Source organism: Girardinichthys multiradiatus, chromosome 14, assembly GCF_021462225.1.
Source record: "Girardinichthys multiradiatus isolate DD_20200921_A chromosome 14, DD_fGirMul_XY1, whole genome shotgun sequence".
In the NCBI taxonomy this organism is placed as follows: domain Eukaryota; kingdom Metazoa; phylum Chordata; class Actinopteri; order Cyprinodontiformes; family Goodeidae; genus Girardinichthys; species Girardinichthys multiradiatus.
The window spans coordinates 7700382-7772470 of NC_061807.1; the positions used below are offsets into that span (position 1 = coordinate 7700382).

Consider the following 72089-nt stretch of genomic DNA (forward strand, 5'->3'; position numbering starts at 1 on the left):
AACTGTTGCTGTGCTTCTAAATAGTTTGAGATCTCTTTGGACTATGTGCACTCATTTTTAAAAAGGATCCTGAAGATTATCATAACAACATTGATCAATTATAGCATTAAAAGATATGGTTGAGAAAACATATTCTGAAAAGAGATTGTTAAAAATGTATTTGAATTCTTGAAGCTTCAAATTTGTCCATTTGTTTGTCTTTGATGTTTTGTTTGTTTTGATGGAATGAATGTTTGTTTATATGTTGCATGAAACAATAATCCATGTTTAGAATAATGTTTCTAAATCCCAGATTGATTAAAACTTTGAGTTTTCAGGAGAGTTAAGAAGCAGCTTGTTTCTCAGGTAGGTTCATGTTAACAGTTTTGTAGTTTAAGGTTCATTAAGATGGGTTGGGATGAAGAAACTGTGGTCCCGCCCATAGGCTGTCAATCAGAGGTTTGTTCTGCCTGACTCCGCCCACCTACCAGGTTGGTTCATACCTTTGTTGTCATGGTAACGCTCAGCACCTCCCTTCCTGAGTTTTAACACTGTTTAAGAGACAATAGAATCAAAATGCTTGTAGTGATTGTTGCCTTAAAAACATGTTTTTATGTATAATAATTAAGGATGTAGCATGACTTTTAGATTTATGTGTTTTACTATTAAAAGGTTAATGAAATAGTTTAAACTAGTTTGAAGAATTAGTTTTGCATACAGAATCATTGGTGATTTATTAGATTGAAAGTTTCCCTGGTACCATTAAACTAGCTGACAGTTCAAGATATGCAAAAGTAAGGAATATATTTTTGATAAAGAATCTGAGTTATGATTTCATACTTGGTGGGAATAATTTATTAGATTAAATTTGTAGGGTTTATGCATCTGAATTACATTAGATGTCCATTAATCTAATACTTATCTTTGTACAAGACAAATCAGGATGATATGTGACTAATTTCTAAGTGAGACATTGATGAACTGAATAACTAAAGTTTGTATTTTGTTGTTAATGGAACTGAATTGCAGTTAAAAACATCTGGATTTTCTTTATGTTGCTTTCATTAAATTCATAGAGACACATAGTTATGTCAGAATTCGTTTCTTTGGTTCTATGTAATGTGATCTTGGTTACTAGAACATTTATGTACAAACTTTTTGCTGGATTGTCGCATGGGTTGGACCCTGCGTCAGAAGAGGGGAATGTCAGAATAAAGTAACATGGGGTTCCAAAAGTTTTAGCACTCATGGGAAAAAGGGTAGATCAGACCTCCAGTGAGGACTTAGTGACAATGCGAGAGAAACGTTGTACTTTGTTTCTATAAATGGTGCATAGCTCCCTAAGACCACATTATGAAAACCTCTCTGAAATTATGGTGTTGATTCTTTTGTGAAATTTTATATCTCCACAGATTAGACCATTTTTGAAATTATTTTTGGGTTTTCTGAAACTATGAAATGTTGACCTGTTATCAGACCTTCCTCAAACATCATGTCACATTTTTGATATTCAGAATATTTAGCTGATGGTCACTGCTAGTATATCAGGTGAAGTCAGAAGATCAATTCTTGGATTTTGTTGGATGTTTTGATGAAGTTCATGTAGTTAAGCACTTAGGTTTGAGAATGGGACTTTGAATTGAAAATTAGCCAAGTGTTGTGAAGGCTCTACCTATTGTTCTCACTTATATAAGATTGAGACAAAGGACACAGGCAAATCTCAGTCCTTTTGAAGTGCTGTGTGGCAGGTCTCCTATTTTGGACATGGGGATATTGCCAAGATCATTTTCTTCCACATCTTTGTGTGAAGATAGGATGTTGTTTTACTGTCAAAACCTGTCCACTGTGTTTTCTCAAGTTTCACAGATGGTGAAGGCTGCATTACCAGAAACAGCCACTTCCACCCTCCAGTCCGTTATTCCTGGCGACTGGATTCTGGTCAGAGAATTTAGGAGAAAACACAGGAAGTCCAGGTGCTGGAATGGCCCATATCAGATCCTACTAGACACCCAGGAAAGCTGCAGGAAAGCTGCAGGAAAGCTGCAGGAAAGCTCCAGCTCCTCCAGCTTCATCTGGCTTCCAGGACACAAGTCATCTTCCAACTGGATCATCCACGGCCTGAAAGGTGTGAGGACAGCGGACCACCACCAGACAAAGAACTGTAAGCTGATCACTGGCGAGTGATTGAAGAGGTGGTTGAAGAACACTGTTCTTACAAGGGCACAATAATCCCTTGGACAGTGCAACGTTATTTCAGAATCTACTTAAGGCCATCGTATTGCCTGAAAGTTAGAAATCATAAGGTCATTTGCCTCACTGCACACACACCACAGTGAGACACACATAGGAAACATACAGGGAAGACCTCTACACATTTACACATAACCTTTCTCTGGATGATGGACTGGTGACGTCTGCAATAGAGAGACAGTCAAACATGCACCATGATGCTTATTCTCCTTAATTTCTTAATATTTGGTGGCTACTAGGAGCTCCTTTCCCTGGACAGCAAGGATCAGCCAAATTCTTTTCTCCCACTTTGACAGCAAGACTGACTCTGAGGAGGAAATCTTGGATGCTTTTATCTAACTTTCATGTTTATTGCTTGATATTTATCATTATGGTATTATTACAAATTTGAATGTGTTCATTTCCACCGTTGTTTAGTTGGACTATGGAAGCCTAACTTCCAGCAGGTTAGAGTTCCTGTTTCTAGATATATTTCTAGAGGAGCTTCCTATGACCGCCCACCTGTACCAGACTGGTAACAGGGCAACTTGAAGCCACTCAGGAGAGACAGCAGGATTTTTTTTTTTTTAAGTTGTTTATAATTTTTTTTCTTTGAAAAAAAACTGTTTGCTTTCAGTACCAGAAGAAAGGACATTCTACTTCAAGGTTACGATGCAGCTATATGGAAGATGGTCTGTTCTGATGCTAATGATTGGTATTTCAAGTATTTTTATAACTCTTGTGTTCATTTTGGGAAAAGGTACAGCAAAGACAATGTGTGGTTAATCTGACTAATAATATTCATCAGCAGATTTGAAGAGAGATTCATCACTTTTCTGACTATTATGATCATACTGATAATATCTGGTGGCAACTGATGCATCAAACTGTGAGGAAGATAAGAAATGATAGTTGCTATGTTTGTTGTTTGATTTCACGTGTTATTAATAATCAACCATTTTTAGTACCAGTTCCTATTGATACTACTTATACTCTAATTACTTTCTTTCCAGATAACCGGTTGGTGGAGGTCATTTTTCCTTGGGTGATGAATTATATTGTAAGGCAAAGCAGAAATGTTAGTAGATTTTCTAGTGAGACTAATTTAATGTGTGCTTCTACAGGAACTCTTTATAGAATTTGGGGTAATAGAAATCCGATTAAAGATCCAGATATTTGTATTGCTCAGGAGGAAAGTAGACCTTATTTCCTTGAGATGACAGATGGTATGAATAGCGATGGATTTTATGTTGCTTAAGATGCTATAATGATGTGATGTCTCTAAATTGTTTGGAGAGTTACTACTGATGTTCAGCATTTTAGTGGTATACATGGAGTTTTGGTGGTTTATTCTTTTACAGCGTTGCTGTCCTTGTTATTTCAGTTTTGTTCTTTCTTTTTCTTTTTTCCTTTTCTTTTGATTATTTTCCTGGGTGATGGTTTGCTAGAATTGTTTTGTATAATTATCTTGTAATCACAAGGGGGAAGTGTGATGGAAATGATTTTATTAAATGTTCCAAATGTATGACCTTTAGGTTTACCTCACTCCTCAGAACATCTGTGTTAGAGGAGGAAGCTGTAAAACCATTATCAGAAGTTTAATGGTTAAAACCCACAGTTAGGATGATGTGTTGGGAAGGACAGATGGGTTCCTAGATAACTTTGTCACCTCTGAACCCAAGAAGGGTCTGGGGTCATAAAACACAGACTCTTTAAAGTTGAGATAAAACTGTCATGTTCTGGTATAAATACTGTGTGTAAATGTTGATCAGGACTCTGTTTCACTGACTAACCTCAGTGTCAGGGTCTTCAAACGCTGAATGACTTTGAATAAAACTTATAAAGACAAAGTCTGGATTTTCTCTTGTTGTGAATCAACTTCTACCCACTTTAATAAGAAAATTCCACAACAAACCTTTAAACTTTTTCAAATAAAAAGAGTTTTCACAGGATGAAGAACCATCAGGTTTTCCTGTCCAGGTTTGGGCATTTTTGCTTTTGGCTGAACATAATAAATGTCTTTAATTTTGGTTTGTAGATAAAAGAGTCCGTTAATAAATAATTAACCCTGTTCTGGTTGGACCAGTCCAGGCGGGAATTGTTTTTCCTGATGTTTTAACGTCAGACCTGACCCAATAAATCCTTTAAAATATAGTTCTGTTTTGACCAGTTACACTTCATTTAGATTTAAGTAGAACTGAATGAGTCCAGCCTCCGTATAAATGGTACACCAGAACTTTATTTAAATGTGGACCTCCAGGCAGCTTCAGCAGAACCGGTTTATCTGCAGCTAGTTGAGACAAGACCTCATGAGGAGGAGTTTGGGTCCTGCTTCTCTCCAACATGGCTGCTTCAACGCTGCTGCTTCTTTGGGTTCTGGTGTCAGAATGTTTTTCTGGGTCGACAAATCCTGGTAAGCCCCGACTGAAATTGACCCTGTGAACTAATATTTTCTGTCATGGCTCGGATTAAAGTGAAGAAGGTGGATTTTCTCAGAAATGTTGATGTTTTTAGCAGTAAAGTTTTAGGAGAGTTAGAACCGTCCCACTTATTAGTGCTGATGTTACTCTGGGTTCTGTCAGAGTCCAAATGGATTCTACTCTGACCCAAAACAACATTAGGTCTGTTCAACCTCATTAACTCATGCAGTTCAGGTCAGAAACAGCTGAAAGTATGGAGGAAGGACAATCTGAATGAAAACTCATTTAAAGCTTTTTCTTCTTTTCATGTTTTATTAAAATAAAAGTTCTGCCTGTTTTTTCTGCTGAGATGTTTGCTGGTATGAAGACATATTTATACGTTTAGTAAACTTACTGATCCGCAGGAAGGTAACATGAACTTTTTAGCTCAGTTTTTATCCGTGGCTGTTATCTATGAAGGGTTCATCATGTAAATAATCCCTTCATTAAGTTCTAGCTGAAGATTGGAGGCATTTTCATTTTGACAACTAATTATTACTAAACAGCAGCCATCTGAGACCCTTTTATGGTTAACTTTACCTCAGAGTCATCATTTCTTTTTAGAAATGAATACTTTAGTGAATGCATTTTATATTTTAAACATGAATCCAAACCACTTTTGTAAATTAATGTGAATTATCATTTGTATGAGCGCTGAAATCAAACTTTAGATTGTTTTAATAACCAAGCCTTTAATAAAGTCAGAAAAACAATCAACAACAGATTCCAAATTTCATTGCAGTAATTTAAAATGAGAATGTAAAAATGTCACAACCGAGCCCAGAACCAATGAGGAAACAAACCCAAACGAGGTTCTGACGGATCTTCAGGTGGGCCTCGTGGCTTTAGGTTGCTGGTGAAAAAGTTATTCAGATCAATTCCTTTACCATAAGCTTTTTAATGGGTGGTTTAATGTTGAGTCACTTTTATTTAAAAGAACAAAACAAAACATGAAAACCAACATAGTACCTCCAGAACCCAAAGTTGTTTCTGTCTTCTACAAAATGACCCGCGCAAAAGGAGACAGGAGGTCAGAAATCTAACGTAAACTAAGTAAAACTAAGAATCTTCATCTTGATCATCCGTGAAGCTACGGCCATCTTTATCGGGGAAACCAGACGGTCACTCTGTGTCTGTCGTAGATGGTCTGAATTTAAAGAAAGATGCTCTACAGCCGTTCTGAGCAGCTTCTCATCCAGCAAAGAGGGCTGCTTGGCGCTGAAGGTTGAACAAGTTGAAACATATAATTTACAGCTTGCCTCCAGCACCGACCAGATGAGACAGAACATGCTACAGCAGGTACTTGAAGGCATCATTTACCCCCACATGAGCCTGGTATTATCAACAACCAAAGAGGGTCCTCTGATCACACCTGTGGTCCAAGGCGTGTCAGAACCAGTGTCCTCTTTGACTCAGTGACATCAGGGTGACCCGACTGAGGCCAGATGGGGGAGGCTTTCTTTGGTACCGGCTCTAATCGAGAGGTTTACGCAGCTTTGAGAGTAGAAAGACCCCAGAGAAATAATCTGTCCATTTCTTTTAAAATCCATCCATCGTCTGTACCAGTTTGTCCTTGCAGGGTCATGGGTGGGCGGCGGTCTGGTCTCCGTCTCCAGCATTCATTGGGCAGGAAGCAGGGTCCATCCTGGACAGGTCTCCAGTCCGACACAGGACAACATGGGACAGACAACCATGAACACACACAAACACACACACCTAAGGGCAATTTAGAGACCAGTTAACCAAACAGCCATGTTTTGAACTGTGGGAGGAATTTGGAGGACCTGAGGAGAACCCATGCATGCATGAGGAGAACCTGCAAACTCCATGCAGAAAGGTCACACTGCTTTCACTGTCCATTGCTGCTGCAGAGCAAAGCGGAGCTTAAACAGATCATTTAGATGATGGATCTCAGGATTGCATCTGTGATTCCTTTGGTCCAATACAGAGACCAGTGTCCTGTCTTCACTTTCTCATTTTTCAGGTACGGATGTGGAAGTGCAGAGCTCCACTTTGACCTCTTTGACCTCTGTGTTGTTCCCTCCACTGCAGATCAGAAAAACATCAATGCAGAACCTGGACAGAACATCATTCTTCCATGTTGGGATCCAGACAGCAGACCTGTTATAGATGTAGAGTGGACCAGGAATGATCTGGAGCCTCAGAGTGTTTTTCTATATCGAAATGCGCAGATTGATCAACTTAACCAGCATCTAAGGTATAAGAACCGGGTGGAGCTGCGGGACAGACAGATGAAGGACGGAGACGTGTCTTTGACTCTGAAGAACGTGAGGAGTGATGACAGAGGGAGTTATGAGTGCAGAGTTGTCCATGCTGAGGCAGCAAGGAGATTTAATTTGGGTCCCATCAGCATCATCAACCTGGATGTTGCTCCACGTAAGTTTCTCAGTGTGTTTGTCTGGATCACAGTTTTCAGCAGTGTCCTGGTTGCTGAAGTGAGCCTGAAACATCTCAGATGTTTGTGTCTTCTGTAGATCTTCAGGGGTTGCAGTGGGGATCTCAAGAATACAGCTCACCAGAATTTATTCATCCATTTCATGTCTTTCATTTATTGATGATGGGGAGAAAATAGCTAATTACTTCTCCACCCGGTCCTAACTCATTCTTTAGGTTCCACTGAAGCTTCTCCAACCAGAGGGGATAGAGATCCTCCAGTGAGTTCTGGGTGTACCCTAGGATCTCCTCCCAGTGTGCACCCAGGAGGCATCATTATCAGATGTAAACTACCTCAGGTGACCCTTACATTATTAAGGAACAGTTCATCTTCTCCACGCTCCCCAAAAAGGACTCTTCTCACCTCCCTGTTTGGAAGGCAGAGCCCAGCCACTCTTAAGATGATTCTCCTGCTTGTCTCCAGGGTCATGATCTATATTTCATGGGCTAAGATAAGGTTAGGGGTCGAGATTTGTCTTTCAGCTAAGCTTCTTCTTCAGCCTGGAACTAGCCCTCTTCTTGGACATGAAACCATGATGTTTTTATCCATCTCCTACTTCATCCTGTTTACAAGGTACTTGAACGGTTCCCTTTAGGCAGAAACTAATTCTGAAGCTTTGAGTTCACAAAGTTCTAATGTTGGTTGTGCTTCGACACCAAGCAGCAGTCCAGCATTCCTGACCTTCTTGGGTCTCTAGAGGGAAGGAGACCCCCCTTAGATCCTGATCTGAGCTGTATTTTGTTAGCGTGGGTTTTCCATAACACCAGGTTAGATTATAAAACAGCCTGTGGGTGTACCTGGTATGAGGCCAGAGGTCATAGATCAGTTTAGTTACCATCTGATGATGAGTTGCTAGGTTAGCTGTGGAGAGACCTGGTAAACCCAACATGTGGTGAAGGTGAACTGGGAACATCTCGCTGAAGCCCCTGATCACTGGGGAATCGCATCTCCAGGAGAGTTGCTCCACATGCTGACAGAGGTCTTGGACCTGGAACCTGAATGGGCCACGTTCAGGGTCTCTGTTGAAGATGTGGATAGAAGGTGGATTTTGTAGCTACAACTGAAGGACATCAGTGATGGTGGAAGTTGTCAAGATCAAGAAGGAGGCTCCAGAGCTTGGTTGTGCCTGGGGTTTCCTGACACGGTACCAGATGGTCAGAAGGATCTCTAACCACTGTGTCCTCTGGAGCAGATCTTTAGTCTTGTGGGGTTATGCAGGGGATCATGGGAGTTTATTGTCCTATCTGCTTGTGCTTTGTGGATCTGACGAAGTCTGGTGACCTTTGGGTGTGCAGGACGTGTTTGGGTCATTTTTAAAGGAAAATGACTCCCTGTTCAACCAAAGCAGGACTTTGTGTCTGGGTTCTAGACCCCAGGTCCAGTTGGTTTCCAGAGCGGTGACCAGAGTCCAGTATAGATCATTTATCACAGCAGTTTGAAGATAAAATGGATTCTGTTGTGTTCTTCAGTCGCCACCAACCTGACACCTCATACTCACATCTGGTTCTCCTCCACAGGGTCACAAGCTGTAAAAAGAGGAACCAAACTTGGACCTACTGGACTGATGATTGGTCTGACCTCCTTCCTGTTAGCTGTTGGTGTTGGTTTTGAACTTTTGTAACTCAAAGTTAGCCTCCTGCTAAACAACCACCTGTCTTTAGTTTGTCAGAAACAGCCTCAGTTTGGGTTTCCTGATGCTGAGGGCAACAAAACGGGAATAAATCTTAGACCAGTTCAGGAGAAATGTTCAAAAGAAAAGATTATTGTCCTGAAGAACATTTTCAGTTGGAATGGTCGTCTCTGGTTTGAAGACAGAAGATTTAAAACGTCAAATAGATTTAGGCTCAAGGTTAAATATGATTTTATGATCCATTAAATGGGTTTTTATTGATGGCCTTTTTTCTATAATCTCTCTGGGATCAACATCTTGTGGGATGTTCTTCTCTCTTTCAGTTTTCATCTCTCAGCTTCAGTAAAACTGAATCATTTTCCAGAAAGCCTGCAGGTTAGAACAGGTTCAGTTGTTGCCCAACTGCTCCACCTGTTCCTGCATGCAGGAGTTGATGTATTCATAAACAAATTTCACCTGGATCTGTTTCAGGGAAATTCCTAAACCGAGCAAGATTTCTGGTTTTTGTGAAGAAAAAAAATAAACAATTGAAATAAAGCCGTTTTAATAATTACCTGAACTCTGTAACTGAACAGGAAATAAAATCTGTAATGTGAAGAATTGATGTTTTTCTATTAACATGTTATCACAAAATAAGAAGTTGTTTAAAGAACGTGTTGTTGTCATAATGTGTGGTTCTTTAAGTAAGACCCAAACGCAGGCAGGAACTTAGGATGAGTTTAATTATAAAAATTAAAAGCAAAGTTAGAAAAAGGAGAAAACTCACAGCATGGTAGGAGGAGATGAACACATGAGGCATGGACAGGCAGAACACTGTGGTGAAAACAGGCATGGACACCAGACAAGGCAGACAGAAGAAACCAGAACCGGACTGAGAGAAGAGAGGAGCTTAAATACGCTGAGGCAGAGTAGGAGAGATGGTGAGCCAATCAGAAGAGTTCATCAGAATCAGATGAAGAGCAGCTGTGGCAGAGAGAAGAAGAGCTGCTGAAGGAGGAAGACTAAGGCCCCGTTTACACGACAACGTTTAGTTGCGTTTCAACTGTTCATTTATACGACAGAGGCGCACGTTTTCCATGAAAATCGCACCACTTGAAAACGTCCCGGTCTCCGTTGTCGTGGAGACGGGAAAAATGGGGAAGTCGCAGCTCAGATCTTACTTGTGGTGTTGACTCTGAATCTAATAACGTTCTCCAACAAAATGCTCATTTTCTCAACGTCTTCTAAGCAGCGAGTGTTTGAGCATGTTGTTGGGTTTCAAACAACATAGCGCCTACTAGTGGCGTGACGTGGCAATTACACCATCTTCATGTCTACTGTTGCTGTGAGAACAGAGATTTCAATTAAAACGTTATTGTGTAGATCCAACGATCCATTAAAATCCCATTTTTAATGGATTGTTCTTGCGTTAAAAGGGTCTGATTAACCAGAGCAGAAACAGAAATAAAAGAACATCCAGAGCAAAGATCTAGCAGAGAAATAACAGGAAATAACTCTAAAGGTACGAAGAATACTAGAAGGAAGCAAACACAAAAGTATAAATTAATAAGGAAAATACCTAAAAGTAGAGGAAATGAAGCAGAACCTTAAGAACATAATAACCAGCAAAGAAATGTCAAAATACACAGAAAAGAAATTCAAAACCAAAAACACCTCTAGATCGTAACATTTCATGTTTCTTTTAATCTCAAACACCAGCTGGTCTTCTTCTTGTGTTGGTTTGCTTCCCTGACACCAAAAAATGCCACCAGACTGCCATCTGAATTTAAAATGTAGCCTGAACCAAATGATTCAGTGTCTCAACGTCCTTTGACCTAAAGGCTTCAATGACGTCATTTTGACGTCTCCTGATTACATCTGTTTTAACCTGGGTATCTATGGACAGTTTAGGTGCTGTTTTAATGGTTTTCAGATCAAAGATGCTCCGTAGCTTAAAAATTAATGTATTCGTACAGTTCAGAGCAACGTTCTGGACAGGAACCGAAGGTTTCCGTGTTCAGGTAGCAGAACAAATATTATCACAAATTTAGAAACGAACATGAGGAATGATGATGAGAATCTTCAGGTGGAAAGAAAGTCAAAAGATTTGTCCTTTCATATTAAAGTTAAAACCTTGTTTCTAGAGCTGCAGAACCGAGTCTTTATCAGGTCCGTTATCTGGGTGTTTCCATAGCAACAAATAGCAACAATCCTTGTTCTGCTTCCTCTCATGGTTCCTGAAATCTTCCTTTAAGACCGAGAGTTACTCTCAGTTGGTTACAGTTTATTACTTCTCTTCTATTTTAGGATTATCTGGAGATTAATTTAATGATTAAGATGAAAATGAAGCTTGTTTCATTCTGACTCTGTTTGACTGACTCTGACACATTAAGGTTTGCATGAACTGAGTAAAATCTGTATGTTTTCTATCAGTAATCTGATTTTAAAGCCATTTTGTTTAATCCTGTATCTGATACATCTGCATTAAGTCAGTTTCTAATTAAGACCAACTGAAGGAAGTCTGTCACTTGTAATACCAGCTTTGCGCCAGTAGGGGGCAGCAGGAAGATGTTTTAACATCAGCTGATGGAGTCACATGATGCCTCCTTTTACTCCTCAGGTGAATTTGCCAGCAGAAACTCCTCGTTTCCTGTTTATGGGACAGAAATGTGTCCACAGGAGCTGCCGCCTCGTAAACTCTGCAGATTCTCTATTTTAACAACACTGGATAAATGGAGAATCACTGGATCACTTAATACACAATTACACAGAAGTTAACTCACTCATATGGATGGAAAAAGACTTTAAAACAGATGAAGCTGCTGGTAGATATTTGAATTAAAAAGAAGACCTAAAAATCAGCTTCAAGTTTTAAATTAATGACATCATCCATGCATGAGAGCAGAGAGCCGGTCCCCCTTGAGACGGTCACATCAGTTTATTTATACAACCGTTTTTACACCAAGGTGCTTCACACAAATACAAGATGAAGGATTCATTCACGTAAAGTAAAAAATGGTGGACATTCAGGGTTAAAGAGGTCGTTGTTAAAGGCTGAAGCTCCTCATGAAAAGTCCTGAACATTTTCAGCTTGACTCAGTGTGATGATGCCAGGATCGGACTAAAGCGTCAGGATTGTTCAGAAATTGTCATTCTGCCAACGAGACTGGAGTGAAAACTGGATTTAACTAGAACAGTTATTTGGTTTTCAGTTTAAAATTCACATCAAATAAAAAGCCAAGATGTTTTGCTGGTGACCTAAACTGTGAGCTACATGAGCTTCAGCATCAGGAGAACCAAATATTAATATTTCTGCTCTGATCTCATTCAAATTCATGCACCTGCCGTCCACTGATGCACATCAATAAATATCTGTGTAAAAATAAAAGAAACCAAACAGTTTCTAACTGTTCATTGATCCGGATCATTTATTAGATATGCCCTCTAGGCCTTGCGTTTGAAGAACAAGTCCTTGGGGAACACCACACAGGAGATGGTAGATGTTGCATCATTCCAAGTGTTGGATGGAAGTGATTTTTGAGCAGAACCAGAGACCCTCACCTCGCTGCAGATGCTCCTGAACAATGCAGTGATCTACAGATTCAAAGGCAGCTCAGAGATCCAATAACATTAAAACTGCAGGTAGAAGCAGGAAGTGGAAACTATCTGCTGATTCAAGTCTCTGGGTTCAAACTGGGCTGAGGCTCTTTCCGTCTGCTGCTGGGACGGGTTATAATGGAAACCAGTATACGGATCTGCTCACTGGTTTTGTACAGCTGCAAACTGAATCTAGTGAACATGGAGCCATAGAAACAGATCCAGTTAACTGTCTGCAGCTCTTAGTGTCCATCTGCAGCAGACACACAGTTATAACATGGAGCTGACAGCTGCCTGAGAGACGTTCCTCCAATCAGTCGCTCCTCAGATTTGATCTGCTTCCTGCTGTTTGAGGAGCAGAAATGTTGAACTGGTTTAAACTATCTGAACACATTCAGAGAAACTGGACTCAGTCTGGAGCAGTGAAGCAGTAAAACTCTGCTGAGGCAGCATTAACAGTCTGAAAAACCCAGAAACCTCCAGCACCAAACAGAACTTTTATATAGATACTGGAGTTACATTCTGCTGGTTTTACATCTGCAGTGATGCACATTAATCTTTCATTGCGGTATAATATCCTCACACTAATAACGTTATTTCACAAATAGCTCAATTATAGCAGCCCTGAATAAATGCAACTGAGGCCTTTTTGTGGTTTGTTCTGTATGTTTTTAAGTTGATCAGAGTGTCTAGAAATGATCTTTATTAGGAAACCAAGACTTCTTCTGGTTTATGACATAGAAACATGTACATAAACCAGAGACCCACTTCTCTTATTCCTTCCTCAGAAATGACAAGGAAAAGAGAACATCAACTATGAAATGTGTGTTTGGCTCTTCAATAGACAGAAAATAGCTAAATAAAACAAAATACTACAGTCAGCAGGATAAAATAGTTCAGAAAAACACATGTAAGAACCATCTGGTTTCTGAATGTTGAAACTACAGCAGCTCCTTGGATGGAGGGAGTCTGACTTTCTGAGACCATGAACCAAATGTTTCTAACATCATCAGGATGTTATCCGTTCATATTTAAAGCTGTTCTACTTTAAAGTTGGGATTATTTTAGAGGCAGAACAACAGACTAAAAACCAACATTTTTCCTTTCAATTAGAGTCTTATTGTCACATGTAAACATAATGATCCTGGCAGAGAATAATCTGGGAGATGTAAAACAGGAAGTTACCAACCTTGGTTCATACTGGAGCTCAGAACTGCAGCCAGAACTAAAGAGAGAAAAATAATCCTTCAGACTGAGATGAATAGAGAATAATTCATCTCATAAAGACAGTTTCAGAGCTCAGATAGAGCTGGTTCCACCACTGTCAGTAATGCTCCTGTGGTTCTTGTTTTCAGCACCATAAATCCATGTGTAGAACCTCAAACCCACAGAGAAAATGTCTACTTACTGAGCAGAAATCGGACAGATGTTTCCTTCATGGTGCCTCTCAGAGATCTGACTGATTGGGTCATACTTCCTGTGAGAAGCACCAAATAAAACCCGTCCTCTTCCTCTGAGGCTGGGAGGTTTCTGTCTGTTTAACTACTGCAACCTTTTAAAACAGGTTTAAGATTCAAGTGATCAGAGAAGACATGGAAACACTCTGCAGAGCTTTCTAAAAGAAAACTGCATCTAAACTATGTCTAACTGAGCCTCTGAGTTTATCTCCAAATGGTCAAAGGCAGAACAACCGTCTGGAAATGTATGTAAACATACTGGCCACTAGATGGCGCTACAGAGCTACAATCTTCAGTCCAGTTGTTGCAGATGTTGGTCTGATCACTCAGAGAACAAAATGGATCCAAGTCCTGATGTTGAAGATAGATGTGGACTGAGGAAGTCCATCAGAGTCATTGAGGATTGGTTTCAGTGGAGGACAGCATGAAGCTGGTTTAATTTCAGCTCAGTCGAGATACTTGGAGTGTCCTTGTCCCCAGGGTCAGGAGGTTGTGGACCCCTGGACCTGAGCTAGTTTTAGTTCTCTATCCACACAAATTTATTTGACTCATCCAGATTCCAGCAGATTGGTTGTCAGGTAGATTCAGACATCAGCAGGTAGGAAGTGAAGCAGGGTCGGTTTGAAACGCCCCCTGGCACACGGCTCCATGTTGCTCCCAAACAGATGTCTCCTTAAACAGGAAAAGACAAACTGACCAGGACCGTGTCTAGAAATGTGTTTAACTGTGGAAATCAATGTCCCAAAGGTTGCTGTAACTGTCCCAGGCCAGCTGGTCTCGATGCAACATAATCACTGAAATACAGCAACAACCAAGGAGGTTTATGCTTAAATGTTGCTGTTATGTCTGACTTCTTGAGGGGATGACGTCATGATGATGTCATCATGATGTCATGATTTTTAATTATTTCAGTATTTATCTTTTTGTTAATCAAACAAATAAAAACATGTCACCTCAAATGGACCTATGACCTTTATATAAAGTACAATGTTTACAAGAATATGAAATCATTAATAACTAAATAAATATCTGCTCTGCCCCAACGATCGCTGCCCTGGGCTACTGCCCTAGTGAACCCATTCTAAAGTCTGGCCCAGTTTGTCCTCCTGAAGGTGAAAAAGTCTGCAGAAACTCAGCATTTCCTATTTTTAATATGGGAAATCGTCCACAGGAGCTTCACTCTTTTACATCTCATAACTTCTCCACCTCTGCTCCATCCTGAACCTCCCTGCAGCATCCTGGCTGTAGATCTCATCATTGATCTCCTTTTTAGCAGAAAGCTTCTACCTTGGATGATGCTGCGGTTACAGCTGGGCTGTTTCCCTCCTGCTACACTGCCCCCTGTTGGTGACCTTAGGCTACATATTTAAACATATTTAATCCAGACAATTTAAAACCACCATGAGTTCTGCTGCTCACATTACAGTCATGTGGCTGGAACCAATCCAGAAAACTACATCAGAGGACATTTAGGATCATGTTTTTCTCTCTTCTGAACACAGAGTCAGGCCAGGTGTAGCTTCTAGGAAGAGAAAAGATAGAAAAAGGTTAAAAGCTGATATAACAGCAAATAATGCAGAATTGGAGAGTAGTATGAGAATGTAGCGAAGAGGGTGAAAGTGGTCATTATGTCCTCCAGCAACCTAAGCCTATAGCACCATAACTACAGAGATAGCTCAGGATAAACTAAGCCAGTCTAACTATAAGCTTTATCAAAAAGGAAAGTTTTAAGCCTAGCCTTAAAAGTAGACAGGGTGTCTGCCTCACGGACTAAAACTGGGAGCTGGTTCCACAGGAGAGGAGCCTGATAACTAAAAGATCTGCCTCCCATTCTACTTCTAGAGACTCTAGGAACCACCAGTAAACCTGCAGTCTGAGAACAAAGTGCTCTGTTAGGAACATATGGACCAATCAGATCTCTGATGTATGATGGAGCTAGATCATTAAGGGCTTTATATGTGAGGAGGAGAATTTTAAATTCTATTCTGGATTTAACAGGGAGCCAATGAAGGGAAGCTAAAATAGGAGAAATAGGATCTCTCTTTTTAATTTTCATCAGAACTCTTGCTGCAGCATTTTGAATCAGCAGAAGGCTTTTAACTGCATTTTGTGGACATCCTGGTAGTAAAGAATTACAATATTCTACAATACAAACTAAGATATAAATTTATGCAAACTGGTTGCACTATTGGGCTTTTTAAGACAGGAAGTGTGCACTTTTTGACCTGCCCCAGTAGAAAGTAGCACTGGGCCAGTTTGTGTTTGAAATAATCTCACTAATGATATAAAAAGTTGTAGTAAACCAATGTTAGTGAGTTCCTTAGAGGTTTGAGGGCTGTAGCTTCAAAATGCAGTAAGTTAGTGGTTACCAGTTAGTAACTGGTATTATGCTGGTTTTTTACAGGATCCTTTGTATTCCACCTGCTTTATTTGTGGTAGTTGACATCATCTGGTTGTCTTCTCATGACTCCTCTTCAGGATTGTTGAAACAGTGAAAAATATCCAGCAGATGAGGACAAATCATCTCCTCATCAGCAACAAAACTGAGTTTTACTTCAATCTGAAAAAAATAACTTCTAACACCTGATTATTGGTTAAAAACAGAAACCAGGATGATTTGGTCTGAATCATTAATGTCCACATTTATTTGGTCTGACTTACCAACCACTACAGTCCACAAACATCTCTGTTTGGGTCATTTTAGGTTATGTTTAGGTGTGGTTGAGTTTACCTCTGGTTCTCTAACATCTTGCTGGGGCCACTGGATTCATCCTGACATCACTTCCAGCTGAAAACAGAAACAACAAACTCTTATATAAGACTGAGTCCCAGTTTATATTCAAAGCAAGGAGAAAGGGTGAGGTCTGGCAAGCAGCAACAGGGAACCGAGTCCAGAGGGAGGGTTCAGACTTATGGTTGTTTGTGCTCAGTGTTAACATTTGGCTCGAACAGACAGGATGAGACTTTAGAGGAAACAGAGAGCAGTTTCTGAGAAACAAAATCTATCTTTACTGCAGCACATTTCCTCCATCTGCTCCACTTAATTCATTCAAGAAACTTTATTATAAACTTCTGTGGGAATATTTCAATTATTACGGACACGGAGACTGAAATGAAAAGGAAAAAAGAAGCTCAAAAAAAAGAGAGAGAGATGGGGGAAAAAGGGGAGAAAAGGAGGAAAGAGTGGAGGAGAGAAAGAAGGATGAAGAGAATAAAAGATTACACCCTGCTTGCTTATACACCTGCGGCTCTTTTTATTTATATAACAAAATAGTACACGGTAATTCTGAATGTAAAATGTACTTAGTGAGAGGTGCAGCTCAAAATAGAACATCTGTGTATCTGTCAACACCTGAAGCTTAACACCTGTGAGTATGAGTTCCTGAAGGTGAAACATTCTGCAGAAACTCAGCATTTCCTATTTTTTATATGGAAACTCGTCCACAGGAGCTGCAGGCTCACCCTGTCTCTACAGAGAAATGACAATCAGATGAATATATCAGTTTTATTGCATTTTATTCAACAAGAAACAATGTTGGAGTCCAGAAAAATGATTAAACTAAGTGATAACATCAGAGCAGACCACAGCGCCACCTTCAGACAGACTCTGTATTTAAAGTTGTTATCAGAGAGCAGAAAATGATCAGATGTTCAAACTGGGTTTCGGCTTCCAGAACCTCAAGTCAGTCTAAAGCTGTGAAACAGGAAGAAGCTGCTTCAGCTGTCATCCTTCAGGATTAATAATCTGATTCATCAGTTAAAGCATAAAGACAACCTTTATTTCCACCTTTAAGGACATTCTGCTGTTATTAATCAGGAAGGAGGCGTAAATAAACCAGATTTACATGAAATATTTTAGATGCCAGAATTTAAATCACATCCTGAGTGACGTCTCTGAGTTTCTGAGTCTCAGCTGTGTCTCTGCTCCTGTTGGCTCTGCAGATGATTTGTCCCTGAAGGACGTCTGCTGTCCTCACTGCTGAGGAAACTGCAGCTGGAGAAGCTTCTGCAGAACAAAACACAGATTATACTGGACTTCATTAACATCACTGGAAGCAGTTTCACAACAATGAGGTTCAGATTAAAGAGCAACATGTTAACAGGAGTTGTTTGGAGCTCTTCATTTACAGACCAATCAGCTGGGCTGTATTAACCCACCACAGCTTTCAGCTCTAAACCCATCAGGAAGCGGACCTGAGGTGCAGCAGGTTGGTTCTGACCTGGTTCAAATCAAACTTTCCTGGAACGTCTGCTCTGTTCTCTACATTTACTCTTCATCATTTCAGACCTCAGACACATTCAGGTCATCAACCAGCTGCAGGTTTCCATCAGAAACAGGAAACACGATGACTACAGAACCACAGGCTGCAGAGAGAATCTCCAATATTCTCTATGTAGAGAATTTAACGTCTGCTGCATCTCATTGGCTGTTTTTCACCATCTGATACTTCCTGGTTTCTGCCTGGTAGGGGTTCTGCTCCAGCTTCTCCAACACCAGCTGAAATAAACCAACAGAACCTCCAGAACTGATCTGTTTGGTATCTGGACTTTCTTCTAACATGTTCATGCAACAAGATCTAAGAACCTGAACTGTTTTAAGGACACATTTAATATTTTTGCCCGGGTTATTTCATTCAGATTTGACAGTGTTAGTAAAATCCTGAAGTTTGTTTCTCACCTTCATGGTTCCTCTGAACAAACTGAAGAACCAGTAAAACCAGTAAGAGCAGCGAAACACCAACATTGAAGCATGTGAGACACATGATGGTGTGGAGAAGAGACTGAGAATCAGGAGGAGAGGTGGATGTAGGTGGAGGAGAGGTGGATGGAGGTGGAGGAGAGGTGGATGGAGGTGGAGGAGAGGTGGATGGAGGTGGAGGACAGGTGGATGCAGGTGGAGGAGAGGTGGATGGAGGTGGAGGACAGGTGGATGCAGGTGGAGGAGAGGTGGATGGAGGTGGAGGAGAGGTGGATGCAGGTGGAGGAGAGGTGGATGGAGGTGGAGGAGTCATGGTGGGTTTCTCTGAAATGAACCAAAGATAATTATTTAGATCTTGTCTCATAATGAAGGTTGAAGCAGTCAGAGAAGCTGCTGACCTGAGACAGAGATCCAGCTGGATGGAGACTCTCCATGACCACTGATGTTACACTTGTAGAGACCTTCATCAGAGCTGGTCACATGGTGGAGGGTCATGTGACCTGCAGGCTCAGTCCTGATGATGACGCCATCTTTAATGAAAGCAGCTGGGAGGTTGGAGGAAGTCTTTGTTTGACAGCTCAGAGTGACGTCATCTCCCTCCATCACAGGGAGGACAGGACTCTGCAGGATCACTGATCCACCTCAACACAGAGACAAACTACAGCATTTCATCCATTTCCACACAGCTTCATCAACACTAACTCCACAGTCTGATCTTACCAGAGACAGTGAGGTTGATGCTGCTGCTGGCTGCTCCCTCTCTGGACTCACACCAGTACACTCCAGTGTCTAATGGGATGGTGCCAGTTAAGGAACAGAAGGAGTTAGCAGCTTGACCCCATTCATCACACTCAGCTCTGGTTTCTCTGGTTGTGTTTCTCCTCACAGTCCATCCAGTAGAGATGTTGTCCTCCTCACAGCTCAGAGACACAGAGTCTCTCATGAAGAACTGGGATCTGCTGAGACTCACAGTCAGACCAGCTGGGAGGACTGGAATAAAAAACTGCTGCTTGGTTTTATTCTCATCAAAGCTCCAAAGTCCTGCAGTAAAACCTGAACCTGAAACACATCCTGCTTGTTTCTCATAGCTGCTTCTAACAGTAATATTCTAACATCACATAGATGAACATCTGGTTACTGAAAGCCTTAAACTACAGCTGAAAATACGATGGAGGACATCAGAGTTTATTAAACTGGAACCATGATCAGTGGAAAACAAAGTAAATAAATGAAGTGGATAAAGTTTCATCTCAGTAAATAATCTGATTCCTTCATCCTGATGTTTTCAACTCCTTGTTGGAACGAAGCTTTTTACTCTCATGATCTAACTAAGAAAATCAAGATGGCTGAATATCTCTGCTTGGGAAGAATATTAACAAGATTAATATTCAATAATTTTACTCTTACTGTTTGTAAAATGAGCTTTCTAGGATCTGAGATTTCTTAAAGTGTCTCTTATTAACATGTTAAATGATCTCATTGATTCTGTCAGATAATCCAGAACATTTTGAGTAAAACAGGAAGTTATCAAACTTTGGTTTGCTGAGCAGCACAACTCCGAGGTCAAAACTGCAGAGAAGAAAAATGATCCATTCTTGACAGAAATACAGTTTCAGAGCTCAGCTCAACAACATAAACTAACATATATAACTTATTAAAAACCAAATCAGAGAATCTGAGCATACAGAGCAGAAGACTAACAGATGTTTGCTTCATCGTGTCTCAGAGATCGGACTGGTTTCTGCCAGAACCAGAGTGAAACCCGCCCTCTTCCTCTGAGGCTGTGAAGCTGGGTTCCTCTGCCTTTAGTGGTGAAGGTGTGAAAAGTTGTTTCCATGATGTGAAGAAATAACTTTTAACACATACTAAACACACTGCAGAGCAGATGGGTAAAAGGTCAAATGTCAAAGTTCATCTACCAATGAGAAGCTGAAGGTTACTCCTTATATGTAAGATATGCATTAAAACATAACCAGATATAATAAACTAAAATAACAGTCTGATGTTTAGCTGTTAAACACACCTTCATTCTTCAGCTTAGTGTCCTTCCTTCATGTCTTCTTTTGGTGGCCACCAGAGGGCGCTGTTTGCCCAGCAGCAGCTCAGATGATGCATGAAACTGCTGAGTCAGTCACTTTGGATAGCATTAATTGACCTATAGATTAAAGTAAAAATCCTTGGTATGAAATCAAGGTTCTTCACATTATAACTTTGACTAGGACATGTCATTTAAATCCCATATTAAACAGGTTTCTAGGATTTCCTTCTTTCATCTCCAGAACATTGCCAAAATTAGAAATATCCTGTCCAGGAGTGACGCTGAAAAACTAGTCCATGCATTTGTTACTGGAGCAGCTCCAATAATTAGAAACATGGTAGCTATGACCTTATGAATTAATCAGAGAGAAACCTGTTATCAATATGTTACAGAATGATGAGAGAAACCAAAAAGCACCATGATGACACTGATTAGTGATTCATAAACGGGAGAGTCACATCACAGCCTGACTAGACTCCTCTCTAAGCAGAAACAGTTTCTACTGTTTATACCAAAAACATGCTGCTGACCACAGATAAAAGGAACAAAGCTGGGAACCACAGAACCGCAGCTGCAGAACCCGAGCAGAAAGATGAACGCAGTAGTTTAGCAGTTGTGTCTCGTATTCAGGGATGTTGTCATTATTAAGTTTAATGCAGCAGGAACTGATTTGATGACTGAAAGACAAGGCAGCAGCAGTTTAATAAAAGGCTATAGTTGATTTCCCCTTCTGGGTCATTCTGTACTTTAAGTTATTAGAAATGATGTCTGCCTCTCAATGATCTGCTGAGGTTTCATCTCAATACTGCTGATAAACTGTGTTGGAAAATGGTTAATTTCTCAAAGCTTTGGATGCTCGTCACCTTCTGCTGATCAAACGTTTTAGCCATTCACAAATGGATCTTGTGTCCTCTTTTATATTTGGCCTTGTTGTTTCTGAGGAGCTGAATCAACACAGCGATATATTTATTTCTAATGAATGTAGATATATTTGAAGGAAGCATGTTGTACGTCTGAAGAAAGAGAGACAGACTGAAGGCGATGTGAGGAAACTGTGGCAGTTGTTGAAGCACCCCCCCAAGGGGTCTTCTTGCGTGTTCGTTTATTCACCGTAAGCTGAAAGAATTCACAAGACATTAGAATAAATCACACGGAGACAGCTGTATGTTATTCAGATACCTGGACCAGGGGAAGCTCTCTGTCATGTGATCTGACCACACACTGAGACGACTTCAGAGCTTCTCACTGGGGGCCATTGCTTTCATTGAAACACATGAAAATAGGCAGCGCCCTGTTTTACAGTTTTTTCATACATATGATTTCATACAGACTCTTCCGGCTTACCATATTTGGACAGTTATTGTCCTGCACCTGGAGAAGGGAGTACTTGGCTAGTTAATCCTCCCACATTCTTCATTATTTCTCTACTTCACACTCAAGGCCAAGTTTGTGCAACAACACTTCTGCAGACCACAATGTCTTATACTCACACACAGGTTATACATTTTATAACACACTGGTTATGAACATAATAATAATTAATGCACACATAATATATCTCCACAATGTCCCCCTTTTGAAGTCACCTATGTGACTTCACCACTACTTGGAGATGCTAAATAAAAGATTTGAACAATCATTACAACCTGTGGAGCAGAAGGAAATGTTTGTCATTAAGCTTTTAGACCCTGCCTCCAATGCCACGCCATGTGACCAGGGACTATAGCCTGTCGGGCCTTCGTAGTCCCAAGGATGCTTACAACCTTCTAAGTCTTGACAGGGTGTCGTGACCCCTCTAACTGGAGGGTGTCCATCCATGCTTTATTCCATAGTCTGTCCAAATATGCCAATATAATATTCTACCATCCTTCTGCTCCCTAGACAGTAATACATATCAGACGCCCTGTAATTTACTCTTACGGGTTAATCTTCGTCCTCCTCCTCGTTAGCATCCACAGGTAACCATAATAGCTACAAAAACATCAATGGAAATAAACAATGACATAATCAACCCTTTCCAGTGTCCAAACATGCCCGTCATCCAGTCTTTTAACGGATTGTCTAGTCCTGAGTGCTCATGCAAGGTCGCTGAAAGTGTTTTTAACCCTTCTAAAGCTTTTGAGACGGAACCATCAGGTGCAGTGTTGTTGGGAATAAAAGTGCAACACATATCCCCAAACATCGCTGCTAACAACATATCTAATGCCATTGGGTTTTACACAGCCATGAGGGCCATGAGGGCTGCGGGGGTTTTGGAAGTGAAGTTAAAACAAGTGTATGTGTCATTTCTCCATAGAGGGGTAAAAGGGCCAGCCCTGGTTTTGTTGGCAATGGGTGGACAACTTTGGATGAAAAGTGGGACCCATATGGGTCCTAAATGAGTTTCCTGATATCCATGTGAGACCAACAAACCGCTCCCAACTCTTAAGCTTGTTATATTTAGTCAAACCAAATGGGCCCCATACTATAAACTCATTGTGAGTCCAGGCCCAAGTAGAACCCATCCAGCCAAATCCAACCCTGTTGGGCCCCACATTCACATGCTGGCTGGAAACTAACTTCATTCAACCGGGTAAACGTTCTTCATCATGGAGGACTCTGGGAATCAAACCAGCAACCTTCTTATTTAACAGAACAACAACCAGTTCCCCTTCATTAGATCTTTGGGTCTTCAGCAGTTTGAACATTAAGCTTCATGAAGGTTCAGAGAAGCTGCTCAGAAACAAACATCTGACTCTCCTAAATGAGTCCAGATGTTTCTGGATGAACCTTCAACACATTCAGTCTGACTCTCAGTAGGATCTCTGACCCAAACTCCTGCTGATCCGGTCTGTGATCTCTAAGCTGCTGCTGATCCTCAGTTAAAGCTGCAAACATTCACTGAGCTGAAGGGATTTCCTTCACATGCTGGTTTTTACCTGTTGTTGACTGGAAACAGTAAAAGGCAACTTGGTGTTGACTCTTAAACAGCCGCTGTAACAGGCAGCTTGATGGAAAACTGTAATAAAATCATTCAAATGTAACAGAATTAAAGAAAATGCACCAAAGATAGAAACAATGTTGCAACAATTAACAACAAACACAATAAAGAAGAGTTGGTTTGATCTAAAATAAGTAAAAAAAGACAAACTGGGTGGAAAATGTCACTTTTTAAAAATCACATCCTGTCCTTCCTCTGTGACCTGGTGGGTAAATATATAAAAATAAGGACAAGATCTATTGATCATGAGGGACATTTGTCTCACAGAACTTTAAAATAAAGATTAATACATAACATTGATATTTGGTGGGATTATTTAGCAACTTTTCTAATCAAAGATAAATAACTTTATCACTAAATGAATGTAGAAATCATTGGGTCATATAGGGCTCATATTGGTTCTGAACAAACTGATACAGTAAGCTTGATAAAAGGAGTTAAATGCTCAGATTTATTAGTTTTATGTCCAGCTGTGTTTTCTGTGTCTCTAGTCTTCAGAAACATCTTCAGGACCATCAGAGTTCTGTTGTTCAGACATTAGATCCATTCAAACGTGCTGAGATGGTTCATCAGGAGGTGTTGGGGAGTTCTGGCTTAAATCGGTGTTTCTCTCTATCCTAATAACAGCAGCAAGAATGAGAAAGGAAAAAGTAGCAGCAGCAGCAGCCACTTTTAGGGCCCCACCAAGGATAAATTGACCAGATCCATTGTTGTTCCCTCCATCGCCTTTACTTCCATCCAGGTTCCCTGTAGAACAGAACCAGGTGTTGATCTATCAGGTAGAAGATGATTAAAGAACAACATCTACTGATCTCAGACCAGCTGCTTTCTGATCTGAGATGTTTCTCTCTCACATCAAGAACCATGAAGCTGCTGGAAGTTCTGATCCAGAGACAAACAGACTCACCTTGAGGAGGAACATCCAGGTAGATGCTGCAGATGTGTTTCATCTCCCCGTTTTCTTGTGTCAGAACTCTGCACTCATATGTTCCGCTGTCATTAATCGTCACGTTCTTCAGAACCAAAGAAACGTTTCCATCCTTCATCTGCAGATCCACACGGTCTTTATAAGATGGATGCTGGTCTACAGGAGTAATTTTTCCATTTCTAAACACAATCACATGTTCATCATCTTCAGCTCTTCTCCACTCCACAGTTATGAAGCTCTTCCTATCAACATCTGGACATGTCATGGTGGCATCCTTTCCAGGAGAAGCTGTGATGTTTCTGAGATCTGCAGGAGAGGAGGAACACAGGCAGAGGGTTGAAGGCTCAGATTATTGTCCTCTCAGCATAGAGTTGGTTTTTTACTTTTCAAGCTGTGAAAAACAAACGATCGATGCTGAATGTTGAAACTGTTGGAAAATCATTTTACAGCCAAACAACTGAAAGAAATCAAATTGTCTTTATTTAGGTTTGATCATTAAAAGGTTAAAGAGGTAAAAGTACAATTTTGAACTGCTGGAATATAAACACTGCAAATTGAAACAAACTATTTTAACGACACTGTCTGCACATATTTTGGTAATTAGATTTTCTCATCAGAGACGAAACAAAAAAAAAAAACAAGTGGCGATTGACTTTTATTTTAAAATACATAATGTGAAATTTAAATACAAGCAGTTTTTTGTGGCCAAAAACAGAAGAAGAAGAATGTTCTTACATTGTCTTAACTCAACATTTCTGGCTAAGAAAAATAAAATATAAAACCTAATTCCATTATTCTATAAGGAGGCGCCTCATTCTGCAGCCAGCGTATATTGTGACTGTAGAAGGTGCTGTTTGGTCGCTGCACCTTTGCTTCCTAGTTCACAGAGGAATGTGTGAATCCTGTAAACCTTAGTTGCATGCTAGCTACAGAACATCAGAGCTCTGTGCCCCAAAACACAGAACCAGCAGAATATCACTGTGTGGAAGGAGAGCAGTTCTGTGCTCATTGTGTTCATTTCCTGATCGGCGCTAACCTGAGGTGTTGATTCAAGTCATGTGACCTGAAACCGGGTCAGACTCGAATCATACATTTAATGACTTTAGACTCAACTTGATAAAACCACTAAAGACTTAGACTTGAAAAGACTTTATGTCTTCCACCAAACAGAAAGTGTGTGACAATAGAACCGGGTCTGATATGCACCAATGAAACCGAACCAAGCATCTGATCCAGGTTGCTGTGCACCGCCGCCATTTTGCCAACATTTCCTCCTCCTGTGGCTGCAACGAGCTCTCTGAACCTGTTGTTATTTACCTGCTTTTCTTCTGCATCTAATGAAGGCAGCGAACAGTCCTGTCATCCATCGCTACCAAAAAGGAGCGCACAAAGTTGGAAAAAGAAAAAGCTGCATGCAGCATCACCCAAACAACGCGTAGGCTACAATGTACCACAAGGACGGGTTATCCGGTTTACTTTCTGGGGCCCAAACCAACTTGATGCCCATTCACTACTTACTTCTGTCTAGTGATGCATCCAACCGGGTCGTGCAGCGAAACGCTAGTTTACAGATTGTCTTGCTAATCAGCTTTTATCCACACATGGAAAACGTCCAGATTATTTCAGGATTGTTTCAGCTAAAGGTGAAAGTGCACTGCCGACTTTGTGGAGCCATAAATATGAAGCTCCACCTCTGATTTCTTTTCTGTACTGTTCCAGAACAACGGTATTGGTTCTAATCAGCGTTTCTGGGATTGAAGCCCCTGGTTCAGCTAACAGGATCTACAGATGATGCTGTGTTTTAGCCTTACTGCTCCTGGTTTGTTGTCAGCCAACTCAATAAACCAGTAAGTGAGTGAAATGATAAGAAAAGATAGTAATGGTTAGAAAGAAAGAAATAACCTGTAAATATCCTTTATCTCTGTCTGACACATGGAGGCTCACACTGCCTCGTAAAACACACAACCAGGAACGATGAGGAGAACAAGCAGCGCTCAATAAATAAAATATTAGCTCATTATTCCTGATAGATTATAGTTCTGGATAGATAATGTATGTTTTGACCACTGTTCAGTGGTTAATGATTAATAGAAAAAACTTTTACTCTAAAACAACAATCTTTATAATACAACCTGCAGAGAATCAATGTCTCATTTTCTCTCTAATGACTTCTGTTATGCTGAGCTACTGACTGAATCATCTTTTTTTGTGTAATACAAGGAGAAAAACATGAGTTGAGCATTTTCAAATATATTTAGATGATCATTTATGGCTGTTTTTTCAGTTCAAAGATGCATTGTAAAGAAATATGTCTGAAACCAACCAGGAAGGAGCTGCTTGAAGCAGCCGAAGGAACAGGATTGTTAACCGACTGGTTGAGAAAGAGTTTAACATAAAGCTGTTTGGTGGTGAAGCAACCAGTTTAAGGGTTAATAATGATATAATGTTCTGTAGTTAAATGTAGATTAATTGATGGTTGTTCTGTTCTGAATGGACCATCTTCGCCTCCATGTAAGTCCAGAACATCCAGGCTGCTGTAGTTATTATTAGGACCTTTACTAAAGTTAACTAAAAGCTTTTATTGTTCCGCTCTGTTTCTATTTTTAACAGCGTAAAAACGAAATACATTCAGTGGTCTAGTTGTCTAATATCTCAATACTGTCCAATGATGAAAGGAATCCTGCAGAGGGACATTCTGACCTTTATAAAATATTTAATATGCATAGTGTCGTGTTTTAAATGATACTTTTTCTAGATCTGATTCAACTGTATATCTCAATGTTTAGTATTTTGCAGTACATCATAGTACATTGAACTGTAAAAGCTGTGTGATATTCTTCCTCCCTAGAGTCCAGTTAAATGTGAAGTTTCTTTACTTTAACCAGCTGCCCTTCAGTGGTTTCTAAATCCTGGGTCACACTGCGCTTATAAATGACCGCACAGCAATAACCTCACAGTTTTCATCATTAAATGCCAACACAGTTTTATTCAGCACTTAAAAAGTTTTTTAAATAATATGACTTCTACAGTGGTTGGTTTCTAAAATGCAATAAAGTATAGAATGAAGTTGTGAACAGAAAACTTTAACAGTCTTAGTTAATAACTAATAAAGCACATAGGTTTTGTTGAGACTCTTCAAAATCATCCTACTGAAAGTTGATTTCTTTAATTCATCAGTCACAATCTGGTCTGCTGATTTTCTGACATTTTGGCATTTAAAGATGTTTTTTTCTGACAGTGCAGAGAAAAAGTTTGGAAGGATGCTAACATCCTCAAATGGACCTAATAATTAGAAAGATAAAGGAAGACACATCTTTATTGTCCCCCACCAGAAGATATCTGTCCAGAACAATAGTGGCACATGAACCTGTGGTCATACTGTAGATCTCGTCATGATATATAATAAAATAAAGTAAAAAGTCCATAGACCATAGCTACATCCTCACAGCATCACTAGGTTTTACAGAAAAGACCTTTGGAGCTTTTAACAACATAAAACTTGCAGTAATTATATCATCTGCCTCTGAACCTCCAGGTTGAGGAAAGAGTTGTTCTGAATTTTCTGAGCTTTAATAACCAAACTGTCCTCATTAAGGGGGCAGGGAGAATACATTTCTGAGCATGTGCAATGCACCGGCTGGCAGGAACCAGGAGCAGGAAGAAAGCATTACTTCATGAAAAATAGTGGTGATAAATAAACCTAAACTGTATGTTTCTGTATTCATATCCAAACCTCATGAACCGAGGAGGTGCCTTGCTGGAACAGATGAATTTGCCATCAGAGTCTCCTGAAGCTAAAAAGCTCAAAAGTTGATCTGCAGAGGTTTTTATATTATAGTCTTCTCTGCTGATGCATCTCATGACAAATGGAGCTCTAATAACTGGAGCTGTGGCTTCAGCTAGGGAAATGATTTAATGCAGAATGAAGCAGGCCTCAGAGGTTCTTTAGAGAACATTAGAGAACAACCAGCATCATGAAGACCAAGTAACCCAGCAGACAGGTCAGGTTGATTGTTAGGTTCTGTAACAATATCCAAGCTTTCCACAGAGTTCAGTTCAATCCATCATCTGAACATGGAGAGAAGATGGACCAACTGATGTAGAGATCCACAGCTCAGGTGGGGGATTCAATGCCATTACAAATATTAATCATGTTCTCTACAAATCTGACCCTCCTGGAACAGAGGAAGAAGAAAGACTTTGCTGAAAGGAATAAATGCAAAGTTATATTTTTAGTTTGCTGTAAGCCATGTAGGAGACAGCAGATGAACATGAGGCCAAAATAGTTTTAGCAGAAAAAAATGTGCATTTGTATCCCCCTCAAAACACCATCAGCACAGTGGGGGCAGCATTATGCTGTGGGGATATCATTCCTCAGCAGAGACAGGAAAGCTGGTCAGAGCTGATGGGAAGATGGATGGAGCTAAATTCAGGACAATCCTGGAAGAAAACCTGTTAGAGGCTGCAGAAGACCTGAGACTGAGGTGGAGGTTCACCTTCCAGCAGGAGAACCTCCCTGAACATCAAGCCAGAGATACACTGGAGGGTTTAGAAAGGTGGTTCTTCAAAGTACTGACCCAGGGGAGCAGAAAGAAACAGACACTAGAAGTTATTATCTTTTTTATAAAACATATTTTCATTTCCTAAATGCATGCTACTTTCATCAAAGCATACTGTGACGGCCCCCTGCTGGTGCAATGTGGCCTTTTCATGAAGGTCCTGGAATGGGAGGCGCCTAAGTTCATGTGGGGACACGGGTCTACCTGGACTATATATAAGGGACTCTCGTTCTACACATGGAGGTGCCTGCGCAGACGGCTCGAGACACGCAGACGGCGTGGGACCCATGCAGCTGTGTGCAAAATACAAGAGGGAGACCTGCGTCTGACGGAGGGCCAGACGGAGGCATGCACACGCCGGTGCAGTGCTTCCTGGGTGTATGCCAGAGTGCTGGGACGCCGCCTTCCTCCCCTAGAATTATGACTGAGAAGTAAACGGCCCTAAAGGGCTTAAAATGGTTATTGCTGTTGTGTCCCCCCGTTCTTTTGTTATGGTCCTCTGAGCCGGAACGGAACAATACTCGTCCTAGAATGGCCCAGTCAAAGTCCAGACCTAAATTTGACAGAAAACCTGTGGCAAGTCCTGATGTTCAGGCATGATCTTATCCAGTGTGACTGAGTCTGAGCTGTTCTGAAGAGAGGAATGAAGTACAGACATACCCTGAAATACATCCAGCTGGAACTGCAGCATTGACTCAGAGTTGCTGAATACATCAGCATGCCACACTTTTCAGATTTATTTTTTCATAAGTGTGTGCTACTTTGTGTTTATCAAATAAAATACAACAAAGTTTGTGTTTGTAACCAGACCAAAGTGTGAAAAGGTTTAAGGAAGGGTTGTGAATACTTTTGTGTTGCCACTTTTTGACATGATGCTGGGTTTTTGTCGGACCAACGTGCAGATAAGAGCGTGGGAGCAGCATGGTGAGTAGAGGTGACTAGACGTTTCATAATGAAAAAATGGTAAACTTACAGGCAGCAATAGGACAAGGAACATAGGCAGGCTAACAGACATGGAGCAGGTATTAAACAGGAGGATCCAGCAGCGAGCAATGAAAACCAGAGAGTATAAATACAGAGGCATTGTGGGAAACGACTAATGAACTGGAGGGCTAATCAGGTGAAATGTGGAGCAACTGAAGGATGGAGACTAATGAGCACAGATGAACGGGAACACAGAGAAGTCCAGGGAGGTAAGAAAAATATCTAAACACAAGAATGAACCATAAACCTAATCTAATGAGAATAACTAGAATAACAGCAGCTAAAAAGGAAGTGCAGAATGACAGACAGGAAACCCAAAACACCAACACCTAACAGGAGAATCATGACCCTTTGAAAGAGGCAATGAAGACTTTACACCACCTATAAAACTTTCATCTCATCCAGGCTGTGTAGGAATCATTTTCTCCTGAGAACCTCAGGAGGATTCAGGTGAGCCTGATGATTACAGGTCAGAGAGCTTCTGGTGTCTGAGGAGGATTAAACCTCGAATCCAGAGAGATTTGTTCTGGTTTCACAGAAACACTGGAAGTAATCCCAGAATATACCTGGAGAGGGTTTTATGGGACTAAGCTTCTGGTTCATAACAGATTTATAACATTATAAGATATGAAAACCGAGACATTCTTTAAAATCTAGACCCTGCAGGTGTTCTGTTATTTTATTCATGATATTATCTTCAAGTAAAACATAATATCCTGATTGTGTTAAGAGTCGGTGGCTGGAAAACATCTGAATGATGCAAGATAGAAAATAGTTTATTGGGAGGAATGAAGAAAACTAGAGTGTCTGGCAAGGAGGGAAATTATATATAACATAAAAAATAATATAGTTGTTGTGAATATTAATCATCCTGTGTGACATTAGAAAAGGAAAGCAAAGGTCAGCTCAATGCGTTTCCTCAGATAACAACATTCTTTACTCTCTGGATTTAACAACAGATCCTCCTGCTCGATACACGGTGAACTCTGAAGATAAAGTATTCATTCAGAAGTCCTGAAGTTTCTGGGATAACTTCCCTGACTTCCAGGGTGCATGGAGAGAAACAAAGACCTGCTGAGGTGAAGACACCAGCAGGATCTGAAACCCAGGAACCTTTTTCATATTTGGTCACTTTAACACCACAAACTTTTATGTATTTTAATGCTATTTTATGTAACTAACAAACTCCTTGTAGTGTAAAATGTGGAATTGGAAGAAAATGATACATGGTTCTCATCTATTTGTTCCTTTTTACAAATAAACATCTGAAAAGTGTGGAGTTCCTTTATATTTAACCCCAGAGTCAATACTTTGTTTGTCTCCACCTTGAAACATCTACAGAATGAAGGTTTTACTCATTTCTCTGCAAACAGGAGAGTGTCTGTGAACATCAGTTTTCAAATCTTGCCACATGTTATGAATAGAATTTAAGTCTGGACTTTTACTAGGCCATTGTAAAACATGAATCAGCTTTAATCTAAAGCATCCATTGTATCTCTGGCTGTATGTTTAGGGTGGTTGTCCTGCTGGAAGGTGGACCTCCACCCCAGTTTCAGGTCTTCTCAGACATGTTTTCTTCCAGGATGGTCCTGGATCTAGCTCCATCCATCCTCCACACAACGTTCTGCAGGTAGACTAAATCATTTGTTGATTCCCTCCCTGCTTGCTGTATGAATCATTTAACTAAGCCAGACCCACATGGCCAAACAGTAAATGAGTCTTCTAATGATTTCCACCAGGAGAATCAGAATCAGAATCAGAATCAGAAAAGCTTTATTGCCAAGTACGTTTTTGGACATACAAGGAATTTGTTTTGGCGTAGTCGGTGCAATACAATACAAATTAAACAGTATAAACATATCTACAATATAATATAAATATAAGTGCACAGTTTTAAGTGAGTGAGAGTAAATATAGAGCAGTATAAGATGCAAGAGCAATACAACAGTGCAGGTGATCATTGTGCAAGTAAAGCAGTGCAAGTAAGCAGGAGTCCAAGCTGAGCGTTAATGTAACACATAGAGTTACAGGTTACAGGTGTCCTGTCAGCAAAAACAGGGGGGGTGTGGGGGAAAGGGACAGTGTCAAGGTGGTTTCCGGGCTTTGTTAACCAGGCTGGTGGCAGATGGGAAAAAACTGTTCTTGTGGCGTGAGGTTTTGGTCCGGATGGACCGCAGCCTCCTGCCAGAGGGGAGAGTCTCAAAGAGTCTGTGACCAGGGTGGGAGGGATCAGCCAGAATCTTCCCTGCCCGCTTCAGGGTCCTGGAGGTGTACAGTTCCTGGAGCGACAGTAGACTGCAGCCAATCACCTTCTCAGCAGACCGAATGACACGCTGCAGCCTGTCCTTATCCTTGGCTGTAGCAGCGGCGTACCAGATGGTGATGGAGGAGGTGAGGATGGACTCAATGATGGCTGTGTAGAAGTGCACCATCATAGTCTTTGGCAGGTTGAATTTCTTCAGCTGCCGCAGGAAGAACATCCTCTGCTGGGCTTTCTTGATGAGGGAGCTGATGTTTGGCTCCCACTTGAGATCCTGGGAGATGATGGTTCCCAGGAAGCGGAAAGATTCCACAGTGTCAATTGTGGAGTCACAGAGGGTGATGGGGGCAGGTGGGGCTGGGTTCTGCCTGAAGTCCACAACCATCTCCACTGTCTTTAGAGCGTTGAGCTCAAGGCTGTTCTGGCTGCACCAGTCCAACAGATGGTCCACTTCCCATCTGTACGCGGACTCGTCACCATCAGAGATGAGTCCGATCAGGGTGGTGTCGTCCGCAAACTTCAGAAGCTTGACAGACTGGTGACTGGAGGTGCAGCTGTTGGTGTACAGGGAGAAGAGCAGAGGAGAGAGAACACAGCCTTGGGGGGAACCGGTGCTGATGGTCAGGGAGTCAGAGACGTGCTTCCCCAGCCTCACGCGCTGCTTCCTGTCAGACAGGAAGTCAGTGATCCACCTGCAGGTGGAGTCGGGCACACTCAGCTGGGAGAGCTTCTCCTGGAGCAGAGCTGGGACGATGGTGTTGAAGGCAGAGCTGAAATCCACAAACAGGATCCTGGCATAGGTTCCTGTGGAGTCCAGGTGCCGGAGGATGAAGTGAAGGGCTAGGTTGACTGCATCATCTACAGACCTGTTGGATCTGTAGGCAAACTGCAGGGGGTCCAGGAGGGGGTCGGTGAAGCATTCTTAGTGTCAGTTGATCCATCAACAAATTCTTCTATCTGAGCTGTGAACTGGTGAAGATACAAATAATGGTATTTTTACTGTTTCTAACTGGTTCTTTTAAAGAAAATACTTTCATACTTTTGTTTTTGATGACCACAGAGCCTCTACCCATCATGTCATGGCTTTAGTCAAAAGAAGGGTCTCATGTTTGAACCTCCCTGTAGTGTCAACATGAATCGAGGGGAGACGGACCTGATCCTAATCTTCTTCGGCTCATTTTGTTCTATGATACCAGGTGCTTTTCTGACAGCCAGACTGATACCTTCCACTCAACCCACCACATGAAAAATTGTCCTCCTATAAAATATATCTGCTGTTTCTGGACCAGCCAGGATCCGCCTTAGGTTTAAAATGTGGGTTCTTTCCCACGATGTTTTCTGAGAGCGCCTCCATGTGCTTCGTTACGGTGGTCGATATTTTATAATTCTAGTGTAAAACGACTGATATAGACGTTCAAAAACAAATTCTGATCATTTCTTGAAGCATTCTTTTAAATATGGTGAACTTGGCTTCCTACTTTAGAGACAAGTTGTTTTAACAACATTAACTCACCTGCAGGAGCCTCCAGTCCAGGGGAACAAAGTCCAAATCAAATCAGAACAGTGAGCCCAAGCTTAAACATTCCTTTGGTGATCTACTTCCAATACTTCTTATCAACTGAATTCAGCTGAAACAAGTTTCCAAACACAGATTTACAGCTGAACGGTGTCAGAAAAAGATACAGAACACGTTTTCTTTTTCAGCCGCTGCTTTTGACCAAGAGGAAGGTGGACCGATGTTGGTAGGAGGCAGAAGACAAAGTGACGACATCATCAGGTGGGGCTTAAACAAGTATCTGCTACAGTAACGGAGAACCAGTCAAAATAAGATACAACTGGTTAAGACAGCAACAGTGTGTAAAGGTGGGTTCACCTGACGGAAAGCTTTTCAATAATTAGAGGACAGAATAACAGAGAGGCGTGTCTCTGAAATAAATCAATTTTATTTAATTCATTTATTAGTATAAGAGCAATGTTACGTTTTAACAAAAGCCACAAACTTGACCTTTTATAGCCTAAACTAATTTGTGATGTTTGTCTCAAGGTATGAAATTTAAATACAAAACAAGATAAAAACACAACTCATTAAAACCCATCAGAACCAGGCGAAGGGTGGCCTAGTTGGTAGAGCAGGTGCACCATATTCAGAGAATATGGTCCTCCACGCAGAGGTCATCGGTTCAATTCCTGATCTCATGCTGCATATCGTCATGACCCTAGTGCCAGAAAAATCATTAAAACCCATCAGAACAATGAATAACAATAACCCCAAGAAAATAAAAGAGGCAACCATCAGTGACAGACACCAGGTTAGATCAGAGGTCTTCAGGGACTGACACCAGGTTAGATCAGATGTCTTCAGGGACAGAAATCAAGTTAGATCAGAGGTCTTCAGGGACTGACACCAGGTTAGATCAGAGGTCTTCAGGGACAGGAATCAGGTTAGATCAGAGGTCTTCAGTGACAGACACCAGGTTAGATCAGAGGTCTTCAGGGACAGAAATCCGGTTAGATCAGAGGTCTTCAGGGACAGACACCAGGTTAGATCAGATGTCTTCAGGGACAGGAATCAGGTTAGATCAGAGGTCTTCAGGGACAGAAATCAGGTTAGATCAGAGGTCTTCAGGGACAGACACCAGGTTAGATCAGATGTCTTCAGGGACAGGAATCAGGTTAGATCAGAGGTCTTCAGGGACAGAAATCAGGTTAGATCAGAGGTCTTCATGGACAGAAATCAAGTTAGATCAGAGGTCTTCAGGGACAGAAATCAGGTTAGATCAGAGGTCTTCAGGGACAGACACCAGGTTAGATCAGATGTCTTCAGGGACAGGAATCAGGTTAGATCAGAGGTCTTCAGTGACACACACCAGGTTAGATCAGATGTCTTCAGGGACAGAAATCCGGTTAGATCAGAGGTCTTCAGGGACAGACACCAGGTTAGATCAGAGGTCTTCAGGGACTGACACCAGGTTAGATCAGAGGTCTTCAGGGACAGACATCAGGTTAGATCAGAGGTCTTCAGGGACAGAAATCAGGTTAGATCAGAGGTCTTCAGGGACAGAAATCAGGTTAGATCAGAGGTCTTCAGGGACAGAAATCAGGTTAGATCAGAGGTCTTCAGGGACAGAAATCAGGTTAGATCAGAGGTCTTCAGTGACAGACACCAGGTTAGATCAGATGTCTTCAGGGACAGAAATCCGGTTAGATCAGAGGTCTTCAGGGACAGACACCAGGTTAGATCAGAGGTCTTCAGGGACAGACACCAGGTTAGATCAGAGGTCTTCAGGGACTGACACCAGGTTAGATCAGAGGTCTTCAGGGACAGACAGCAGGTTAGATCAGAGGTCTTCAGGGACATAAATCAGGTTGGATCAGAGGTCTTCAGGGACAGAAATCAGGTTAGATCAGAGGTCTTCAGGGACAGAAATCAGGTTAGATCAGAGGTCTTCAGGGACAGAAATCAGGTTAGATCAGAGGTCTTCAGGGACAGAAATCAGGTTAGATCAGAGGTCTTCAGGGACAGAAATCAGGTTAGATCAGAGGTCTTCAGGGACAGAAATCAGGTTAGATCAGAGGTCTTCAGGGACAGAAATCAGGTTAGATCAGAGGTCTTCAGGGACAGAAATCAGGTTAGATCAGAGGTCTTCAGTGACAGACACCAGGTTAGATCAGATGACTTCAGGGACAGAAATCCGGTTAGATCAGAGGTCTTCAGGGACAGACACCAGGTTAGATCAGAGGTCTTCAGGGACTGACACCAGGTTAGATCAGAGGTCTTCAGGGACTGACACCAGGTTAGATCAGAGGTCTTCAGGGACAGACACCAGGTTAGATCAGAGGTCTTCAGGGACAGACACCAGGTTAGATCAGATGACTTCAGGGACAGAAATCCGGTTAGATCAGAGGACTTCAGGGACAGACACCAGGTTAGATCAGAAGTCTTCAGGGACTGACACCAGGTTAGATCAGAGGTCTTCAGGGACAGACACCAGGTTAGATCAGAGGTCTTCAGGGACAGACACCAGGTTAGATCAGAGGTCTTCAGGGACAGACACCAGGTAAGATCAGAGGTCTTCAGGGACAGAAATCAGGTTAGATCGGAGGTCTTCAGGGACAGAAATCAGGTTAGATCAGAGGTCTTCAGGGACTGACACCAGGTTAGATCAGAGGTCTTCAGGGACAGACAGCAGGTTAGATCAGAGGTCTTCAGGGACATAAATCAGGTTGGATCAGAGGTCTTCAGGGACAGAAATCAGGTTAGATCAGAGGTCTTCAGGGACAGAAATCAGGTTAGATCAGAGGTCTTCAGGGACAGAAATCAGGTTAGATCAGAGGTCTTCAGGGACAGAAATCAGGTTAGATCAGAGGTCTTCGGGGACAGAAATCAGGTTAGATCAGAGGTCTTCAGGGACAGAAATCAGGTTAGATCAGAGGTCTTCAGGGACAGAAATCAGGTTAGATCAGAGGTCTTCAGTGAGAGACACCAGGTTAGATCAGATGTCTTCAGGGACAGAAATCCGGTTAGATCAGAGGTCTTCAGGGACAGACACCAGGTTAGATCAGAGGTCTTCAGGGACAGAAATCAGGTTAGATCAGAGGTCTTCAGGGACTGACACCAGGTTAGATCAGAGGTCTTCAGGGACAGACACCAGGTTAGATCAGAGGTCTTCAGGGACAGACATCAGGTTAGATCAGAAGTCTTCAGGGACTGACACCAGGTTAGATCAGAGGGCTTCAGGGACAGACACCAGGTTAGATCAGAGGTCTTCAGGGACAGACACCAGGTTAGATCAGAGGTCTTCAGGGACAGACACCAGGTAAGATCAGAGGTCTTCAGGGACTGACATCAGGTTAGATCAGAGGTCTTCAGGGACAAACACCAGGTTAGATCAGAGGTCTTCAGGGACAGAAATCAGGTTAGATCAGAGGTCTTCAGGGACAGACACCAGGTTAGATCAGAGGTGTTCATGGACTGACACCAGGTTAGATCAGAGGTCTTCAGGGACAAACACCAGGTTAGATCAGTGGTCTTCAGGGACAGACACCAGGTTAGATCAGAGGTCTTCAGGGACAGAAATCAGGTTAGATCAGAGGTGTTCAGGGACAGAAATCAGGTTAAATCAGAGGTCTTCAGGGACAGACACCAGGTTAGATCAGAGGTCTTCAGGGACAGAATTCAGGTTAGATCAGAGGTCTTCAGGAACAGAAATCAGGTTAGATCAGCGGTCTTCAGGGACAGAAATCAGGTTAGATCAGAGGTCTTCAGGAACAGACACAAGGTTAGATCAGAGGTCTTCAGGGACAGAATTCAGGTTAGATCAGAGGTCTTCAGGAACAGAAATCAGGTTAGATCAGAGGTCTTCAGGGACAGAAATCAGGTTAGATCAGAGGTCTTCAGGGACAGAAATCAGGTTAGATCAGAGGTCTTCAGGGACAGAAATCAGGTTAGATCAGAGGTGTTCAGGGACTGACACCAGGTTAGATCAGAGGTCTTCAGGGACAGAAATCAGGTTAGATCAGAGGTCTTCAGGGACAGAAATCAGGTTAGATCAGAGGTCTTCAGGGACAGAAATCAGGTTAGATCAGAGGTCTTCAGGGACAGAAATCAGGTTAGATCAGAGGTCTTCAGGGACAGACACCAGGTTAGATCAGAGGTCTTCAGGGACAGAAATCAGGTTAGATAAGAGGTATTCAGGGACAGAAATCAGGTTAGATCAGAGGTCTTCAGGGACAGAAATCAGGTTAGATCAGAGGTCTTCAGGGACAGAAATCAGGTTAGATCAGAGGTGTTCAGGGACTGACACCAGGTTAGATCAGAGGTCTTCAGGGACAGAAATCAGGTTAGATCAGAGGTCTTCAGGGACAGAAATCAGGTTAGATCAGAGGTGTTCAGGGACTGACACCAGGTTAGATCAGAGGTCTTCAGGGACAGAAATCAGGTTAGATCAGAGGTCTTCAGGGACAAACACCAGGTTAGATCAGAGGTCTTCAGGGACAGAAATCAGGTTAGATCAGAGGTCTTCAGTGACAGACATCAGGTTAGATCAGAGGTCTTCAGGGACAGAAATCCGGTTAGATCAGAGGTCTTCAGGGACAGACACCAGGTTAGATCAGAGGTCTTCAGGGACAGACACCAGGTTAGATAAGAGGTCTTCAGGGACAGACACCAGGTTAGATAAGAGGTCTTCAGGGACAGACACCAGGTTAGATAAGAGGTCTTCAGGGACAAACACCAGGTTAGATCAGAGGTCTTCAGGGACAGAAATCAGGTTAGATCAGAGGTCTTCAGGGACAGACATCAGGTTAGATCAGAGGTCTTCAGGGTCAGACACCAGGTTAGATAAGAGGTCTTCAGGGACAGAAATCAGGTTAGATCAGAGGTCTTCAGAGACAGACACCAGGTTAGATAAGAGGTCTTCAGGGACAAACACCAGGTTAGATCAGAGGTCTTCAGGGACAGAAATCAGGTTAGATCAGAGGTCTTCAGGGACAGAAATCAGGTTAGATCAGAGGTGTTCAGGGACAGAAATCAGGTTAAATCAGAGGTCTTCAGGGACAGACACCAGGTTAGATCAGAGGTCTTCAGGGACAGAATTCAGGTTAGATCAGAGGTCTTCAGGAACAGAAATCAGGTTAGATCAGAGGTCTTCAGGGACAGAAATCAGGTTAGATCAGAGGTCTTCAGGAACAGACACAAGGTTAGATCAGAGGTCTTCAGGGACAGAATTCAGGTTAGATCAGAGGTCTTCAGGAACAGAAATCAGGTTAGATCAGAGGTCTTCAGGGACAGACACCAGGTTAGATCAGATGTCTTCAGGGACAGGAATCAGGTTAGATCAAAGGTGTTCAGGGAATGACACCAGGTTAGATCAGAGGTCTTCAGGGACAGAAATCAGGTTAGATCAGAGGTCTTCAGGGACAGAAATCAGGTTACATCAGAGGACGTCTGCACCCATATGTCCCTTTTTTTTAATTAATATCTCTTGTTTCTTTTATACGTTGGCTCTTATGAAGCACTTTATACTGTATGTAGAAAGGTAAATGATCTTTTTCTTACTAATTTTATTTTAACCTAAACTGACAGGAGTCAGAGTACAGTTTTAGTTCTGCAAGACAGGAAGTCCAGATGTTACCTACAGAGAATGCTGTTTGTCCCAGATCTGTTTAACCTAAAGGAACCTTAATGTTCCCACCGGGTTCTTTGTATGATACTGTTGTGGAAAATTATTTTCAATGCTCTGAACTTCCTTTACCTCTCTCCCCTCTGACCTCTGTGTTTTGTTACCCTAGAGAAGTTGGTCTGTAAATCCATTATCAGGAGGTTTAATGGTTAAAACCCATGCTTTAGGGTGATGTCTCAGGAAGAGCAGATGGTCTGCTCATAGATAACTTTGTTACCTCTGACCCGAGGAGGGTCTAGGGCCATAAAACACAGACTCTTTGAAGTTGAGATAACACTGTCATGTTCTGGTATAAATACTGTGTGTAAATGTTGATCAGGGCTCTGCTTCACTGACTAACCTCAGTGTCAGGGTCTTCAAACGCTTAATGCCTTTGAATAAAACTTATAAAGACAAAGTCCGGATTTTCTCTTGTTCTCAGTCAACGTCTACCCACTTTGATAAGAAGATTCCACTACAATACTGAACCTGTAGATGTAAGAGGAACCAAAAGGTCACAGAGCAGCCCATTAGCCTTACCGTGTGGTTAAATATTTTAAAACTGTAGAAGATTTTCACAATTCCTTGTTATGTTAAATGTTTTGAGAATATGGCAGAGATGTGATCCACCAGGCCTCCTGTCCATGATTTTAATGTCTTGGTTTAAATCATTCTAAGCGCCTCTATAGTTGTTGGAGCTTCTTCTGACTAAGAGGTTAAACAGTCAGTTAGACAAGAAAAAAAATATTGAGCTCATGAAAACATTTGCACCATAAAAAGAGGACAGTTTCTGCTTAGTACAAAGTTTGCTTCTGCAGCTCTGCTCACCATCTGGACATTCTTGTTATTGTTTAAATGAGATTCCAGAGTACGTCCCCAGAAACTATGCTGACGCTGTCGCGCCATCAGGAGACATGCTTCCAGGTGGTTAAACACACACAGAGTTCAGAGTGTATAGCTCACCTCTAACACAGGACACACCTCGCCCGCTTTAACGTCTCCTGTTCTATCCATCACTACAGGTGAAGAGGTGGAGACGAGTTGCAGGAAACGACGAACTGCGATCTGCATTAAGAAGAGCTAAAGGGGGCAATAATGTGGCAGAACTGCCTATGCAGTGAAGAACAACCTGCAGGACGTATCACCACATGGTCTTGTGCCTTGGCAGCACTCCACCATAAGAAGAGGCAGATTGTATTTTAGATGTAGTGTTGGAACGGATAGAGAAATCAGTTGCTGTACTTTCATGTACTTCCTATTACTAAATGAATGATACTTAATGAAGTTAATGATTACTTAATGATAATAAACATTTAACAATTTTCATCAATTTGTTTGTATGTGTATTTAAAACATAAAACCATTTACATCTGTAACAATTTTATTAACATTACATAAAGTAAAATTATATGAATTCATAAGTGGTCATCTAATATAACATGAACTTAACATGTAAGAAGAAAAGACACTATGCAATAATATTAAGATTTCAGATCTACCTTTTATTATCTCAAATATAAAATGACATGAATGCTTTAAAAGCCTCAATATCAGCACCTCTCTGACAGCATGGTGGGAATATCTAAAAATGACAGGGTCTTCACTAATCCCATGCAGACGTACACCCATCTGGAACAACCGTGACATCCTACAAAAAATAATATGATAAACTTTCCAGATCGGAGGAGTAAAGGATTTGAATACCTGGAACAAATATTTGAAGGAATTCAGTTCATCCCATTTAACAGATTAATTATACAATACAGGATGGACAAGAATACTTTTTTAGAATATCAACAAATTAAATCTATAATAAAAAATAAATTTAAGCTTAAAAACGTTGGGTTACAAATGCCATCAAGTGTACTAGAGTTCCTAAAACTCAACCCCCCCAAAATGAATGTCTAAGATATACAGAACCCTGTCTAATATAGACGAATCAATTTCCCTTCCTATTATGAAACTTTGACCAAACATTCTGGTCTCAGATATGTTCCAGAACTTTTAAAATGACTAGTAACTCCAGTCTACAATTAATACAATATAAAATCCTTCATAGAGTATACTATACAGGTCAACAGATGTTCAAGATGGGTTTTGCACCATCTAATACTTATCAGGTAATTTACCAGACAATTACATCCATGCACTATGGTTATATACACCTGTTCAGAGGTTCTGGTGCCTGATATGTGAAGACTTGTGTCAAAGTGTCTGAGATGTAATATTTCACCTTCCCCCTTTAGTTTGCTTGTTGGGCAACTTAGATGATGTCATCATAGAGACAAATTCAGTTCACATGGTTTTCACTGCCTTATGTATCGCTAAGAAAACTATCCTCATGAACTGGAAAAATAAAAACCTTCTTAATATTAACCAGTACAGAAACCTTCAGTGGGATTATATAAGTCTCTGCCTCGACATCAGATCAATCTCTCTGGGCTCCTTTAATCGGCTCCAGCACCTAGTGGGGGTGGGGCACTGTGGCATTTGGGGCATCTCTGGAGGTTTGCGGTAGTCCCAGTGATGGTTCTCCTGGGGTTCCTTGGGCTCTGGGGGACCTTTGGATGTCTGTGGCTCCAGGGGCGAAAATCCCATTTTATTTTTGGGGGGGACACTAAACCGAAAGATTTCAGACAGTAATTCTTGGGGGGGACATGGAAAAAAAAGACTCCCTCCCTCTCTCTTTCCTGCTCCTTGGCAATTTTTCAGCATGTTAAAATTATGTTATTGAAAGTAATAATTGTAGTTATAGCATTGCTCTTTATTAGTCCATCCTCTCCGTCTCCCCCAGGATTTCCGCCTATGTGTGGCTCAGATCTCCTCGGTATCTGTCCCGGGTCCAGCGGGGCAGGTCTGTGGCTCCTCACCCTCACTGTTACATATTTTTATGGAGAAACCTTGTATACACAAGCGCGCTCACACTCAGACCCACAGGTGTTTAGATTCAGGTGTTAACAGAAACACAAATGTTCTATATTGAGCTGCATTTACCACTAAGTACATCTTGCATTCATAAGTTCCGTGTACCTTTAGGTAAAAACTGGTAATATGAACATTTCTGCAGGTGTAGAAGCAAGCAGGTGTTATCTTGGATTCTCTTCATCCTTCTTTCTTTCCTCCATTCTTTTCTCCTTCTCTCCCCTTTTCCTTTTTGCCCCCCTCTCTCTCTTTCATGCTTTTTACTTTTCTTTCCATTTCTGTCTTCTTGTCCGTAACAACTGAAATAATCCGAAAGGAGTTTTTAATAAAGTTTCTTTTATAAATATTAAGCAGAGCTTTGAAGCGTTAGCAGTAACGCTCCACTTGTGAAAGTGAATCTGTTGGGGTTCTTCTTGGCACTCAGACAACAGTTCTGAGCTCTACTCTGTCGGACCGAACACGGTTAAAAACAAAAAAAACATGTAAGAAGAACAAACATGTAACATGTGCATTTAACTTTGTACAGTTACAGTGGCTGCAAATTCTAACAGGTCTGCTGATGCTTTTACTCTTGCTCCTTGTTGGAAAGCAGCTTATGAATATGACCAGAGACCTGATTCCTGAAGGGATTCTCCTTAACTTGTCCGTCACTATAGAGGTAAAACGGGCCTCCTCTGAATCCGCTCCCTGGGCTCTTTGTGCTCCATGCTGGTCAATGGCTTCCAGCCTCTGCTTCAACTCATCATTTTCCTTCCTTTCCCTCTCCCTCCTTGGCTTGGCTCTGTTTGGGGCTCTGGTGCCTGGTGGAGATGGTTCTCCTGGAGCAGGATGGTGGAGAAGGGTCTCTGGGAGCGGAGTAGAGAGTAGAGCAGGCAGGTGAAGTTGCCCCGTTGGAACTGCTGTTGAAGTCCTAAATATTACGTACACAATATAGATTGGTTTTAAATATTGATGGACATTTAATTGCAAAGTGCAGGAGTCTAAAACACATAACGGGCAAAATTATTTAAATTAAATCAGTTATTTATCATTAGAATCTGACAACTTTTGGATAGCTATTTTTAAATCTTAAAATTAGCTAATACTTACCACAGGATGCCCATAGTCTCTGACTCCCAGCATTTTATAAAGGTGTCCAGCCAAGACAGCGTTACAAAAATGGAGGGGACACCTCCTTTTGCTTTAATTCCACTTTTCTCCACTTCTATCACCTAAAGAACATCTCCAGGATTAAAGGACTAATGTCTCAGCAGGACCTTGAAAAACTAATTCATGCGTTCATCTTTAGTAGAATTGATTACTGCAACGATGTCTTCACAGGTCTGCCTAAAAAGTGGATCAGACAGCTGCAGTTGATCCAGAACGCTGCTGCCCGCGTCCTCACTAGAACTAAGAAAGTGGAACACATCGGCCCGGTTCTAAAGTCCCTACACTGGTTCCCTGTAGCTCAGAGAATAGACTTTAAAATACTTCTGTTAGTCTATAAATCACTGAATGGCTTAGCACCAAAATACATTACAGACTTGTTGTCAGTGTATCAACCACCCAGACCTCTCAGGTCTTCTGGCTCAAATCTACTCTGCAGAACCAGAACCAGAACCAAACATGGAGAAGCAGCTTTTAGTTCTTATGCTCCACTAATCTGGAATAAACTCCCAGAAAACTGGAAAAGCGCCGAAACCCTAAGTTGCTTTAAATCAAGATTAAGAATGTATTTGTTTAGAGCGGCCTTTGACTGGGCCATCTAGGCCTGATTAGTTGCGTTTTCAGTCCAATTTTTCTTTTGTTTTCTTATCCATCATTCTATCTAAATTGGAGCTACATATTTAGCTTGCTAACCAATTAATTTACAAGCTACATATTTAGTTTGTAAACTAAAAATTGAATTTCCTAATTGAATATTTAGTTTTGAACTGTGACATTTATAAATGTATGAGTGATATGGTGAAAATATGACTTGAAAAATGAACCTCCATTTACTGGTTAAATTATGCCCCCCTACCGGACCTTCCCCCTGCAACACCACCGGATCCCCCCGAGGGTTATCCCCACACCAACAATCCTCACTGAGTCAGTGCGGGCACAGCAGCATCAACAAATCAGGACCATAACACAGTCAACTCATATGTCAGCAAAAAAGCTATTTTATGTAAATATGTTATAATCTCAAATACGCAAGACAAGATTTTGGTCCCTTTTTTGCTTTTATATGTTTTGTTTTATATGTTGAGGTGTCATCAGTAGACATGGGATTAATTGTCATCAGGTCTTCTGGAAAAGGTCTTTTTTTTTGGAAGGAGAACTAAAACATTTGGTGAGATGTCTTTATCGTATTGTGGTCCTGAGACGTACAACAGCCATCCTGAAGCACCAGTTTAGGTGTTGTTAAAAGTAAAGAACCTCTGTAAATCATTGCGTTTACTGACTGTATAAAAAGCCCTCTATAAGTAAAGTTATGGAACACAATTTACATGATTTATTACCTCATTTTCTGATTACTTTTTATTTCTTATTAGAAACTCTTAAAAAATCATTTTCACATTTATAATTAAAGACAATGTAACTCATGCATAATTGTGTGAGTTTTGTTTTCATCCTAACTGGAAGAAGAGCAGCAGTTATGAATCCAATGTCTAATTTTATTTTGACTGATCAAGTTTGAGAATAAAAAAAGAACAAAATAAGTAAAAACAAAGGTATTGTACAAACGTGTACTGAGAGTCAAAAGGGACAACTAAAACGGACATTAAGTCAGCAAAAAAAACCAGAAGCTTTCTTACTGATTATGTTTAAAAATTATGTTTAATATTTGGATGGTTCAACGCTCAGTAGTGCCCTTCTGCTGGTGTAAGGGAGAATAATTTAGATAATAAGTGTTCTTATCTTTGTAGCGACCGTCTATACTTTGTAAAACCGTATTATTATCCATTCAAAGATGAAGTTTAATAAATAATACAGATGTCCCAAGATAATATAAAATACATAAGGAGCAGCTGCAGGGCCTAAAGTTTTGTGAAGGATTCACAAGGTTGTGTTTTTGTATTTATTCTTTAGACCATAAATCATTTAAAATTGTTTCTAACTTTCAATGGAGTAGTTACTCCCATTTCACAACAGATGGCAGCAAACAGACATTGATTATTTTAAATATTGCACAGCTTTAGACTATTTTAAACTAACTGCATTATAATGTTGACACAATCCAAATTCTAGCTGAGCTTGAAGGCGTTTATTTCACAGAAGGAGTCTCTTTCTTAGTTAATGATGGTGTAGAACTGGCCTCTCTGTCTGACACAGTCCATCTCCAGGTACCTGGACAGAGCCCAGGCTGGGATTTGAACCCAGGACCTTCTGGCTGCAAGGCAACAGAACCAGGATGAACCATGACTGCTAAAATAAAACAAGATTAATTGATAAAACTTTAAATACTATTTGCTTTTACACCTCAGTTAGAAGCAACAATAATCAATCCATTTTCTGGACTTAATGCTGTTTAGGGTCTTCTGGTGGTTCAGGACGGATGCTTTTACTTTTTCTTAAATTTACAGTTCTGGACTCTTCACTGCAGACCTGATTGAAGATCAGGAGATTTATAGCACCACCAGCCACAGGTCTCTTTAAGCAGGCTGGAACAGCAGATTATCTGGATTATATTCTGTAATCTGGTATTAAAGTGGTGAGAATACGATGTAAATATGTCATCTGGACGTCCTGTCAGGATGGAACATGGAGATCTTCTTAACTTCACACAGAAAGGATTCAAACTTCTAACCTTTGGAAACTTTAGACTTTTAAACTGTTGCATATTTGAATAAGAAAAATAGTTTGGTGAACCACCGTCCTCTCAGCACAACGATGAAGAGAGAGAACAACAACCTGGTAGAGGAAGAGGGCGGTCTTTATTCTTCGTCTCCAGCCAGAGATGAAAAGCATCAAATGAGTGAGAGAAGAATGGAGGAAACACCACAGAGTCTGCTGCTTTGTAAGTACAGAACATCTGTTAGTTTATCAGATGATTACTGCCTGTTCTGCTGATGATTGATGATGGTGGAGGATGCAGGAGAAACAAGTTAGACTGAATGAACTTTAGTTTCAACACTAAAAGATAAAAGATCATCTTAATATGTGAACTAAACACATGAACCCAGCTTAGAAACTATTAAAGGAGAAGAAAGCTCCAGATGTTCCATGGAGGTCTCCTGGAGGTCTGCTTCTATATCAGACATCAGTTTTATATCATAACTGAGAAGTTTTATTGAAACCAGTTTAAATGTTGTCTGTAGGTCTGAGTTTCCTGCTGTGCTGCAGAATAAACCAAGGTTAGTAACATTTTCTCTTCTTACAGTAATTCTCTCTCAGAGGAAGATACCAAAGTTATTCAGGAAGATATCTGCTGTCCATGGAGATCTCTGCTTTTAGGTTCTAATGACTTCATTCATGCAAAGACATGTTTTTCTCAATCAGTGAGTTTCATTTCTTTCCTCCCAGCTGGTCTGACTGTGAGTCCCAGTAGATCTCAGTTCTTTGAAGGAGACTCTGTGTCTCTGAGCTGTGAGGAGGACAACATCTCTGCTGGATGGACTGTGAGGAGAAACACAGCCAAACGTCAGTCTGAGTGTAAAGATGGATGGGGGAAACCAGCTGGTTCCTCCTGTAACATCAGCAGCCTCTATGAACATGATACTGGAGTGTACTGGTGTGAGTCCAGAGAGGGAGCAGCCAGCAGCAGCATCCAGTTCACTGTCTCTGGTAAGATCAGACTGTGGAGTTAGTGTTGATGAAGCTGTGTGGAAATGGATGAAATGCTGTAGTTTGTCTCTGTGTTGAGGTGGATCAGTGATCCTGCAGAGTCCTGTCCTCCCTGTGATGGAGGGAGATGACGTCACTCTGAGCTGTCAAACAAAGACTTCCTCCAACCTCCCAGCTGCTTTCATTAAAGATGGCTCCCTCATCAGGACTGAGCCTGCAGGTCACATGACCCTCCACCATGTGACCAGCTCTGATGAAGGTCTCTACAAGTGTAACATCAGTGGTCATGGAGAGTCTCCATCCAGCTGGATCTCTGTCTCAGGTCAGGATGACTGATCTTCATCTCTAGAATTTATAAAGTCTCTTCATTCATTAATTGGTTCATAGCTTTAGAAATATCTTGATTTCAGTGAAACTCACCACCACCACTTGCACCACCTCCATCCCTCCAACCACTCCTCCTCCTGCCTCCTCATCATCTCTTCTTTCCATCTTGTTGCCTCTTGCATCTTTATGTGTTGTGTTTCTACTGGTGTTACTGGTTCTACTGGTGAAGAGACATCATCACAAGTCAAAAGGTGAAACATAAACTTCTTAATTTACTAATTAATTCTTTTTACCACATATTTACATATTTTTTAATAAATAAATAAAGTCCAGCATTTCAACCATCATTTAAATTTCCTCATTAAACTAAACATGATGAAGCACTGAATTGTGGGTAATCCCTGATTGTTTCAGCTGGTAAAGGAGACGACATCACGTACAGCGACGTCCAAATAACTCATCTTCAGCAACAGAAAGTCAAACCCAGCAGAGGTGAGGATGATGATGTGATGAAGGATGTTGGTGTCTGTGAGGTCCAGTCTGACTCAGTGGACATTTTAGTCTAAAAACTTTTCTCTGGCCAATAATCTCTCAGATTATTGTGTTGATTTTATCATGGTAGGAAATATTTCAGTTTCTGAGAATCTTCCTGGATCTTGATCTGGTTTCAGTCTGAGATATGAGTTCTAACAACCTGCTGGAGGTTCTGGCCCAGATTCCCACGTTAAGATGAGTTGGTTCTTGTTAAACGCTGGAACTACTTGACTGGTTGATGCTGCTCTGCATTGTTTCATTTCTAGGCTTTATTCTACATGTTCTGCTTTAAGCTGAGCCTTGTATAAATGTATTTCCAGCTTTTCTCTTTCTAAGTAGGTCTTTGACCTCTGAACCGATCAATAATAATCTAATCCTCATCAGGCGGCCCAGATTAACTGCTGACTTGGTGTATTTCAATAGGAGACAGTGAGGACAAAGCTTGACATGTTGGACCGTCTCTGTCTGCAGTCTGTGGTTGTTCTGTTTAACAGACGAGCAGCTCTGTGGTCGTCCAGTTTCCTGTTTCTCATCAAAACGTCTCTGCTGAAAAACCAGCTGCAGAATTTAAACTCTCAATAAAATAAAAGACAGAAGATTCAGACCTAAAAACCTTTAGAAGCTACACCCGTTAGAAATGTATTTCTGTTCATTAAAAGAACGTCAGTCAGAAATGAATCAGTTACATTAATACATGATTTGAGCTTCCAGATGTTATAATAATTAAAAACACACGGATTAAAACCCAATAAACAAGATTAAAATCATTTCTTGTTTGTAAAAAGGAAGCTCAAGTAAATAGAAATGAAACAGATTCGAGATTTAATGAATCAAAAATCACCAAGAGTTTAGAAATAAAAATATCAGGAATTTTAAAATAGAAACTGTTGGTAAATCATTTCATAAAGTTTTCTCACAGATGATTTTCCTGGTTAACCTCCTCCGGATCACAGAAGTAACCCTTTAGAACCCGACTGCGACCCGGTTCTGTCCTCTGCTAACAGGTTCATAGCAGAACGCTTTCTATGCATTGATCTCTAATTGTAACGCAGCGTTCAAAATGTCCTCACTGACAGCAAAGAGGAACCAATCTCCTTGTTCATGAGCACAGACCCGGTTAATAAAGCTGATTCTGGTTCTGGATGTAAAACAAGGTTTTAAAGAGTTTCACATCCAGAACCTTTCAGAGAACCGGGTGGATTCTTCTGAGGCTTGTCTTCAACCCAACCAATCAGGTCACATTTTGACCCAATATTTGACCCAAGGTACCCAACCTTTGACCCAACAGAATTAGTCAAGCTGTGGAGTTAATTAAAGAACCCGGCGACCCGCCGACCCAACTCCTGAGTCATGACTGTTGAACCAATATGTGGTCAAACTAACCCAACCTGTGATCCGCGAGCTTTTACCCAGAATAATCAAAGAATTGATCAGAAGATAAAGTTTTCTTCAAGACTTCAACTGATCAAAGATGTAAAACTGATGGAGAACCTGTTTGACTCTCAGATGACAGCAGGAAGGTGTTTATTGGTCCAAATCAGTTCTAGACCTTTTTAATCTAAGAGGAGAGAGTTCAAAGAATGATGATAACCAGAGGATCCATCAGAACCAGAACTTACTCAGGACAAAGTTCTTATTTGGGTCCAATAAGTGCTGTAGTGCTGTATCACCAGATATGTCACCACCTAACAAACATCTCTTTAGTTTAGAGACACGTCTGGACACAGAGACAATCACTGGTAAACAGGAGGGGGTGGTCCTCCCTTTTGTTCTTGGTTCTGGTGTCTGGTCCTTCGTTTGGGTTCAGAACCGGTTGAATTTGAAGAATTTTACTGAGGTTTTAAACAAACATCTGAGGCAGAGATTCATTCACAAAGAGAGAACTTATCGTAACGTACATTCAGCACCACTGCAGTTCCTACAGGTTGGTCAGGGTTTGGACCTGGTCCGGTTTGGCTCATTCAAGATGGCGCCGATGATGGCAGCCTCGGAGCTTCGCTCTCTCTTTGTTTTTGTATTTTGTGTGTTTTTATCTTTTTCGAGCCACAGTTCTGTGGTCTCATTCAGTAGAGAGGAACTTCTCAACATCAGAGAGTCCTCTCTTGGGTTTTTTTCACCATCTTTCATCGATCCGAGGTTCACTGAGCTTCTGGCGAGTGGAGCTGCGGCTCTATATGGGATTCTGCGCCAAAAACGTCGGAGGGGAAAGCATGCTGGCGCGCTGTTAAAGCTCCGCAAAAGAGGACTTCGCCACCACTGCCTTCAATCCACCTGGCAAATGACCGCTCTCTCAACAACAAGATGGACGAGCTGCTTCTTCTCACCGGTAAAAACACGGACCTCCGCGGATCAGCGGTTCTCTGCTTCACCGAGACATGGCTGAGTGAAAACATCCTGGACTGCGCACTGCTGATGCCGAACTTCCAGCTGCTCAGAGCAAAGTGGACTGAGGAATCAAAGCAGATGCTTCAGGCCTGCTTTGATTGCACAGACTGGACTGTTTTTGAAACTTCAGCCACTGACTTAAACCAACTAACTGATGTGGTGACATCATACATCAGTTTCTGTGAGGACATGTGTGTGCAGACCAGGACCTTCTGCACCTTTGGGAACAACAAGCCATGGTTTACTCCACACCTCAGGAATCTGCGCAGGGAAAAGGAAGAAGCTCACAGCAGTGGAGATTGGGCGCGGTACAGGCAGGCCAGGAACAAACTAACAAAGGAGATCAAAGCAGCTAAGAGAAGCTACAGTGAGAAGCTGAAGAACATCCTTTCTACTGGTGACACTTCAGCTGTATGGACTGGTCTGAGAAACCTGACTGCCTATAGGAGCCCCTCCACCCATCCTGAACAGAGTCGTCTCCTGGTCAACCGTCTGAATGGCTTCTACTGTAGACATGACAAGAAACCATTCACACCTCAAACCATCTCCTCCACATCCCATTCAGGAACAAGTTCTTCCCATAAAGCAACCAACCTCCTACCTTCAGATCCTCTGCCTGCACTAAAGATCTCTGAGGAAGATGTAAACAGGCTCTTTCAGCGCATGAAAACAAAGAAAGCTGGAGGACCTGATAACGTCTCCCCATCATGTCTGAAAGCCTGCGCACATCAACTCGCTCCGATCTTCACAAGGATCTTCAACAAATCACTGGAGAAATGTGAGGTCCCCTCCTGCCTCAAACGATCCACCATCATCCCGGTGCCCAAGAGACCCACCATCGTAGGATTAAATGACTACAGGCCTGTAGCCCTGACGTCTGTGGTCATGAAATCCTTTGAGCTTCTGGTGTTGAAGCACCTGAAAGACATCACAGGCCCCCTGCTGGACCCCCTGCAGTTTGCTTACTGAGCAAACAGGTCGGCAGATGATGCTGTTAACTTAGGTCTACACTTCATCCTGCAACACCTCGACCACCCAGGGACGTACGCCAGGATCCTGTTTGTAGACTTCAGCTCGGCCTTCAACACCATCATACCAGACATCCTCCACCAGAAGCTCATCCAGCTCAACATCCCAGCCTCCACCTGTCAGTGGATCAGCAGCTTCCTCACAGACCGACAGCAGCAGGTGAGACTGGGGAGCATCTTCTCCCGATCCAGATCAATAAGTACTGGTGCCCCCCAGGGGTGTGTTCTATCCCCACTCCTCTTCTCTCTGTATACAAGTGACTGCACCTCATCGGACTCGTCCGTGAATCTCCTGAAGTTTGCAGATGACACCACTGTCATTGGACTGATCCAGGACGGTGATGAGTCTGCATACAGACAGCAGGTGGATCGGCTGGTCCACTGGTGCGGTGAGAACTACCTGGAACTGAACCCACTCAAGACTGTGGAAATGGTGGTGGACTTTCGGAGAACACCACCCCCATACACCCCCCTCACCATCCTCAACAACACTGTATCGGCCGTGGACCACTTCAGGTTCTTAGGAACCACCATCTCTGAGGACCTGAGAAAGTCTTCACACATAGACACTGTTTGAAAGAAGGCCCAGCAGAGACTGTACTTCCTGAGGCAACTCAAGAAGTTCAACCTTCCACAGGAGCTGCTGGTCATCTTCTCCACTGCCATCATTCAGTCTGTCCTGTCTTCATCCATCTCAGTGTGGTTTGGATCATCCACAAAACAGGACAGGTCCAGACTGCAACGAATAATCAGGTCTGCAGAGAGAATAATCAGGGTTGACCTTCCCTCCATCCAGGACTTATACAGGTCAAGGGTCAAGAAAAGAGCAGCTAAAATCTCTGCAGATCCCACACATCCTGCACATAAACTGTTCAGAGTTTTACCTTCAGGTGGCGCTACAGAGCACTGTTCACTAAAACCAGCCGCCATAGAGACAGTTTCTTCCTCCAGGCTGTTTCTCTGATGAACATTTAATAGAGTACAAAACAACAGCAACAGATGTTACAAATGTACCTTTTTATTATATATGTGTATATTGTAAATATGTATATTCTGTAATACAAAAACAAAACCAAAGAAGAGTCCAGGTCTTCTACTGACTGTCCCAACATGGTCAGAGCAGCTAAATCTGGTTCATATCTACGTATTAACAGTGTTTCTGTAATTGTGTTTTTCTTCTGCCAGATGGGCTGGAAACCTTCTCTCAGTTCTTCAGGACAGAGTTCAGAGAGGAAAGCCTCAAGTTCTGGTCGGCCTATGAATACAGAACCACTGATCCAGGAACAAAGCTGCTGTCCAAAGCCAAATATATTTCTACAGTCTTTATGGAATCAGAGGCCCCATAAACAGGTACGTGGGGATATGTTCATGTCTCTGGAGCTGCAGAGATCTTATGCTGCATCAGGAGCTGAAGAAGCTTTAATGACTAGCTGATCTGTTGGCTGTTAAAGCTTCAATATTGAGTCTCTGTTAAAGGAATATCTGTGGGACTAAATCACTCCATAGCCATCAGCCTGCAGGGAGCTGACCTTAGTGAACAATCATTAGGTGCAGCTGACTGAGGTCAGAAAGAGGTCAAAACAGGGGCAGTTATGTCTGCATGAGACAGCTCTGGTTCCCTGACAATTTGCTTTGGGTTTGATTTTTTGTTTCTATGTCCTGTCTTGGCATTTTAAGACATACCACCATAGGTGTGATTGACTTCATTAAATCAGGGTTGCAGCTGGCATCCATCAGCCTGCAGGTCCGCTGCTTCACCCTCATCCTCAAAGCTGGTGGATGCCTGTGTCTATCAGTGCAACATGTTGCTGTGAAGGCTGGTGTGTATGTCAAAGGTCAATAAAACAGGGGCTGCAGTTGATGTGATGTTTCAGAGACCCTACTGCTTGATGGCAGCAGAGACTTCCCCATCTGAAGTCTCAAATGTATTTAGATGGAGGTGCAGGATGATCCCATGCAAAGCTGCAGGGAGCAGTGCCAGGTACCCCTAAAATCTGTGATGTCACCAAGCAGGCAGGGTGATTGGTAGATTGGCATGGTGTACTCTAGGCATGCTGACAGGTCTGGACATACTCTCATCTAAACGTGATGGACAGGCGGGCAGAACCAGAATGCATGTAGGTGGTGTTCAGGTAAATCTGCCATGTGGTCTGGACTATTCTTCCAGCCGTGAGAACTCTGGTCTCAGGCCTCCTGTGGGTCTGTGGCTTTCAGAGAGCCAGTAGAAAAGAACTGATGTGTTCCTGTTTGGTCGTCACTAACTGATGCACCACCGATCTGTAGAACAGCTAACAAACAACAATAAACCACAACCGCAGACTAAAAAAGGCTTCAGTGGAAACTTCCAGAGAAGAAGTTCAGTGTGTGTGGGCCGCTGGAGGTTCTGACTTCATAGAACCTTTAATAACGTCTGTTTTCAAGTTTCAGGAGGTGTTTCATCTAAATATGTCCCCAACCAATATCTGACCTTTAGTCACTCAGTCTGAATGCTTTTCTCTGCTAGGAACTCATCTCCAGCCTGTTAGATTCTGATGTTGGTCCAGATCTTCTACAAGATCCAGAGGGACTGGAAACTAAATGATGGTTTCCTGGATTGATTCATAAAAGTTCCTCCAAGATTCAGAACCGTGGAAACCTCAAAGTTTCTATAAATGACCACTTTCTATCGCTGATGTAATGAAGATCAAGCTAAAAGAAAATAAAGACAAGACTCTGCATAAACCAGATTTATTTTAAATAATGAACTAAAGTGATTTTAGGAACCAGTGAAATTATGTTCTAGAGATCCATAGTTTTAAAGCCAGTATTCATCTTCCTGGCCTTCTTCATTCCTCTAAGAATGTTTTTTGTTTCTAAATTGTAGAAATATCAGGTTTAAACTGTTTAATTAAAACTTTATAAATTGAACAACTAAAGTTTTTCTCATCATGCAAGAAATACAGAGAGTGACGTTATTTTTACACCTTTTTCTGAAAAGTTATCAGGGTTTCATGACACCAAACCAAGACTGAGGTGTTGAGATACCAGAAGAGATCCAGATAGATAATGACTTCCAAATGTTTCCTGCTGCTCACTTTCTCTACTGAGACCTTTTCTCCTAAAGTTCATAATCAGATCCTTAGTTTTGTTTCCATTTGGAGACAGTTTGCTGTTATCACAGCTCCACACTAAAGGTTACACTCCTACTGTGTAAAATACTTCATTATCAGGAGTCAAACCACGGTTGTATCAGTAAACTTAATGAGCTGATGTGTGATGAATTTGGCTCTACAGCCATGTGTCAACAGAGAAAGGAGCAAAGGACCGAGCACACGTCCTTGAGGACCTCCTGATGTCAGAGTTTCCTGCCTTACTGCTAACATATTATCTCTTCTCTTTCTGCAGATTAAAGAGAAAAGCTGAAGAAAAGTCTGACATATTTTTCACCATGTGAGGTTTTACTTCATGCAGAGCAGCAATGCATCATCTGGGGTCTGGTTGACATGAGATACCATGATATGTGGTGGAGAGGAGGCTGGTAGCTGCTTTTAGATCCCAGTTTGTCACATTTACAAATGAGTCTGTTTTGTTTTCATTATAGAATCTAGCTAAAGTGTTTCATTCATTTAGTTTCAGATTATTTGTTATATGCCAAACCACAACCTCTGAATGTGTGATCATGTGACTTTTTCTGTGGCATTACTTCTCAGGTTGAAGTGTGCTTCCACCTAGTGGTTATACTGTGTATTACAACAGCACAAAGACTAAAAACCCTCATCTTTTTAAAAAACGAAATGAATGAATCAGTATTTTAATGTGGCCGTGTCTGGATGTGTTGGTTAAAGACGGGCTGCAGCGTTCTGGACCGGCTGAAGGAGAGCAGGGCTTGGCACACACCAACATGAAGAGCTTCACAACAATCAAGTCCTGAACTGATGGAAGCATGAAAGGCTTTTCCAGGTCGCAGCGACTAAGAAGAGGTTAAACTTTGACCTGGAGATGAAGCTGGAGCAGCTTCCAAGCAGCCGTCCAAATGAACTCTCAGACTTTTTACTTTCTGTTAGAAAGATGAAGATAAAGAACCAAAACATCACACTGACCTCTGACTATCTAGTTGTTATATTCTATAATAAACCAGATACTTCTATTTGTTTTTATCTTATTATAAATGTATTGACTCATAATTCAGTGAAATTTCACCAAGTAAAGAACAACACTTTCACTTTCTGAATGTTTTCATTTCTTTTCACCAACAGAAGCAAATAAAAACCGTGGTTACATCTAACATGATCTCAGCACCAGAGCTGAGAGTAAAGACAAACTAATGTTCCCCAGTCAGAGGAGCAGAACCAGTCTGGACCTGTTCAGGTCTTCATGGAGGACCTCCTTCATTCCTTAAACAGGCTGCATGTCTCAGGTTCCACAGACAAACCCAGACATGCTGCAGAGTTCAGGAACTTTCTCTGAAATATCTCCTTCTTTCTGTCTGCTCTGGAAGCAGCAGCTGGGGTCAGAGGTCACAGCTGATCCCTGGAGAGGAGGGTTATCTGGACTGATTCCAGATCAGCTTCTATTAAATCACCTTTTACCACCATTAATACCAGTTATAATCTACATTTAAACATGTTAACCTGAAATATTACTTCAGTAAAAACATAAATAGAAGTAAATAAATTCAGTCTTGTTAACAGAAGCTTCATACATGTTGATAAAAAGCTCACATGTATGAAGTCTAACAGATGGAGAACATCTCTCAGTCTCAGATGATCCAGATAAAACATGCTGTCCTGATCTAGAAGCCATAGTTCTAGTCCTGTTGAAGCTAAAATGTTTTATCTAGAGGCACATTTCCACAAATACAGGAGAGTAAATCCAGGAAACATGAACTCTTTAGTAACACATGATGATGTCAGAAAATACTGCCTGGCTTTCTAATAAATAGGATCCTAAAGATCAAGCTAATAAATCCTGATTGGAACTGAATCCTGACCTGCTGCTGTTTGTTTTCAGACTGATGAATAATGAGAACAAGGAGGAGCTGAAGATGCTGGAAAGATCAGAGTTTCTCCATCAGATCATCAGAGATTTTACAATCAAAGACATAAAGTCTGAATGTGGTTGGAGTCCAATGATCAGGATGAGCTCCAGACAGAACCACATCAGTCTGGTTCTGTTCTACATGAAGTTCTACATATGAAGTTAATGGTTGACGTCATCCAGCCCATAATTAACTGAACAATGACGCCTTTAATGATGAAGTTAGATGGTTGAGCTTCTGTTCTTCTGATTGTTGAAGTTGCTAAGAAGCAGCAGGACAGTTAACTTTAGACAGTTCAAAGGTCATCTGGTTCAAAGGTCATCTGGTTCAGATCCAAGTTCCAATCCAGACCAATAATGTGCAGCATAGAAAGAAGTCCTGACTCTTTGAACCACCTCAGAGTCAGACACTTTCTGACTTGAACATGTTGTGTTTTAGCTAACATGTAGCTCATGTTGGAACCTTTATCTGCAGCCGTGTCACTAAAACCTCTTTTCTGATTCTGTTTTGCTTTCAGATTATGAACAAATATTTTATGAATGAATGATTCTGTTGCCTTCAGTGATTCTCTGAACCCAGTTCAATGAACAGAACTGGGCCAGAAGTGACATTAATAATCAAGCTTTTCCTCCTTTTTATTCTTGGGGTTTGCTTTGAATGACTGTAGATCATCCCTGGTTTTGATCCTTTTCCACAAAGTGACTTTATGTTCTCCACGGGTTTCATTCTTTCATTTTCTGTTGTTCTACTTTACTGGTTCCTGCTGACACAGGTGTAACTTTTATTGTTCTGATTCATATTTATATGAAACAAGCATGAATTCCCTTCATATAACCTGGTCAAACCTGGACGCTTTATTTTATACTGATATTTTAATCTGTCTAGAAAGATGATCTCATCAATCTAGATCTATCCTGAACCAATCAGATGTTTTAGTTCTCCCCCACCTGCTGGGTCAGTGGGTGTCTGTGTGGACCAGCAGAGGGAGGACCTCATCCAGGCTGTTATTCATACAACAGGAACCAAAGAGAGGACACCTGTCTCTGGACTGGACAGATGAGAGGAAACTGGTTTCTGAACTGGACCAAACAGAGGATGATTTCTGACACTGTTGACCAAAATGTTCTCCATTATTTGTTGTTAACTCTGCAGGTTCTGGAGCCATTTGGATGGTTTGATATTGATTGAACCACCTTGGTTCTGGTGTGACCTGGAAACCTTCATGGACACGTTTTAACATTTGGTTATTCATTGTGGCTGTTTAATAATCACATTGATGATTACAGTAAAGATGCAGCTGCAGCGACCCTTTAAAGAAGAGAATAATATTCATAAAGTCCTTAAATCTTCAGGTCAGATTTCCTCCAATCTCTCAACACAATTACCTGCATAACCTCATTATTTTTACACTTGTGAATTAAAGCGTATTTTAGATTGTTTCTCGGTGTTGGGGGGAGCGGGGGGTTGGGGGCCCTATGGGCCTTTTTCACAGTTAATGAGGCAGGAAAAGGACAGCAAGATAGAAGCATTGACCCAAACATCCTGAACTCAGAGGTCAAACCCAGACGGCTGCATCGAGGGCTGATAGCCTCTGATATTTGACCTTTTTAACTTGTATTTTATAATATAACAGTAACTTTATATTTTGTATCCAGTAGTTCTTTGAAGTACTTATAATAAATGATAGTTTTGTCCTTTTTAGTTTAGTGTTTCTCTGAATTGAAGCTGTTGAACCTCCACCCTGCCTCCTCCTTCATCCACCAGCATGAACACAGATTCCTGCTGTTTCAGGACAAAAGTTCTGGTCTGGCTGGTTTTTCTGCTCTCCTGCAGCTTTTATCATTTTATTACCTCTGTCACAGAATCTCTGTGCAAACAAATGGAGTCTGTGGTTCTAAGTCTGAGCAGACACACCTTGAACTGTTTACCTTCCTGCAGACAGATCTGTGTATGGGTGGGGTCAGAGCTGGGTGGGTTACAGACAGACCCAACTAAGGAGGCAAACCTGAAAGCAACCAACATGGAGGAGAAGTCAGGAATCCTTCTGCAGGGTTTATATGGATCAGTGGGTCACCATGGAACCATACAGGTCAGTTTTATCTTTACTCTCTGTTTTAATTATTAAATATAAACCAAACTGTGAATAATTTACAAAAAGCTCTTTGTCAGAAACAATACCTGAGTAGAAATCAGCCAGAGAGCCGTCTAAGTTTGAAAGTTTTACCTTTTATCAGCAGAAGCTGAGCTGTAGAAGTAGAAGTCAGTGTGAACTCCTTTCCTGCAGTAAGTCCTCCGTTAGGCTGCATGGTTGAACTTGAACAACTATTTATGAATAACTTCAGGAATAGTTGGGACTCAATATGTTAGTCACTTTAAAGTAGCGTTAGTAAAGCTGCCAGTGGCTGATTTACAGGCAGCTTTATGAAATGTATTCAGTCCTCCTGCAGAAACAGCATCAATATGAGTCTAATAGTTGAGGAAACACATAAATAAATGTTGACATATTTAAATATTTGAATGAATTTCCATCATTTTTACCATATTTTCTCCACATATTAGGAACAAAAACATAAAGTGATGATGTAGCTTTAACAATCTGCAGCACATTTATGATCTCCTCTGTTTGTTAAGCTCCTGATGACACAGATTTATAGCTGGTTCTGATTTCTCTGTGTTTTTTACTAGTTTTGTTAGTTGTATATTAGCAATCCTGACACAAACGGTCATTGATAATCTATTTTAGCCGTAGGGGTGATGTCACACTGTGTGAGAGAGAGCAGTTGCTGTAAATCTGGGTTTTACAAATGAAAAACAATTCAAAATAAAAAGTGTGGTATTTAAAACTATCTGCAGGTCTTACAAAGCTTGATTAACATGTTTAGCATTAATAACTGCAAACATCACTATGAGGGTAAAAATGGAGACCCTTATCTAAACTCTGACATTTCCTAAAGGAAGTCAGTATTTTCTAATAAACCATGAAGGCAGAGGTTGAATGCAGAAACAAAGCAACTCCTTCATTCAGCCTTCCTGTTATCTGCTGTTCAGGTTGCTCCACTTCTTCTCCACTTTGATGAAAAGTCAAACTGACATCCGGTGGAAGGAGGCTGATTTTTATCCTCCTCCATCTGGTCTGAAAACAGGAAAGTTGTTATTTTTATTAATGTGCAACTACAAAATAAAAAAATTAAATGTCCAATTTTCCCAGCAACCATTAAGAGCTTGGAGAAACTTTATCTACAATAACAGGAATATTTTATAATAATAAAATCTTAATAAAGGCATCAGTTTGCTAGAGATCTCTTTCTAGAAAGCCAATGAATAGGTCCATATGAACACTTTCTGAGCTCTAATAACTGTCTTTATTATAGCTTTTTTTATTCCAGCTGACCAGTTTGTTCTGGTTCTAAAACCTGGTCTTGGTGGTTCTGTCTTACTACATAAAGAAGTCTCCTGTCAAACAGACGCTACTTTGATTAGGCCATTTCGTACCTCGTGGGAAATTTGGATTTTCTTCTCCCAATAAGAATCACTTAGAGCTTTATTTTCTGTGTTTCTGAATCAAACTGTAAATGGACTCAGTTTATCAAGGATATCACCTTTATAACTAATTAAGAATGAGAGATATCTTAAAAAATGTTTGAATACATTTTATGCATTCAAACATTCCCCCTTTAAAGCTGATATTGTCGTGGTTTTATTTAGCTGCTGAGCCACATGCAGAAATCCTCTCAGGAGACAAGAAGAAGGTTTTAAAGGTTTATTCACAGACAATGATAATGAAGGAGATCCTAATCTGGGGAATTTTCTGGGAATACGGGACAGTAGATTCACTGTGGAGGAGAGGAGAGGTGAGCAGAGAAATGATGAGATTACACATAAATTATGATGAAAGAATGGAGGAGGCTTACTGGAAGATGCAGAAATGAACGCCAGGAGGACATGAGTGGAGTCTGGGTGGAGCAGTGGATCTGGTTAGTAGATAGAAGATGAAGGGTGATGGAGTAGCGAGGAATGGAGGTGGAGATGGGAGCGTTGGAGGGCGGACAGGATGTAAAGATGAGGAGGAAGATGAGGAGCATTTAGTTGTTGAGGAATAGAGACCCAAAGGTTTCAGCAGTAGATGGTTTGTGGAGTCTGGGAGCACACAGAGGAGGAACTTGATTTCTGCTTGACGGTAGCCTTGAACGAAGAGGAACTAGAGATATTTTTCATGGGGAAAAACACAGAGAGAACCATCGGACCACAGAGGGCTTCTGGTTACCACAAAGGTTAACAGTCAAGCGTCAGATGACTGGCAGCCAGCTCCTCATATACTCCAGCTGATGACTTGATCATGAACAGGTGAGCCGAAGCACACCTGTTCAAATCCACCCTCCAGGAATCCAGTAGCTCTGGTCCAAGTGCGCCCTCCAGTGGAGACCTAAGATTCCAAAACAGATGAACCATCCACACAGAGACGAACACCCCAGGATGGTGCTTATCTCCAATAGTCATTGGGCGAGAGGTGGGGTAGACCCTGGACAGGTCGCCAGTCCATCACAGGCCAACACAGAGACACACATGACAATCAACCATGCACACACTAATCCCTGAAGACTATTTAGAAAGACCAATTTACCTGGAAGTCATGTTTCTGGACAGTGGTAGGAAACTGGAGTGCCTGTAGAGAACCTATGTATGCACTGGGAGAACATCTCCATGCATGCAGAAAGAGAAAATAAACTGAGGGTTCTGGTTTCCACACATGTTGGGGTTTCATAGTTCTACATCTTTACATAGTATCGGTACATTTAGAGAGGAACTAGAATGATTCAGTCCTTGCTTGCTTTTAACTGCATTTGTGACTAAAATGTATAGCAGGATTCATTTCATAATCTCTTATTTTTTATTTTCAACTAAAACCTAATTTAACAGTTAATGAATGGGCAGATGGACAGTAAAAATAAATCTAAAGCAACCATAAAATGAGACGAATGTTTCTGTTTATATTTTTTCAATAATAAGATTTTAATAACAAGTCATTTGTTGTCATTTCATGTGTATCAAAACATAACTATGTTGTTATGAAGATGTTGAGTCGGTTATTTCCCTCCAGATATCAGGAGCACCACCTGTTACATTTCCTGACTCCCAGCAGCAGGGGGAGCTGTAGCAATAAGACGTTCATTATTAAATGTCTTGTTATTGATAACCAGTCATCGTTTAAACTTTGTAAATCTTGCTAATATGTGACGTGTTTCTGAATACGGTGAAGCTCTGCTGTTTACGACAGTCAACTACGATAAAAATATAAATTTTAAAACTCTCCTGAAGACGTTTTTTCCTCCAGAAATGATACATTTCCTTCTTATCACTTCCGCTTCCTGTGGAGCTCCAACTGTAGGCAGACCGTCTCGTCTAAATATGGTCAAGGTGTCGTTACGTCAGCGCTGATGACGTTTGACTTCCAAGAAATATGGGATGTAGAAGTCATTATTTTTACAGTTTTAATGCAGAACCCCGTGATTTGAAGCACACAATAAAACTGATATTCTGAAATGGACGGGTTCAGAGTTTGGGTTCAGATTTTCTCTCAGCGTTTTATTTGTTCTCGGAACATTTGAGTTCGGTCAGAAATCCACGGATCCTGCGAAGGGACAAATAGTCTTTGCGTTATCTCGCAATACTTTTAGGGATAGTTTCCAAACCAGACAACTGCAAAAATGGAACAAACACTTCACCCGTTTTTGAGATTTATTGAGTTTTATTTTGAAATCGGCCTTAAATAAAATGATCTTCAATCAGACGTAAAGACAGTTTTTATCCACAAGCTGTCAAACTACTGAACTCTGGACCATAAAACTGCATGAAACCACATCTGTGACACTTTATTAGCTTATTACTGCTGCATGATGTGTACTTTATTTTATTTTTATAGTGAGTTGAACGGTTCTTCTAACCATTTAATCGCATCGTTGACTGCATGTTAACCTGCAGATGACAAATAATCCATATCATGTTGTTTGTTTTGTGAGCAGTTTGTCATCTGTGCTGCTGTTCCAAAATACACAGTTTTCTCAAGATAATTAAATACTTTCGCGAGCGAACGCAAAAGTATTACATGTGTCCTCTATGTCCCTTGGCGGGCTCCGTAGAAAACAACTGGGTCACGCCCAGATAACGGTTTTCATCAATAAGGAAATGAAAGCAAAGAAAATGGCAGCATGGAGCTCAGCGGATCTCTGGTGGATTCTGTTCTCTGTCAGCTTCTTCTTTACTTCTACTGGTAAGTTTTTACTCTGGACTTAAACCGAACCGAGTCCGGATCCTAGGAACAAGTTACCAGAACTTCCAAACCCATCCTCAGATCCGTGTGTTTGGGGGTGGAGTGACGTCAGTCCATATCCAGAGATATGAAAGTATACCTGGGTAAAAGTACCGATACTTTCTAAGAACTTTCAAGCCCAACTCTGTCTCACAGGAAAGGAAACAAGGTTTAATGTTTATAAATCATCATAACTTCGATGATTTATCGTGTTTACAGTAACTTCCTGTATCTTTATGAAGGATGGAGATGTCTGAGGTACCGCACCCTGTTGGCGGACAGACGCCTCGGATCTTTTCTCCAGAACCATCATCTCTGCCTACAATGACTCTCAAACTGCTCTTTAATCTCAACACTTTTATTCTAAATAAGGCAGAGGAATGATTTCAGAGATCAGCGCTGAGGCTCTCATCATTTAACCCGCTGGTGATTGAAGTGACAAACAGAAGGTCACATGGTTTTCATGTCTGGTAGTCCCTGCATGGGATGTACCCTCAGTGTTTATCAGTAGACTATGTGTCACCATTCTGGAGTCTATCTGATAGAGAGTAAAAGCAGGTGTCCAACCCTGAATCTAAGTGTTGGTGCTGCAATCTAATCACTCCTGTTACAGGATGTAACCTCTGCACCATAACTGCAAAATCTGAAATGGCGGGACGTGTTTTTTCTGTCTTGCTGCTTAAAAAATATGTTAGAACTGCAACAAGCAATTGTTTTGAGGAGAAGAAAGTGTAGGAATGGAAGGAGGCTTTAACACCAGACTCTCGCTGCAGCAGAAATGTAATTTCAATGTTATGGTCTACTGACTGCCCAGAATCACCCTGAAGCTGGTGGCAACTTGCAATGTTAAGCCTGGAAAACCATAAGAAATATATTGTTAGCTTACTGTCTAAAGTTTATGCAGTTCTTATTCTGATTTGATGGTTTTGATTGGTTTTTGCTCAAAACGTCACCTGCAGCAGTGAATTGTGGGTAATATACTTCAACAAAGTCTACTAAGATGCGTGCTAGCCCAAGTGTGGATTGAGGGCACAAAGGGGGCGGGGCTAAGGACCACTCTGGAGAATTGGGACACACTACGCCTCCAAACCCTTCAACGGGAACGTGCAATAGAGGGTGGAGGTGCGAGTATTGGGACCGGGCCGATGACGTAACAACTACTGTCCCAGTTATCCAATTTTGCACACTTGTAACCTGCGCACTTCAACCCCTACAAGCACTTCTACAATGTACACACTTCATAGAAGGTTGTAGGGTGTAGTGTGGGTATTGGGACAGGGCTTATGATCTCACTTTCTTCTTCTTCTGGATGATGGCGGCCTGATAAGCCTTATTGTATTGAGAGCTCCATAAATGACGATTATTTTATCAACGTGTATTATTCCATTTGAAAAGTACCAATGGATGTTCAAAGTCAACTAAACCTGCTAAACTGCACCCTAGATCCCCAAAGATAAAAACACCTTCACAGGTAAATGACCTTGAACATGGTCACAGGTATGTTAGGGTTTTCTTAAAGGTACCAATGTCTCCTTACAGGAACATAGGAAGGAACATATGTATCTTGCTTATTAAATGCCTCAATAGAAGTTTTATTGCTACACAAATAATAGATTAGGGTTCATCAAACCCACTGACCATACAGCTCAGTCCAGTTAAAGCTGCTCTAGGCTGACTTATAAATTTACTGAAACTCTGAGGGTTGAGCTGGGTCTCATGTAACAAGGTGGAGCCTAGAGCAGGTGTCCCCAACTAAAATAGCAGGAGGTCCTCTACCTCCATCATCTAAACACTTTAAATCAACTGACAAAAATATTTTCTTTCATTTTTATTTAACATTTAATTGAGTTTTGGTTTTTTAACTAATCAATTATTCATCTGCCCATGAAATCATCTGCTGAACAGAATAGTTCTAATTTAAGCACCAATATTAAACGCACTTTGAATGGCTCAGTCTAGCTGGGTCAGAACATCTTGGTAGAACAGTTCTGCTCTCCTTGTTGTGCTTGAGGGAGGTAGGGCTGTTTGCTGAACCTTTTCCTTAAGTTGTTGTTCTTCTTTTCCATCTAAACGTGTTTCTGCCACAGCTTCCATGATCATTTCCCAGTCAGTCAAAGGCTTTATATGTTTAAACATTTTACATATTTGTAATGAAGCCATCTTCTTTTACTCTTCTTCTTCTGGTATTATTTTTTGGTGGTTGGCAAATAAGTTTGAACTGTGCATTACCGCCACCGACTGGTATGGAGTGTAGTTATCTTCTTTTACTCACCTGCGCTCCACCAGGTCATTGTACTGGGAGCTCCCAAGCTGGTAACTTAGCTTCTTCTTCTTTGTTGTCTTCTGGTGGTTGGCATCCAATGATGTGGTCCATTACTGCCACCAGCTGGCTTGGAGTGTGGACCAGAATGTCTCTGACCCACATAGCTGCCCATCACGCCTGTTCAAAAGTCAGCCGAGGCAGCTGGGAAGAATAAAATGTTTATATCTACTTAGTAAATGAGAAAATGTTTCGCGGTCCTCAAAAAATGCTCTCGGGGTCCAGATCTGGAGTCCGGTGTTTGGGGACCCCTGGCATAGAGTATATAATGATGTGTTTTCCTTTGTTCGGGGTTCCACCTTCTTCATCCACGTTAGCAGTAGGATTGGGCCCCGGTTGTTCTGATTTTCTACATAAAATATCTCAAATGTAACTACAGAGTTGTAGCGTGTCATCCATAGTTTAAAGGTTAAATTGAATCTCTTTGCCTGGAAAAAGGGACTAGAGTAACCAAAGCGCAGCGGTTCCAGGTCAATGAGCCTGAACATGACTACACTCACCGGCCACTTTATTAGGTACACCTTTCTAGTACCGGGTTAGCCTGAACATGACTATATACTATGGAAGTTTCTTTGCTAAACAAGCGCTAGACCTCAGCACTGAAGTCGCAGGCTGAGAAAACACTAAAGTTAGTGGAAGATGGAGATTCTGACCAGGTGCGTCCTAGACTAAAATGAATTGGTTAGTTTCTTTTGTTAATCTGACTGGTGGCACCTTGTCCTCCCAGATGTACATAGAAAGTTCTCCTGACTGTGCCAGTGTCCACTGAATCAGCAGAGCGGACCTTCAGCATGCTGAGGGACCTTAAAATGTGTCTATGTAACATGTTGAAGACCAGGCTCACTGCTCTGGCCCTGATGAACATTCACCCTCAAATCAACATCAGCAGTGAGGAGGTGCTCAGGTAGTTTGATGCGACACACAAGAGAGTTTACTTAGAATAGAAAGGCTTGGTTTTCCTTATTTATTATTTAGTGTCATTAGAAACAAATAGGCTATGTAGGCTTGTGTGTGTTGATTGTGTGTGTTGATTGTGTGTGTGTGCTTTGGGTCGTATAAGGGTCAGATCAGGGGACATGACAGGAATCATTTTAATGTAGTGAGGAGTTGTTAATAACTGAAGTTATATAGTTCCTGTTGTTTTGAATTCATAACTTAACACATTAAGGACTAACAACACCTGCCAAAACTACCTGTGAAACCTACGGGTGATTTTAGGAAGAATCCCCAAAGTCTGAAGTTTTCCTGGAAATTCAACACAAAAAAAAAAAATGCCTAAATGATTGATTTGTCGTCTCTGTAGCAAATACAAACCAAATCCGAAGTTTACTTCAAAATGACCCATAAGATTTCCCGTCTTCACTGGGATAAAGAAATACGTATGAATATAGAGGGTATAGAGAAGTTTTGATGCTCAGTAGTTGTTCATCTCCATGTGACGGAGCGCCCCCTACAGATGTCGACGTCTTTGTTGTGCTGGTTGAGGGTTGCTGCTGCTGCTGCTGCAGTGAAGAAGGTAGTCGCTTTAGGTAACTTTCTACTTTCTTCTTTCTTTGTTTTCAGCATCACTGGGGTACCTTCTTTTCATCTTCTTCTCTGCTCTTCTCTGCTCTCTTCTTCTCGTCTCGCCTCTTCGCACTTTTGTTTTCATATGTTGTGCTGCTGTCTTCCTGGATGCTTTCTGCACATGTGCAGTAAGATGGACTGATCCAATATAGCGGAGACTGAAGGGGGGTCCCGAGACACACATAATACAATTATCATTCAGATGGCATTTTAGCGAAAGGATTTTAATCAAAATCATAATTAATGTGTGCAAACATGTAATAACTGTATTAACCATACAAACCGGATTCCAAAAAAAGTAGGAAACCCAAACAAATTGTGAATAAAAACTAAATGTAATGATGTGGAGGTGCCAACATCAAATATGTTATTCAGAATAGAACACAAATCACAGATCAAAAGTTTAAACTGAGAGAATGTATCATTTTAAGGGAAAAATATGTTGTTTCAAACTTACATTGCGTCAACAAATCCCAAAAAAGTTGGGACAAGTAGCAATAAGTGGCTGGAAAAAGGAAATTGAACATATAACGAACAGCTAGAAGACCAATGAACACTAATTAGGTCAATTGACAACATGATTGGGTATAAAAAAAGCTTCTCAGAGTGTCAGTGTCTCTCTGAAGCCAAGATGGTAAGAGGATCACCAATGCCACCATTGTTGCGCAGAAAGATAGTGCAGCAATACCAGAATGGTGTTACCCAGCGTAAAATAGCAAAGACTTTCAAGTTATTATCATCAACCGTGCATAACATCATCAAAAGATTCAGAGAATCTAGAACAATCGCTGTGCGTAAGGGTCAAGGCCGTAAAACTCTACTGGATGCTCATGATCTCCGGGCCCTTAAACGTCACTGCACCTCAAACAGGAATGCCACTGTCAAGGAAATAACAGAATGGGCTTAGGAATACTTCCAGAAAGTATTGTCAGTGATCACAATCCACCGTGCCATCCGCCGTTGCCAGCTGAAACTCTACAGTGCAACGAGGAAGCCATTTCTAAGCAAGCTCCACAAGCTCAGACGTTATCACTGGGCCAGGGGTCTTTTAAAATGGAATGTGGCAAAAAGGAAGACTGTTCTGTGGTCAGATGAGTCACGATGTGAAGTTCTTTATGGACCACTGGGACGCCATGTCATCCGGACCAGAGAAGACAAGAATAACCCAAGTTGTTATCAACGCTCCGTTCAGAAGCCTGCATCTCTGATGGTATGGGGTTGCATGAGTGGTTGTGGCATGGGCAGCTTGCATGTCTGGAAAGGCACCATTAATGTAGAGAACTATGTTCAGGTTCTAGAACAACATATGCTCCCATCTAGACGTCATGTCTTTCAGGGAAGACCCTGCATTTTTCAACAAGATAATGCCAGACCACATTCTGCAGCAATCACAACATCATGGCTACGTAGGAGAAGGATCCGGGTACTGAAATGGCCAGCCTGCAGTCCAGATCTTTCACCTCTAGAGAACATTTTGCGCATCATAAAGAGGAAGGTGTGACAAAGAAGGCCTAAGACGATTGAACAGTTAGAGGCCTGTATTAGACATGAATGGGAGAACATTTCTATTTCTAAACTTGAGAAACTGGTCTCCTCTTTCCCCAGACGTCTGTCGAGTGTTGTAAGAAGAAGGGGGGGATGCCACACAGTGGTAAAAATGACCTTGTCTCAACTTTTTTGGGATTTGTTGACGCCATGTAAATTTGAAACAACATATTTTTTCCTTAAAATGATACATTCTCTCAGTTTAAACTTTTGATCTGTGATTTATGTTCTATTCTGAATAAAATATTAGATGTTGGCACCTCCACATCATGGCATTCAGTTTTTATTCACAATTTGTTTAGTGTCCCAACTTTTTTGGAATCTAGTTTGTACATTATGAGGGGTTTTAGGAACTTGGGGACCTAGGCAACTGCCTAGTTTTACCTAATGGTAAGTCCGCCCCCAGGTCAGATTCACCACGCGCCTTGTGCTCCTATGGCCTTTTTGTGTGAGTTTATGGCATATTTACCTGTTCTAATCCATAAATAATGGGAGGAGCTGTGTTTTACACACAATCTCATTGTGGATCCCACTGGTGATGTAAACAATATCTGATGGCGTTGACATTTTAACGAATCAGTTCATTGCGAGGAGAGAAACAACCAGCAGATCCCTGATCTTTGACAGAAGTACCTGATCCTACCAGTCTGCTCCTATCACACCCTGTTTAACAATAATGTTTGGTTGACATTCATCTCACTGTACTTGTTATTTCTGGACAATAAAACATCAGTCATCTTTAACAGGCAGTTAATTATCAATTTAAACAGATAACAGCATTTGATTACACATAAACAAAGACTCACTTTATTTAGTTAACTGCTGGATTTTCTTTGTCTTTTTTATGGTTTATTTAATTTAACTTTAACTATTAGGCCTTAGCTTATGTTTTGATAGTTTCATATTTAAAATGACAAAATATACACTTCTCAAAAAAATAAAGGGAACACTTAAACAGCACAATAAAACTCAAAGTAAATCAAACTTCTGTGAAATCAAACTTAGGAAGCAACACTGATTGACAATTAATTTCACATCTTGTTGTTCAAAAGGAAAAGACAACAGGGGGAAATCTTTGGTGATTATCAAGACACTCAATAAAGGAGTAGTTCTGCAGGTGGGACCACAGACCACTTCTCAGTACCGATGCTTTCTGGATGATGTTTTGGTCACTTTTGAATGTTGGTGGTGTTTTCACACTCGTGGTAGCATGAGACGGACTCTACAACCCACACAAGTGGCTCAGGTAGTGCAGCTCATCCAGGATGGCACATCAATGTGAGCTGTGACAAGAAGGTTTTCTGTGTCTGTCAGCGTAGTGTCCAGAACCTGGAGGCGCTACCAGGAGACAGACCAGTACACCAGGAGACGTGGAGGAGGCCGTAGGAGGGCAACAACCCAGCAGCAGGACCGCTACCTCCACCTTTGTGCAAGGAGGAACAGGAGGAGCACTGCCAGAGCCCTGCAGAATGACCTCCAGCAGGCCACAAATGTGCATGTGTCTGCACAAACGGTTAGAAACCGACTCCATGAGGATGGTATGAGGGACCAATGTCCACAAATGGGGGTTGTGCTCACAGCCCAACACCGTGCAGGACGCTTGGAATTTACCAGAGAACACCAGGATTGGTAAATTCACCACTGGCGCCCTGTGGTCTTCACAGATGAAAGCAGGTTCACACTGAGCACATGTGACAGACATGACAGAGTCTGGAGACACCATGGAGAGAGATCTGCTGCCTGCAACATCCTTCAGCATGACCGGTTTGGCAGTGGGTCAGTAATGGTGTGGGGTGGCATTTCTTTCCATGTGCTCGCCAGAGGTAACCTGACTGCCATTAGGTACCGAGATGAGATCCTCAGACCCCTTGTGAGACCATATGCTGGTGTGGTTGGCCCTGGGTTCCTCCTAATGCAGGACAATGCTAGACCTCATGTGGCTGGAGTGTGTCAGCAGTTCCTGCAAGATGAAGACATTGAAGCTATGGACTGGCCCACCCGTTCCCCAGACCTGAATCTGATTGAGAACATCTGGAACATCATGTCTCGCTCCATCCACCAACGTCACGTTGCACCACAGACTGTCCAGGAGTTGGATGCTTTAGTCCAGGTCTGGGAGGAGATCCCTCAGGAGACCATCCACCGTCTCATCAGGAGCATGTCCAGGTGTTGTAGGGAGGTCATACAGACACGTGGAGGTCACACACAATACTGAGCCTCATTTTGACTTGTTTTAAGGACATTACATCTAAGTTGGATCAGCTTCTAGTGTGTTTTTCACTTTAATTTTGTGTGTGACTCCAAATCCAGGCCTCCATTGGTTAATAAATTTAATTTCCATTAATGATTTTTGTGTAATTCTGGTGTCAGAACATTCAACTTTATACAGAACAAAGTATTCAAAGAGAATATTTCATTCATTCAGATCTAGGATGTTATTTGAATGTTCCCTTTATTTTTTGGAGCAGTGTAGATTTAAAGATAGGTGTTTAACAACTTGTAGTTACTCTTACTTGACAGCAGATATCAGGAAAAGATTGTAATCCCACATCTAAAATTTTTAACAAGAATTTAAATCTCACTCTGCATGTTCCAAGTCCACTTTTAAACATCTATGCTTCTCTCTTTCTTGTTAGAATCATCAGTGAATAATTTTAACATCTTAAATGTCCACAAATACAAAGAACAGCCATTTAAAGTAAACATGTCCAACTGTTCAGGGTTTCAGTACTTTTTGCTCAGCTTGCTGTTCTCTAACAAGGAACTTGTAAGAGTTGATGATTATTGATTAATTAATATTTATAAAGAATTATAATTTAAAATCATAATTCTAAAAAAATTAATTTCTTAACCAAAAATCATTACTTACGAATAAAAATCAGAGATGTCCTCTGGTGTTGTAATTATGGCTCAAGGCCCTTGATAATTACAATTATTAAATTCTCAGTAATAATTGATAACTATTACTAGATGTCACCGTTTAATCAACTGCTTCACTGAAGGTGGGGAACTTTGACCTTATTTTGACAGACAAATCACTCTCGCTTAAAATAAACACAAACACTTTCTCTTTATCTACGTGAATATTTATTAAATCAACAGCCCTGATATACTTCGATATTCTGATTCAATAATCTTCACCTAAACAAGCATGCAAAGTTCTACACAAAAAGAGGTAAAAATAATAACTAAACAAGATAAAACAACATTGAGTGTGTATGAAAGTAAAAACCAGCAGTTAATGCAAAACAAGAGAAAATATGGTGCTGGGCGAAGCTTTGGGAGCAGCCTCCACCAGGTTGCAGTCATAAAACCAAGTTGGAGCTCCTCAGTGAAACACAAAGGGTCATAAAACTTTTAGGCAGCAACCAGTGAAAAACATGAAGAGTGAAGACAAAGGAATAGTGAATATTCCACCATGAGGTTCTAGCAGTCCAACTTTAAGTTCACCTGAGTCTGGATTTGGTGTTGTCTTCTCTGAAGCAGGGGGAGATGGGGGAGTTAGTTACGCGTCTGTAACTAACTCAAAGATGGCCGGCCTCCCTCCTTTGGCAAAGGGGACAATTTTACGGACCGTCAGCAGTCGACTAGAGCAGAAACAAAAGGGAAAATTTCGTCTCCTTGGAAAACCTCCGTGTGTTTTTCTTGGGTTGCGTGTTAAATCCACGCTTTCGATCGGTAAAGTAAAACTTGCTGGTCTTCCTATCCCGGCAAGCCTTTCAGCTCATTCAGCTTCTGATGAGTTTGGCCAGTGAGTAGAATGAATGAAAACCCACGTGTGAGTTTCTTTTCCTGATGATGTGCGCCTCTGTTGTTGGTAACCGTGTCTCTGTTTCCAGAGGGAGAAAAAGTAATGGTGAAGCATCTCCGGTGTTCTTATATAGCCCACTATGACATCAGAGCTGCGACGCCCCTTCCTGTTAGCTGCGATTCATGCTAGGAGTTGTAGTAGCAGACGATACTGGGGTTTATAGTAACAGACGACACTGGGAGGTA

General features: G+C 41.4%; 3 protein-coding genes and 1 long non-coding RNA gene across 5 annotated transcripts in view; 3 read left to right on the top strand and 1 right to left on the bottom strand.

Annotated features, from left to right (window-relative positions):
- Positions 1-23607: 23607 nt before the first annotated feature.
- LOC124880621 (V-set and immunoglobulin domain-containing protein 1-like) lies at positions 23608-33988 on the bottom strand. Of its 2 annotated transcripts, none has more exons than XM_047385897.1 (3): positions 33747-33988; positions 24410-24736; positions 23608-24249 (listed from the first exon to the last, which is right to left on the bottom strand). In XM_047385897.1, exons 2-3 carry the CDS (start codon positions 24693-24695, stop codon positions 24050-24052), a joined length of 486 nt encoding a protein of 161 aa, XP_047241853.1. In that variant the 5' UTR covers positions 24696-24736; positions 33747-33988; the 3' UTR covers positions 23608-24049. The 2 variants fall into 2 exon arrangements, with proteins under 2 accessions (XP_047241853.1, XP_047241852.1); XM_047385896.1 differs by lacking the exon at positions 33747-33988 and adding an exon at positions 28927-29001.
- A 5771-nt stretch (positions 33989-39759) lies between these two features.
- LOC124880656 lies at positions 39760-40723 on the top strand. Its single transcript, XR_007041416.1, has 2 exons — positions 39760-40317; positions 40416-40723. It is a non-coding gene; the product is annotated as an uncharacterized LOC124880656 (long non-coding RNA).
- A 5257-nt stretch (positions 40724-45980) lies between these two features.
- On the top strand, positions 45981-55544 carry LOC124880579. Its single transcript, XM_047385843.1, has 8 exons — positions 45981-46297; positions 46599-46634; positions 46804-47064; positions 47144-47386; positions 47475-47642; positions 47806-47883; positions 52524-52688; positions 54723-55544. Exons 1-7 carry the CDS (start codon positions 46171-46173, stop codon positions 52682-52684), a joined length of 1074 nt encoding a protein of 357 aa, XP_047241799.1. The 5' UTR covers positions 45981-46170; the 3' UTR covers positions 52685-52688; positions 54723-55544.
- Positions 55545-62504: 6960 nt separating this feature from the next.
- LOC124880619 (myelin-oligodendrocyte glycoprotein-like) overlaps positions 62505-72089 on the top strand; it is a 21351-nt gene continuing 11766 nt past the window's right edge. The window contains exon 1 of the mRNA XM_047385895.1: positions 62505-62623. Coding sequence (XP_047241851.1) covers positions 62539-62623 — 85 coding nt within the window. The 5' untranslated portion in view covers positions 62505-62538. The remainder of the gene's footprint in view (positions 62624-72089) is intronic.

Excerpts from the sequence above, each read along its gene's own strand:
- LOC124880621 (XM_047385896.1), bottom strand. The coding sequence starts at position 28,954 with ATGTTCAGGGAGGTTCTCCTGCTGGAAG. Across the intron at positions 24,737-28,926 it reads GGAGGTTCTCCTGCTGGAAG|ATCTCAGAAACATCACAGCT; the intron begins GTGAACCTCCAC and ends CCTCTCCTGCAG. Across the intron at positions 24,250-24,409 it reads CCTGGATGTTCCTCCTCAAG|GGAACCTGGATGGAAGTAAA; the intron begins GTGAGTCTGTTT and ends TCTGTTCTACAG.
- LOC124880579 (XM_047385843.1), top strand. The coding sequence starts at position 46,171 with ATGAAGAGAGAGAACAACAACCTGGTAGAGGAAGAGGGCGGTCTTTAT. Across the intron at positions 46,298-46,598 it reads ACCACAGAGTCTGCTGCTTT|GTCTGAGTTTCCTGCTGTGC; the intron begins GTAAGTACAGAA and ends TGTTGTCTGTAG. Across the intron at positions 47,643-47,805 it reads ACATCATCACAAGTCAAAAG|CTGGTAAAGGAGACGACATC; the intron begins GTGAAACATAAA and ends TGATTGTTTCAG.